The sequence below is a fragment of the Mya arenaria genome, chromosome 3 (assembly GCF_026914265.1).
Source record: "Mya arenaria isolate MELC-2E11 chromosome 3, ASM2691426v1".
Classification (NCBI taxonomy): Eukaryota; Metazoa; Mollusca; class Bivalvia; order Myida; family Myidae; genus Mya; species Mya arenaria.
This window is the reverse complement of record NC_069124.1, coordinates 16521492-16574377: the sequence shown is the minus strand read 5'-3', so window position 1 is coordinate 16574377 and position 52886 is coordinate 16521492. Positions and strand designations below refer to the sequence as shown.

General features: G+C 33.6%; 2 protein-coding genes across 6 annotated transcripts; one reads left to right on the top strand and one right to left on the bottom strand.

Moving 5' to 3' along the window:
• Positions 1–9997: 9997 nt before the first annotated feature.
• LOC128227924 (uncharacterized) lies at positions 9998–35593 on the top strand. Of its 4 annotated transcripts, XM_052938871.1 has the most exons (15): positions 9998–10135; positions 11080–11192; positions 25343–25443; positions 26225–26837; positions 27141–27369; positions 27653–27703; positions 28680–28824; positions 29372–29721; positions 30000–30117; positions 30371–30501; positions 30930–31095; positions 31692–31873; positions 32799–32947; positions 33350–33422; positions 33605–35593. In XM_052938871.1, exons 3-15 carry the CDS (start codon positions 25389–25391, stop codon positions 33707–33709), a joined length of 2367 nt encoding a protein of 788 aa, XP_052794831.1. In that variant the 5' UTR covers positions 9998–10135; positions 11080–11192; positions 25343–25388; the 3' UTR covers positions 33710–35593. The 4 variants fall into 4 exon arrangements, with proteins under 4 accessions (XP_052794831.1, XP_052794833.1, XP_052794832.1 ...); XM_052938873.1 differs by lacking the exon at positions 25343–25443 and having other exon boundaries at positions 10046–10135; XM_052938872.1 differs by lacking the exons at positions 9998–10135; positions 11080–11192; positions 25343–25443 and adding an exon at positions 25693–25904.
• A 41-nt stretch (positions 35594–35634) lies between these two features.
• On the bottom strand, positions 35635–52022 carry LOC128227925 (uncharacterized). 2 transcript variants are annotated; one of them, XM_052938875.1, is made up of 10 exons: positions 51954–52022; positions 44944–45328; positions 44352–44387; positions 42865–43191; positions 41722–42531; positions 41005–41161; positions 40086–40137; positions 37955–38080; positions 37407–37561; positions 35635–36836 (listed from the first exon to the last, which is right to left on the bottom strand). In XM_052938875.1, the coding sequence occupies exons 2-10, from the start codon at positions 45290–45292 to the stop codon at positions 36737–36739; spliced, it is 2112 nt and encodes a 703-aa protein (XP_052794835.1). In that variant the 5' UTR covers positions 45293–45328; positions 51954–52022; the 3' UTR covers positions 35635–36736. The 2 variants fall into 2 exon arrangements, with proteins under 2 accessions (XP_052794835.1, XP_052794836.1); XM_052938876.1 differs by lacking the exon at positions 44352–44387.
• Between the last annotated feature and the right edge of the window lie 864 nt (positions 52023–52886).

The following is a 52886-nucleotide window of genomic DNA, read 5'->3' as shown; positions in this document are numbered from 1 at the left end:
TACTTATGTTATGTGTACCATAATAAGGTATCGTTTTATGTTTTTATCATGTACTTTGTATAATTGGTCGGTGCATTTACGGAAATAAAACCTATTTACACATTTTATTTCTTTCATGTTTTTATTTTAATTCAACATCTATCTTAACTATTCTTCTATATAAAAGCCAAATTTACCTAAACAATATCTAAATGCACCGACGTTCATGACATAAAAAACCCCATCTCGTTTTATATAGTCCTTATAACTGTATTAAACAATGGCTAATATACTATAATAAACTATAAATTAACCCAAATTACAGCTTTCTCTAGGAAAAATTGGTTTATTAAATACAATGATATTCTTAATATAAGTTAACGAAACACATGCATTATGTTATCTTATTTTCGCTGTTGTAAATAACGCATTGGAAATTTTCGACCAAACCATTCGTTCACTTGTTCGTGCTTCTATATGCTCAATTTATTAAAATCATTTTAACAAATTATTTGGAATTTACGTATGTACGTGTTCGCTTATGATACGATAGGTTTCATATTCAGTATATCTATGCTAGAATCATTTAATGTTTAATTTAACCATTTTCTGAATCATAAACCAGAAATTTCAATCATTACATACGCAGTGCATCATTAAGATTGCGATCATTTGGTCCCCGCTTGTCGACTGTCTAACGAAGCATTGTTTTAGTGAGACGCAATTGGTGTGTTTGAAGGCACATGGAGGGCGTCAATCCGGAATGGTTTATCGGGAATTCCAGACGTCCTAGAGAGAAACAGGGGTTGGGGTATGTGTAAACAAACGTTTATAGGCCAGTGCACATATGCAATTACAGTATGATCATGATTTTTTTGTTACTGTTTTATACCTCGTAAACATTAGAGGCGATTCTGTGTAAATATATGACGTCGTCAGCGAAAATGGTGCATGTGGTTGAAGTCATTTTCTTAAATATTCATGTCATCGGATTGAAAATGTTATTTTTTTCCCAAAGGACTCATTCAAGTGACAATTTTAATATAAAAAATGTTTGTTATATTGTGCTACTTTTACGTTAATTCATTTTAGAATCATTTGGTTAATTCTGACAATATTATGTTTCACTTTGAATTAGCTTCGTTAAAGGTTGAAAGATTAACATCAAACTGTTAACAAGCATCATAACAGTTGGTACCAGGCCTGTTGTTGTCGGAATCGAATTTGTGCCTTTCCTACCCGGGTAGTGAACTGTCTGTATTGACGTAGATAACGAACAAAATCAGCAGCTGATTTTTTTCATTATAGCCATACCGTTAAATCATTTAATTCTTTTATTTATTGTATACTAATTTTACTGCAGTTATGAATGAGCTCGAATTAGTTTTATTGCACATTTCATCCAAAATCTGAATCATATTCACATCACAGCAATTCTGTTATTGTCCATGTATGTTATCTGTTTTGTTTTGGTTGGAACTTTATAGCATCACAAACCCAAAGCTAGTTCAAGGTGAAACCAAAATAAATACTACCTGGAATATTATTAAGATAACGGTTCGTTAAACACTACTTCACGGCCTGTAAACGCCAGCTCCACCACTTTACGGTGGTGCAAAGAAAAAGAGCTGTCGACACTTCCGTGGTGGAGCTGTGCCCTATGTTTACATGAACAAACGTGAGTATGATTTATATTTTATTTGATTTATATCATTTTACTGACATATTTCGAAAATCGGAGAATGTGGTACCGTGTAAGAACACTTCTACTGTAGGCTGGTTACTATTTCGTTTCAATATTGTCCAAACTGTGGTGTCAGGAGCTTTCCTCCCGAATCGGACTTGTGCATATTTTGTGATCTGATTGCATAGCAATTGTACATTTCGGTGCTTACACACCCCGTAAGAACATTCTCACGCATGCAAACATAACTGTTATGTATAGTACTTATGCCAGAACACAACAAAACTGATAAGCACTTTTTAAAAAGGAAAAATGCACATATTTATAAAAGTGGTGGCGCTGTTGCCCTAGTGGTGGCGCTATCGAGTATCAAGGACATGGCATCTCTAGAACAATTCAAGACACAAAATATAATCACAAGAAAACACCATGTTGACCATTGACCCGACTGTCAAAATTGAGTTCAAATACATAACCCTTCCGCAAGGGAGTCAATCGGCTACAAACAACTAATTTTCAGACTTCCACAAGCTATGATTTTTCCAATATTTACATTGAAAACTATCAATTTCTGCAATAGAGTGTCAAATTCAGTCAAGTTCTCTCCAAAAAGAACATTTTTTGCTTCTTTTTCATTCAATTTTAATAAAATATTGATACTTGAACACAAGCACTCTTTTTTTCTGTATTCACATCCGGATCTTGGTCAACGGGGGCAGATAACTGTGGTCTTGAGCCTATTGCCTAGCGGATGCACCATATCGCGGATAGGATTATGGACGGATTATTACATTAGCGCTATCACTTTAACACGTTGTGATTATTTCATATTCGTGTTTAAATGGTATTCTGTTACCATTGGCATTGCTTATATTGTCAACACTTTATTCAGTCTTATAATGTGTGTTTGTTTTTCTCAAAAAAACAATGAGGAAACTATGAACATCCCTAGTCCTGTTGTCACTAAAATAATGAGGTAACTGATGTTCACCCCTAGTCCTGTTGTCACTGAAATAATAAGGTAACCGATATACATCCCTAGTCCTGTTGTCACTGAAATAATGAGGTAAATGATATACATCCCTAGACCTGTTGTCACTGAAATAATGAAGTAAATGATATACATCCCTAGACCTGTTGTCACTGAAATAATGAAGTAACTGATATACATCCCTAGACCTGTTGTCACTGAAATAATGAGGTAACTGATATACATCCCTATTCCTGTTGTCACTGAAATAATGAGGTAACCTATGTACATCCCTAGTCCTGTTGTCACTGAAATAATGAGGTAAATGATATACATCCCTAGACCTGTTGTCACTGAAATAATGAAGTAAATGATATACATCCCTAGACCTGTTGTCACTGAAATAATGAAGTAACTGATATACATCCCTAGACCTGTTGTCACTGAAATAATGAGGTAACTGATATACATCCCTAGTCCTGTTGTCACTGAAATAATGAGGTAAATGATATACATCCCTAGACCTGTTGTCACTGAAATAATGAAGTAAATGATATACATCCCTAGACCTGTTGTCACAGAAATAATGAAGTAACTGATATACATCCCTAGACCTGTTGTCACTGAAATAATGAAGTAACTGATATACATCCCTAGACCTGTTGTCACTGAAATAATGAGGTAACTGATATACATCCCTAGTCCTGTTGTCACTGAAATAATGAGGTAACCTATGTACATCCCTAGTCCTGTTGTCACTGAAATAATGAGGTAAATGATATACATCCCTAGACCTGTTGTCACTGAAATAATGAAGTAAATGATATACATCCCTAGACCTGTTGTCACTGAAATAATGAAGTAACTGATATACATCCCTAGACCTGTTGTCACTGAAATAATGAGGTAACTGATATACATCCCTAGTCCTGTTGTCACTGAAATAATTAGGTAACCTATGTACATCCCTAGTCCTGTTGTCACTGAAATAATGAGGTAACCGATATACATACCTAGTCCTGTTGTCACTGAAATAATGAGGTAACCGATATATATACCTAGTCCTGTTGTCACTGAAATAATGAGGTAACCGATATACATGCCTAGTCCTGTTGTCACTGAAATAATGAGGTAGCATATGTACATCCCTAGTCCTGTTGTCACTGAAATAATGAGGTAACATCCCTAGACCTGTTGTCCCTGACTAAGAGTGATATAATGAAAACTACATGACAAGCCCGGTAGTCGAAAATCCAAATAAATAACCCTGTTAAGGGGCACAAGGCACGAGTCTGACCGACAATGAGCTTGAGACAAAACAACACATACATAAATATACACAGCAATAACAAATTACACCACATACACAAATTCAAACACGACGCACACACTCATAAAAAATGTTTTACCGTTAAATGATTGGATTACCGCCTTGGAACGGTCAGTGAAACAAGATTTCACTGAAACCTGAGTCGTATGTGAGCTTAAAATTAGTAAGAATAACCTCACACTTATCCCAACTATTATCAATAAATACTATATAAAATATATATAAGCATAATTAGAGCAAGCAACACTAACTTTCATTTATAATTTAATGATGAACAATAGTTCAATATGTTTGTGTCTTACTTGTTCCTCAATTAAAGCTGCTCTCTCACAGTTGAGAGTTTTAACTTGTCTTTTAATTCATGTCTCGGAATCAGCTGATTTGGGCATCAATTCGTTCAATTCAGTCACATAAGAGCGATCACAATACAGATCTCAATTGTTTGGAAAACTGCCGAAAAACTATTTCTTTTACCTAAAGCATTAGTAACACTTTAGTCATAAAACATCAATTTCCGAACGTAAATGTAAATAACTAAGTTCTGAGTTCTTATATCACTGGTTGCCAGACATTTACGCAAAAATGGCTCGTTCCAAAACAAAACATGAGAAGAAACGCACAGATTAGATTGCAGCTTTAATGGTCAGTTATCTTTTTGATATTGATCCTTTTAAATTCGATCACAGTATTCTTGATGTTGGGTTTGCACTGTTTTATAATGCACCGCAGCCTCTCGAAATGAATTAGCATTCTTGCACTGATCAATTATACTTGTCTGGTTTTCAGAGCACATCAAAGAATCGTTCGTATACATTTTCTGGACAAGATCTACTTATTTTCAAAACTTCTCAACTCAATGTTTGAATGTTATGATCAATTAACACAACAATGGGTCCTTTGTTTAACACTTAAAGATGCACTCTTACTCCCAAATAAGATTTACCACAATTAATAAAGTTGTTTTAATATTCCAAAAAGGATGAATAAATGTCGAAAACAATGGTTCTTGTGAAGGATATCGAGTTTAATTTGAAAGAAATGAGCATAAAACACAGTATTTCTACCATATGAGACACTAGTAGACCACAGTAAATATTTTAGCATTCACCAATCATTTAATATTTTTGTGCTTTCTGCTATTAAATTCATGGTTACAATACTGTTATCAGTTGCTAAAATTTTCCATACATTCATTATTTAGTAAGTTGTTAAAGGTTTATCAGTCGAAATTTATGTTTGTTATACATGTGTATGTATTGATTTTGAATAAGAGTGTCACTTTAAGTTGGTGCGTAAGTTGCTTAGATGTTGAAAAACTCGCCACGATAATAGGTTTGCCGTCATACGCCCAATTAGATTTAAACTTCTGAATTACCGGATGTTTTCAAGTATCAATAACAGGAATACTTGCAATATATTTATCTTATTTTCTCTGTATATAGCAATAAATCATTCACTCACTAATTCGTTCTTTCATATGATGATTCCTTTGAAATTACAGGTGTGCCCACTGGTTTCAGTAAATAGTTTAATGTTAGAAAAATGTCATGGTGAAATGTAAGTTGATTTTTAAAGACTAATTATAATCACATAGATCAGATTTTGCAAAATTAAATGCTTTGATGTTGCTGTTTTAAGAATAGAAACTGGCCGATACAGTAACATTTACCTGGATTTCAAAGAAGATGTCCAATCTATTCAATAAGTTCATATATTTTTGGGATGCTTAATCAAAGTATAATTCTGTTGGTCTGTTTGATGTTACAATAAGCATCGACCTCCTGTTTGAGCTGTTAACAATTCTAGAAAGATCTGTATTTTCTTTACGAAACCCGATAGCCGTCTTACAAGCTAGATTAAGAAAATATTTGAGGGTTGCACCTATTAAATGATAGTTCTACCACCCTTATATAGATCAGATTTTGCAAAAAAATGCTGTGACATTGCTCTTTTAAGAATAGAAACTGGCCGATGTTTTAACATTTACTTAGAATTCAAAGAACATGTCGAGTCTGTTCGATAAGTTCATGTATTGATGGGATGCCTAATCGATGTATAATTAGTCAAAGGCTGTTTGATGTTTCAATAAGCATCGACCTCCTGTTTCAGCTGTTAACAATTTTGGAAAGATTTGTATTATTGTTTACAAAACCCGATTGCCGTCTTACAAATAGATAACTATTTGAGTGTGACACCTATTAAATGATAGTTCTACCACCTTCACATAGATCAGATGTTGCAAAAACATGTTGTGACGTTGCTCCTTTAAAAAAATATCTGGCCGATACGAACAATTAACTGAACTTCAAAGAACATGTCTAATCTGTTCAATAAGTTTATATATTGTTAGGATGCCTATAGTACTACGAGAAGTCAATGTTTGACGCTGCAATGAGCATCGACCTTTACTTTGAGATGTTAACAATTCTGGAAAGATTTATATTTTTGTTTACAAAACCCGAAAGACATTGAGTGAGATCTCTAGCAAAAGCCTGCTGTGGAATGTTAAAAAACCGAAGAGCAATGTTGTATACAGTAAATATGTATATGTTATATTCTCTTATGTTTTAGCTTTTATTTAGTAAGGTTTATTTTATACATTTGTTATGTGTACCATAATAAGATGTTTTTATCATGTACTATGGATATAAAAATGTTGGTTCATGTACAGAAATATATCCTATATACAGAGTTTATTTCTTTCATGTTTTTAAAATTCAACATCTATTTTTAAGATTCTTCTATATAATAGCCATTTCTAAATAGAAGTTATGCATGAACTTATCTTATTTTCTTTACGTTAATATCGAAAGGTATATTTTCGATCAAACCATACGTCACCTTTTCATGCTTGTATATGCTCAATTTATTGAAATTATTTTACCACATTGTTTGGAATTAACGTACGTACGTGTACTCTAATGATACGACAAATTTAATGTTCAGTATGTCATCAGTATGTATGCTAGAAACATTTGGGGGGACCAGATTGTAGCTATTTTTTCTTAATATTTTCTGAATCATAAACCAGAATTTTCAATCATTACATACGCAGTGCATCATTAAGATTGCGATCTTTTGGTCCCCGCTTGTCGACTGTCTAACGAAGCATTGTTTAAGTGAGACGCAATTGTTGTGTTTGAAGGCACAGGGAGACCGTCAGTCAGAAATGTTTTTTTTTCTCCCACCTCAGATAAGTAGATCCAATAATTCAACCATGCTAAGATAAAATGCCCGTATGGAACTTCTTTTAATGGTCACCACATTGTAACTACCTCCCTTGTTGAGGACTGTCGTCTGTAGCGCATCATTGAAACCTTGTCTGGTGGCAATATTTAGAACGCGTGTTAATTATTTCTCGCTTCAAATGTCACCAGAAAACAGTTTTCACGCACCTTTCAAGAAATAATGCTTCACTCTTCTTAGAACTATTTAAAGACCGATCAGACCATTCACATACTCTGAATCACTGCGCGAATATCCATGACAACCACGAATTATCGCATATCCATACGCAATTATTTTCACTAAGCACAAAAGAGTTCCAGCAAAAAAAATACATTTTTACTTAATTTTGTTTAACTGAGGTGGGAGAAAAAGCATCTACCATAGCCGCTCGTGTAAGATAGGTTAATCCCGACCCTCGCGCAGGAAGTTTTGCGGAAACTCGGTAAACCTCGTTTCCGCAAAACACCCTACGCTCGGGTCGGAATGAACCTATCTTACACTCTCGGCCAAGGAAGATACTTTTAATCTCTTTATTGTTCATTATCATCTCCGCAAGCTATTGTCAAGATTGATCAGTGTAAATTCACAATATTTTCTGCGGAAATTCCAGACGTCCGGAAGAGAAACAGCGGTTGGGGTATGTGTAAACATACATTAATAGGCTCGTGCACATATGCAATAACAGTATGATCATGATAGTTAGTTACTGTTTGATACGTTGAAAACATAAGTTGCAGGCGATTCTGTGTAAATATATGACGTCGTCGGTAAAAATGGGGAATGTGGTTAAAGTCATTTTCGTAAATATTCATGTGATCGGATTGGAAAGATGGGTAGAATTAATGTATTATTTATATACGAGTGTTTTTAATTATTGCAAGCCCGAGTATGCAAAACAAAACAAAAGTTGTTTTTTTCTCCAAGGGACTCATTTCAGTGACAATATCAACTATAGAAAGTGTTTGTTACAATGAGCTGCTTTTTCGTATTTTCACTATTGAAACTATAACTATTACTTTTACAACCATGTACATGTACATTTTTAGCACCCTTTTAGAAATGGCCGAACGTGCTACAGGAAAGCATTAACTTGTTATCAGATTAACACATTTTAATAGAATGTTTATAAATGATTTAATTTGAAACTTTATTCATTTTGGTAAAACTTGCATGCTCAATTACTTTATTTTTGGCACTATATGTCTAGATATTGTTCCTCATTATCCTGGTAGGGTTTTCAAGAAATATTGTGCCATGGGCTATTCTTGTGTAATTATTTAAGTTTACTTTGAATTGGTTTCGTTATAGTTGTAAAGAACGAAAACAAACTAATAACATGTCTCATAACGGGTGATGATAGGCTTGGTGCTGTCGGGGTCGATTAGGTGCCTGTCGTATCCGGGTAGTGAAACCTTTGTATTTGATTATAAGACTGATACATCCTATCTTTTTATCACAATCATAACATTATATTGTTATAAAATTAACTATGTATACTACTTTTTGTTATATTTTTATATTGGCTTAAATGTATTTTATAAAGAAAAGCCGGTGTTTACGTCAGAACAATTTCAGTTATTGTTAATGTTTTTATTCATTATCTGTTTTTTTGTTTGTGTTCAGTTTCACTTGTGAGACAACACTGATTTCTGATGAATAATGCAAAGATTACGGTAAGGAACCTACTGGAAGTCATAGGAAGCTACTGCGAAAATAACTAATCTGCAAGATGATAATGGTCGGGTTATTACATAGATGCTGTCACTTTTACACCCTCGTAAACTTGTTTATATTCCAGTTAAACTGATATTAGATTTACATTGCCATTAATAAAAGATGTGAAGCATACATCCAATTATAAATCATTGTTGGCGCCCGCTAAAGCGGACGTCCTTTATGAAGCTAGTTTATATGGGTGAATATGGGAGTTCTAATACTTGATAAAATTCGTATTAAATTCGTTAAATTAATCTAACATCGTTTTTCTAAAGTTTTATAACGTTTTTTTTTGTTTTGGAAACACGACAAGAACATTGTAAAGAAAGATAATATTGTTGTCGTTCATATGCACTCCAAAAAACACACACAAACATTTTTATAACACAATTAAACAGCTTGTCCCGTGGTGGTAAAGTTATCTTAAGAGGACGAATAACACCAATTCGGAAGTGCGAAAATATTGTAACATGCCTTATTTCTTTTACTTAAAACATGACAGTAAATCAAAGCATGTTTATACCATCTCCGACCAGTGGTTACTTTCCATCTTTATTGGTTTTGAAGCTAAATAGTTCTTGGTTTCAATAACAGGCTGAAGATGATGGATCTACTTGATGTACGTTTTTTTTCAACGCGTTGTATTAACTCGTACACCGAATATGGACATTTTACAAATTTTCTTTTCTTTTGAGAAACGTAACTTATGTCAAACGTTGCAATGTTTTTAGAGAAGTGAAGCTTTTATGGTGTTGCAGATCTATTTATTGAGTGCCTTCTGACCTGGAACATGACGACATAAGAAAAACGTAGCAAACAATATTTTTCAGCTGTCTTTTATTATAAAGCGTCATACACAAAAAAAATATTAACTTCAAATGTGCAGGATATTTTCAAATATAAGTAACCATTACACTCGAATTATTTGTATCCTATTGTCTCCGTAAATATAGCACCAGATCATTTTTCGGTTGATTTTCTCCTCAGCCAATTAAAATTTTGGTACAATCTTTGAAATAAACATAAACATGCACTTCTATATAAGAGGTTTTTCATGGTGCCAAATTTTGCCTGCCTTTTCTAACTTTTTTCTAAATCATCAACCATAACTTATGCAGTTTATCTTTCAGATTGCAATCACATGTTCCCGTTTGCCGACCGTCTACCGAAATATCGTTTCAGCAATACGCAATTCCTACAGCAACATTGTTTTTGTCATATTTACAAGGTTTTTGTCTCTTTTTTACTATTTCTAATTCGATATGTTTCCATGAGTTGTTTACGACATCGTGTCATAAATTATGTTGCAATAATTTGAGAAGTTGAGTGGACGATACTTCAAAACTTGAAAAAGCACATCCGCTCTTCTAAAAACATAGACAATAATTTCATAATATCCAAGCGGAGTCTATATCATCTTTTCTACCTGATATGTCATGGGGGGAAACTAACTATGCCTCAGCGCAACTACAGTGTTAGGGCTAACATTCCTCAACAGTTATTTTAATGACTAAGTACACAAATTGAAAAAAAGCATTAACAGTATTGGGATAAGCGGATTTGTCTTAGAATTTACCGTAACAACTTCGTAATCCCATACATCATTACTATTTAACGAAACTCTAATATTTATGCGATGAGTGTATGTGGTCATGTGGCGGTGTTTGTCCCTCAACTTATGTGTGTGGCCTTGTGGCGTGTATGTCCCTCAATAAGTGTATGTGGTCATGTGGCGGTGTATGTCCCTCGATTTATGTGGGTGGCCTTGTGGCGTTGTTTGTCCCTCAATAAGTGTATGTGGTTATATAGCGTTGTATGTCCCTCGATGTGTGTCTCTCGTTGAGTGTCTGTTAGGATTTGATACCAGTGCTTAACACGAGATTCTGATTAAATGTTTAGCTGCTAGGTTTGTCCCTGGATTTTGATGTGTATTCAATTTCTATTGTCCTGTTGAATAGTTGTACTGTCAATAGTTTTATCATGTCTTACTTAACTTAGACCGTACCAAATCTATGTAAGTTTAATGCAAGTGATGAAACTACACATTTAGCGCTAAAAATGTGCCCTATCTTAAGCTGCAGACACAAGTCCTTTTGGCAAGCGAGTTTTGGCGACCACAAAGCTCATATCAACCCTTATAAAAACAATAATCTTACTAAAAGGCAATTTCAGATATACGCAGTTGCAGAAATTGGCATATGGGACCAAGAACCGGTGTCAGGCCAGAGGGAAACGGAACAATATATTTAACAAGACTGGACAGAAGCGCGTTTGCATTTAAAATAGTAAGTATGATGTAAAACTGATAAACTATTACCTGTGTCTATCTTTACAGTGTGAAATCAAATTATTTTAACATCAACATCGCTTTTGTGATTTGTGTTTTTATTGTGTGACATTAAAATAGCATATGAAGTGTTTGACTTTTGGATTTGTCCTTGAATTAAGGAGAAAGGCTACCAAATGGTGTCTACTAGATCAGTTGGATCTTAAGGGACATGGCCCGTGTTATCTTAACAGACTAACACGGCAACATAATTCAAGTACACAATACAAACAACCACATACAATAAATGGTCATAAATTGAGTGAGATTCTGTATATAAAATAAGATGAACTCATTTCAGACGATCAGTTTAACAAGGGTTTGAAACGATGCATGCATATCACTATAAAGAGTGTAGCTAATTGATAAAAACGATTGTAAGTTGTCCATATGTTATCTTTAGGCAAGTTTGCACATTTAAATGATTTCATTGGTTAATAGTTATAATTGGATAAATATTGACCAATCAATTAATATTTGGGCAATTCTTTACCAGACAAAAACTTTAATAGAGTACTTTACATAACAGAGAACTATACAAAAAGCTGACGCACAGATTACTATCAAAACGGTATGGTAAACTCAAATACAAAATACTTAATAGATAATGTAACTATAGAATAAAGCCGTGAAACTGTAGTGCCAGGTCTAGTCTCCTAAAACCAGTACATGAGACGGCATGTTTAGTGAAATACATTGCAAATAGAAAAACAAAACCGACAAACATAATACTGACTATGTATACATTAATATCAATCAATTGCTTATCAATAAAAGTTTGGATTTGGAAAAAGTGCTAAACTTTGTGTGCTTTCTATTTCGCGTTTGTATCCTGAGCCATGAAACAAATTTGGATCCTATCTACTTGGCTTGTCCTTTCAGCTTCTAATTGCATTCAGACCCAACATGATTTAGGTAAAAGCAAAACGCGACTCTGCTGTTTCTACTTTGTTTCTTTTTAATGATTATGTTTTAACTTGAAGTGGCGTAATATTAAAATCACACTGATGACAGGTGCTGTCAAGCTAGTTGTTGTCGGAACTGAATATGTGCCTTTCGTATCCGGTTAGTTTACCTTCTGTTTTGAATTCATTCGGAACTCCTCGGCCATTTTCCATAGAAAACAACATCGTATAAATGCCGGTACATTAGTATAAGTAGTTAGCAAAAAATAGTATTAATTAATTGTAGTGTTATAACGTGTATTTATTATATCTTAGTTTAAATTAATTGCCAGTAAACTGTATTGTTGCATATTAAATTAATAAAGATTTCCAATGTAAATTAATTACTACGCGATCTACTTGCAGCGTAATTGAATGTAAATACTTAAACCGTCCATATACATCCGAGGTTTTTTTGATGGAAATATGCCGAGGAGTTCAGATTGGGATTATATAATTTTAGTCACATCCATAACATTCTCTTATTAATTAAAAAAAGTATTTCAATGATTTAAGCTTTGTTTTTGTTACAGTATAATATTGAATTATTTCTGGTATGAAAATATATCTGTAATCACGTCATAACAATTTCGGTTTTGTTATATTTATAATTAGTTATCAGGGTTTTTTTTGTTTCTGTTCAGTCGTTATAGCATCATAAACACGAATATAGTTTGAGGTTGAACCACACTGAATTATAGTAAAAATGCAAAGATAAGGAACGGTTGTTAGATAAACCATAGGAAACTACTGAGAAAAGAACATTATAATTATTTTCATCATTGCCTAGTGGATACATAATATTGTTGATATTGTAATTGTCGGGTTATTACATTAGCGGTCTCACTTATACACGTTTAGAATCGTGTATTTTAAGTTAAACTTATATTATAAGAGTGTTCCAACATTTTTAGTAATCTCAATAGCTTAGTAAGTGTAGGCGGTGACAATGGTGCTGGTGGTAGTGGTGGTGGAAATTCCAACGGGTGGGGTTAGGGATGATAACGTCATTGTTAGTTTACAAGAACGTTTTAAGAAAAAAACCACTGAAAACACGGCAATACGGTATATATTCTTTGTCATAGTCGTTATCAAAAAATGAGTTGTCAAAGAAGCAAAAATAATTAATAATATGTCGATGCATCTGTGATTAGTGTATGCATATTAGTTGAATACCAAATTGTTCTATATTCCAAATGTAATTTGAATTAAATCTTTTTACATCTGTTCACATATTGTATGTGTTGAGTGTATAATAAAACAGTAAACTGTAAACTATATTAGTGTGTGCATATTGGGTTGATTGTTTTTTTTCCATCACGAACACCTTGTCAAGTACATGTCACTTCAGGTAATCAATCATTATGAATTTCAAATGTTTATAGTTTCCATGTATAAATTCCCTTGTAAATGTTTGATTTAATGTGGACAAGTGTGTTCGTTTTCATCAAGAAAAAACAACAACATTGATTAGGAAGAACATTATGGGGTAGCCGATTAGCATCCGCATTGAAATCCTTGTGGCTCAAACCCTAACAATAATTTATAGCTCATTGACCAACGACAGTTTAATATTTATCACTAAACTGTCTGTTGTCTATTTAGTCTTGATTCCTATAACAAAATTGATCACAGTTTTTTTGAAGTTGTGCTCTGTTTATTGTACAAAGTGGCTTATTAGTTTCCTTGCACTGTTCTAGGTATGCGTGTCAGGCTTTCAAAGCACTTCAAAGAGTCAGGTATATCTTAATCCAGACTAGATTGTCTTCTTACATAAACTTTTCCACTCAACGTAACGGTAAATTAAAACAACATGGGGTCCATTGCCTGACACTTATGAGTTGATGATGAGTTGAAAGCTTTGATGTTGAATAACTTACTTCGATAACAGCGTTCTCGTTTTACGCCCAAATTAATTTCGACTTTCAAGAATGTCGGATATTTAAGAAATGGATCGCAATTGGGCTGGTTCAAGTGTGTGGAGTATTCCACGCGTTTGTTGACCAGCCCAATTGCGTTCAAATCCCCGATAATGACATCAATTACGCAATTCATTACTTATATTTACACCAATATTTATTTTTTTCTTTCAAAAATGTTAAAAAATGCTTTATTTCATTAGGAAACCTACATATATTCTTTCTCACCCGTTTTGTAATTAGAACGACCCGACTGTTACCGGAAACAAATGACGTCACAATAACGCGGAAAAAAGCTCATCACTTCAAATCATTCTAAAACGTAATTTTGATACACTAATGACAACATCCGAAGATGTTGCGTACATCGGAAGATAATCGCAATTGCCGGAAGGCAGTTCATTTAAGGAATGGAAGTTGAGGTGTTAATATTATTCAAAAATATGTTACCTGGTATCCCCCATTATATTTTTCTGTGTAAATATCGTAAGGTAAACTCGACAAAATCATGCCATCACTTATTCGTCCCTGCATATGTTTAATTTATTGACATTATGGTACACGTTATTTGAAATAAGCGCAGGTACTTATTCGCATATGATTATAATGGTGTCATGTTTAGTAAATAGGTCTATGCTAGAAACGTTTGATGGTACCAAATTTAGCTTCCTTTATCGGACTTTTTTCTGGGTCTTCAAACATTTCGAATGCAGTTATTATTTCAGATTGCGATCATTTGGTCCCGCTTGTCGACTGTCCAACGAGGCTTCGTTTTAGTTTGTAAGATTAAACTCAAACTAATAGCATGGCTCATAACAGGTGAGTGATTGCCTGGTGTATCCGGGTATTGAAGCGTCTTTTTTAGGGAAGAGGGCGGAAGAGAAGTGGGCTCTAACTGATGTTGGCATAACTCGTGACCCTTTCCATTTGTATGTATGATGATAGAGTATTTGTTTATAATGCTCAATAAACCATTTTTGTTGCATTGGTTATTTGTAATAATATTCATGCAATAAATTAAACGAAGCGTCTGTATTGGATGACATAACACTAGTAAAGAATGTGATACATCCTATTTTTCGTCACAACCATTACATTTTATTATTAAAAAAAATATTTATTTGTTTGAATTTTTGTTACAGTTCTATATCGGCTTATCGGCTTAAATTAATTTCATAAAAAACGTCATTTACGTCATCACCATTTTAGTTTTTGTCAATGTTATTAGTCAATATCTGTTTTTGGTTATGTTTAGTCTTTTATAGCATCAAAAAAACGTGAAACCGCACTGCTTCATGGGGGATTAATGCAAAGATATCAGTTCGTTTGACATCCATAAAATAACATAAAATCTGCATTACTGCCAAGTGATTGCATAATAATGATGATAGTAATTGCATTGACGCTGTCACTCTTACATATTTATGTTATTTATATTCCAATAAAAGTGGTATTATATTGTCATTGCTGTTGTTATAATTATGCCAAGTGGAGGCTAATCCAGTCATTATTATAGTTTATAAAATGTAGTGCTGGTGGCGACGGTGGTGGCGGTGGTGACATACTAACGGTTGGTGTTATTTTTTTCGTTGTTGATGATTGATAAACTAAGGTGTTTAGACAAAAACAACTGGAGTCGCGGTAATACGGTACATGTTCTATGTTGCATAGTCGTTATTGAAGGATTCTGTCAAGCAAATTAGGTGAAATCAATTGTAATGCACCATCGTGCCTATGGTATGTTGGGTTTAACATAATAGTATAACCTAAAAGCTTACGCCTAATCTTTTGTAAACTAAGACTTTCTGTTAACCCATTTAAGAATCCAAACGGGTAGACATAACCGTAATCGTATTCAACGTGATGAAAGAATTTGTTTATTATTTAACAGAAGAAATATAGATGACGAATTCCATTTTTTTAAATTGTCTATGCTTTGATCTTATTAGAAAGAAATACATAAAACGTCATTATTATATTCGTCCATCTGCACTTAAATTTATTGAAATGTTAAAATCAACAAATAGACAAGAACACATAAAACTATCTTTAATTGTCAAAGAAGCGTTATGTTTAAGACGAACAATTCTAAATATTGAATTAGATATGATTGACTTTTTGTTTTTGTTCATCTTCACCTAATTTAAATATGTCAAAAAAAAAGTATTCTTATTGACTTGTCATTGTATTACTGTTGGTTTCACCTTGTGTTCATTTACCATATATGTGGTATAGAAGATGGTGTACGTTGTACAAGTCATAATAAATGATCTGTTCTGTTTTTGTTTTGCATGATCTCAAACACCTCGTCGATTACAAGATACAATCAGGTGTTCAATCATCGTTAATTTTGCAAGGCATTCCCCAACATTAATGGTATTGATTAACGATATTTCAATATTGATGTGGTCTGTGTGTGTTGTCTTGTGTGTCTTTTTTCAGCGTTCTGTCTAGTTTTTGATCACAGTATTTGTGTATGTTAAATTTGCCCTTTATATCTTAACTAAATAGCTTTTCTTTACTGATCAAGGTATGCGTGTCAGGTTTTGAAGCACTTCAAAGATTCACATATATCACGATCATGACTGGATTTTCTTTTGTTCATGTGCCTCTCAACATAACGTAACGCTTAATAAAAAAGGTCCATTTATTAATGCTTAAAGATGCAGTCTTACTCCCAAATAGAATAACCACAATTAATATATTTGTTTTAATATACCAAAAAGGGTGAATAAATGTCAAAACCAATTGTTCTTATGAGGGATACCGAGTTAAATTTGAAAGAAAGGTGCAGAAAACACGGTATTTTTATCATATGAAATGAATGTAAATCAGAGTAAATAGTTTAACATTTGCCAATTATTTAATATGTTGCATCATCAGCTATTTTATACATGGTTCAATCTTGTTATAAGTAATCAATAATTTCCAAAAGTGCATGTTGAGTAAGGTTTATCACTCAAATTCATGTTTGTTATGTATGTGTTTGTATTGTTTTTGAATAAGAGTGTAACTTTAAGTTGATGAGTTGATAGGTTGGATGTTTTATAACTAACGAAAATAAAAGCTTTCTCGCCAAACGCTAAACAATTTCAACTTCAGAATTGCAGGATATATCTATCCTTTTCTCTCTGAAAATATATCGCACAAATTTATCATTCGTTTGCATCTGTTCGGAATTTTGAAAGTATGCTTCACGAAATTTGAAATAAATGTACGTAGGTGTTCGCACACATATACTATCAATTGTTTCGTGCTCAGTAAATAGTTTTATGCCAGAAACATTTGATGGTGCCAAATTGTAGCTGCTTTTTCTAACTATTTCCAAATCATCAAGTATTACTAACGCTGTTCATCTTTTAGATTGCAATCACCAATTCCCGTTTTTTGACTGTCTACCGAAGCAACATTTTAGTAAGACGCAATTCCTGTGCATCATAGGTTTTATCTAATCTACAAGAGTATTTTCTTCGTTTTTAAATTACTTATGCTTTGTTTACAACATTATGTAAATTATTACGCAATGGTTTAAAAAGGTTGAGTGGAGAATATTTTTAAACTTAAAAAATGACATTACGCTCTGCTGAATGCATAGACAACATTAGTATCGCGCAATGCCTCATCATGCACAGTATCATCGCGTCTACCTGTTATTTTTAAAGTACCGAAATGTAAAAATCATGCTATTCAAACAAAACCATCATCTTAAAGGGCAATAATTATTCTAACATATATGTTGGAAGCAAGTTGACCTGTTGAAGACTAAATCGTGAGAACTGTTAAACCATATTTTCCCTATATACCCCTTTATATAGGCACTTTCGCTCTACTGGATTTCTCCAAAGTTGGCAATGGGGCGCAAAACTAACTATGCCACAACGCAACTATTTTAAGGGGCTACATATAACCTTTTTCAATTGTTATATTAATAACAAGCTACGAACGTTTTCAGAAATCAAACGCAATGGACAAATCAGCGGATTTGTCTCGGAACTGACCATACAAAGGTCGTAACCACATTCTTTATTGCAATTAAACGATACCAGTGTGTGTATACCACGTGATAAATTACGTCATATATGCTACGTCGGAATGCAATAATTTGCTTAAAATGAAGACTTAAATCAAAGATAACTTTTTATTACAACACTAATTGAAATGAAGCAAAGGGCATTCTATGCCGCTTAAAGAGCCCCGCATTTGTATTATTTCCGAAATTTGATGAGGTCATTAGTTTCATCAAACACTTCGAAAAACCTGTTTTCAAATAATGTTTTGACAGTGCTCCGCCAGACGGCCGTATTGTGAAAAAGTTTGTCGAAGTGTTTTAAGAAACTAAACCTCCCATCAATTTCTGGTAAAAGACCGAAGGTTGGGCTCCGTAAGCGGCGTAGATTGCGCTATGTTTCATTTAAAATGGTGAAGAAATAGTGAAGTTATTTTTGTTTAAAGTATTTTTTTCAAATCAAAATATTGCCTATAATATCGTATAAAGTGTATGTTATCTTGTGGCTTAGTGTGGCGTTGTGTGTCTCTCGTTGGGTATTGTCAGGCTTTGCACAAGCGTTCTATCATTTTTCTTACTCTTTGACGTCTATCATGTGCATAGCATTACGCCGTTTTCCATGATGGGCCTCAATTTTCCATTTGTTCCTATGAATATTTCCAAAGACCATTCCGAGTCAATGTAAGTTTAATGCAAGTGATTAAACTACCCGTTAAGTTCTCAAAATGTGTCCCCTATTTTAAACTAAAGGGACATGTCCAGTGCCAAACATATTTCCGACTCCATAGTTCACAATTGCCTTATCAATCTTAACGAGTACTGTATCGTAATAAGGGGCAATTACAGAGATAGTCTCAGAAACCACCTAGTTCTTGACATATAAAACTAGGGACCGGTATATGGCCACAGAAACACTGAACAATATAAACCGGACCGGATAGAAGCGCGTTTGCCTTTAACTTAGTAAGTATTATATATGCATAATATATAACAATATCTAATATCGTCGTCTTTCTTAACAGTGACAATTTCGATTTTTTTTAAATCAACACCAACTGTATATGTTGTGCTTTCATAGTATGCCATTAAACAATATTCTCAAAAAAAACCCTCAAAACTCACAATTGTCTAAATATTTATCAACATGGTCGTTTACCAGAACCACAGAAGACAAAGGAACGCATTGATACGCGGCCCTATCTTCCACGAATGAGTCTAAAGTAGGACGAACATTTCAACGAACGAGCTCCCAATATGAAAATGATACATTGATGGGACACTTCTCAATGTAGGTGATGTTGTGGTCGTTTGAATTTCAGTGATTTACGGAAACATTATTTTTGGCATATACAATATTGGCAAACTTTGTTTGCTGTCTAGTATGTGTCTTGTTTTTGTTTGTATGACTTTGACGTTCGATCCCTGAGCTTTAAATTGGGATAAACATTGAATGTTTGGATACTCTGCTAGTCCCTAAGCTTCTATTTGCATTCAAAGTCAACATGAATTTGGCAAAGCAACAAGCACCTCCGCTGTTTTGCCGAACGTGTTTTTGTTTAAAAAAAATGGAAAAACGTGCATGCTCAATAACTTTACTTTCACAGTTTGTGTCTAGATATCTTTCCACTTTATCCAGGAAGGAATTTTCAAGAAAGATATTTATTTGGTTTATTCTTGTATAATTATTGTTCTGCTTTGAATTGACTTCGTTATAGTTTAAAAAATCGAAATCAAACTGATAACATGCCTCATTTTCGGGTTCAAATTTGTGCCTTATATATATCTAGATATTTGATTATATAAACGAAAAAAGCATCTGATGCATCCAGTTTTTCAAAGCAGCCATTACATTTTATTATTATAAAATAAGGATTTATGTAATTTATTTTTTGCTACACTTATATAACTACTGAGAATATAAAATAAAATATGCATTGTTGCCCAGCGGGTGCATTTAATTGCTGATACGATAATGGTCGAGTTATTGCATTAGCGCTGTCACTTTAACACTATTTAGACTATTTTACATTCCTGTAGAACAATATTATATTACCGTTCCTATAAATATGACAAGTGAAGGATATAACAAACATATCTCTTGTTATTGTAATAGTTTATAAAAAATAGTTAGAAAAAACTTTGAAGAAGAGGCAAAACTGTGTATGTACTTTGTCGTAATCGTTTTTGGAAGAATTATTTGTCAAAATAACCAAACAAAATGAATCATGCACGAACGTGTCCGTGATTACCTGCATGCATATTCAGTTGTGCCTGTGACTAACTACTAGTGCATGTAAGTCGTTCCTGTAACTAGTGCAGGCATGGTGTGTTGTGCCTGTTACTAACTACTAGTGCATGTAAGTCGTTCCGGTAACTAGTGCAGGCATGGTGTGTTGTGCCTGTGACTAACTACTAGTGCATGTAAGTCGTTCCGGTAACTAGTGCAGGCATGGTGTGTTGTGCCTGTGACTATTTAGTGAAACCTGGTTATTAGAATGACGTACGTCGTTGTTCGGGCGGATGGGGGCGCGGCGTCAAACTTACCTATGAAACTAAATAACTTAAGTGTTGACTTATCTTGAACAAACTTTGCATGCGTTTGGGCCCCTAGGGTCAATGTCACGGTCACTTAAACTCAAATAGAAAATCGACTTAATAACTTTAGTTTAGTTTGACATATCTCGACTAAACTTGGCATTTAGAAAGAGTTTATGGAGACCTTTCATTGGATTGGGTTTGGGGCCTTGGGGTCAAGGTCAAGGTCACTTAAACTAAAAAAAAGACAAATTGGTTAAAAATTAATAACTACGGTTGACATATATTGACCAAACGTCATATATAGGAAGAGTGCATGGGTATCTTTCATGGGATTGTGTTGGGGGCCTCTAAGTCATAGTCACTGTTACTGTTACTAAACATAGAAAAACAGTTAGTACTCAATAACTTTAGTTAGTGTTGACATATCTTGACTTAACTTAGTATTTTAAAAAAGTTTATGGATTCCTTTCATGGTGTTGCATTTGCAGCACCTGGGGTCAACGTCAAAGTCCCTGTTACTAAAAATAGAAAAATGGTTGAAACTGAATCACTTTAGTTAGGGTAGATCAATCTTGGCCAAACTTCATCGATATATTTATAAAGGAGAAGCTTATATATATATATATATATATATATATATATATATATATATATATATATATATATATATATATATATATATATATATATATATATATATTTCATGGGATTGCGTTTGTGGTCATCTTAGGTCAAAGTCAAGGTCGCTGTAAATAAGAATAGTCTTATTGTGATATAAAGGAATGGAATTAATTTATCTGTACACTGAAGCATAAAATAACTTTAATAGGTCTGTGTTCAGTACTGTTTACACGGGGAAAATTGAAGATTTTAATTTGCTGTACTCTTTCCGACTAAAGAAAAACATGAGAATTTGACATTGAATTATGCTTGTTTGTCTAAAGACAATATAGTTATACCAACTTATCGCATTCCATTTTAAAGGTAATTGACCCTTCTTTCCATGTCACTTATTTAAAAATGGATTGTTTATTTGTTGGTTGAGAAATTTACATAAAACTGGACTATACCGTGAAATCGGGTAAGTTTGAGTTACATACCTTGTTTCTTTTTTGTATATCAAAGACACTAAATATCTTCAGATGTGTTGTTTATCTCATTGTATGTACCCAATATGGTTTTAAACAATATTTTAGTGACAAACAATGATTCAGATGCCTGCGCTTTCATGGGGTGGTATTTTAAGCCCCTGGGGTTAAGGTCAAGGTGATTGTTACTAAAATAGAAAAACGGTTAAACCCAAATAACTTCAGTCAGTGTTGACATACTTTGTCTTATCTTGGAATTTAGAAAGAGTTAATGTAGACCTTTTATTGGGTTTGTTTGGGGGCCCCTAGGGTTAAGATCAAGGTCTATGCCACTGAAAAATGAAAAACGGTTGAAACTGAATCTCACAATGAAGGCTGAAGTTCTGCTGTCAATCATTGAAAAATTGGTTTCGTCGCATTTCGGCGTTTCTTGTTAATATTTAATTTTCATGCATGAAATCCGTTGTAAACGTTTGATTTGATGTATACATGTTTCCGCAGAACATCCTGCTCGAGGGTTGGAATGAACCTATCGTAAACTTGAGGCAATGATAAATGCTTTTTCTCACATCTCAGTTAAGCAAAAATATTAAAAATATATTTGTTCGCTGGAACTCTTTTGTGCGCAGTGAAACTAATTCGCGTATACATATGTGATGATTTGTGGTTGTAATAGATATGCGGGTAGTGATTTAAATAGTTCCGAGAAGAGTGCAGCATTATTTATTGAATGCGGCGTGTAAACCTTTTTTGGTGATACATTTGAAACGAGAAATGTTTTATTTTGATTTACAGTATTGCCACAAGACGAGGTATGTCTATCATTTAATTGCTCTCATCGACATTGCAATTTCATCGCAAAAAGTAATGACATCCATTACCGTTAACTGCTGTGCAGTCCACTTAAAAAACATGATAATTGCGTGTTGAATATAAATAAGAACTTCCATACGGGTACATTTTTATCTTTGCCCGTGGGATTTCCAGAATGTCCAAATATTCGAATCTGCGTATCTGGAGTGTGAGAAAAGGATTTCCAGAATGGCCAAATATTCGAATCTGCTTATCTGGAGTGTGAGAAAAGTATTTCCAGAATGGCCAAATATTTGAATCTACTTATCCTAGAGTGGAGAAAATATTTTCTTATTTACGTAAACTTTTCAACTCAACGTAACGGTAAATTAAAACAACAAGGGGTCAATTGCTTGACAATTAAGTTGATGAGTTGAAAGCTTGGATGTTGAATAACCTACCTGGATAATAGCTTTCCCGTCATACGCCCAAGTTAATTTCAGCTTTAAATAATTGTTTTCAAATATATGTTATCTGTAATCTTACATTATATTGATCGTATTCGCTCTGTAACTATCAAAAGGTTAACTCGACAAAATAATTCCATCACTAATCCGCCCCTGTGTCTGTTCAATTTATTGAAGTTATGGTACACGTAATTTTAATTAAACGCAGGGGCGTATTCGCATAATGATCTTAATGATGTCATGTTCAGAAAATACAATGCAGCTATATATGAGCCGCATCGCGCGATTTTGGGCCTTCGGACATAAATATTACAAATGAAATAATCATTAATAAAAAATGCCAAAAATAATGAATTTTCTATGTTAATTAATTTCTTCATAACTTCTTTCTTTTTAAGGTTTGTCATTGGTGCGTCATTTTCTCGACAGTTTATGACCATTGGTTTACTTATGTTTCCATAGCAACCATGGAATTCGTCCCGACATGTTTTGCCTGCATTAATAGTCTGTGTTTAAAACTGCTAAATGTATTAAAAAAACAAAACTGATTCATTATTTTTATCTTAATTTATTGTCATTGAAGATTCTATGATAAGAAAAGAATTTAAATTATAAGCTAAATGTGATATTGATACGTTAATTTTGCACGTCATTTGAATAATGTGCTTTCGTAACGACGTCATTTGAATGACGTCAAATTTAGTATTCAAAATGTGCAATACATGGTCTTACTTGTAAGCACGTATCTTACGCAATTTAATTGATATCATCATGACATTTTCAGAATATCTTCCTGAAATATCATTTCATTAAAATACCTTAAAACATTGTAATAGCAAATATATGTCCGAAGGCCCAAAATCGCGCGACGCGGTTCATATGCAAAAATCATTTGATGGTTCCAAATGTAAGCTATTTTTCTAACTTTTTTTTCTCGGTCTTCAACCATAACTTATCATGCTCTGATTTCAGATCATTTTGTCCTACTTGTCAACTGGCTAACGGAGCATCGTTTCAGCAAGACGCAATTGCTGAGTTTGAAGGCACTTGAAGAAAATCTGAAATGAGCTGTTTTATCTTCTGGTTGTGCATTTAATATCATCAGCAGAAGCTGTTGTCAAGATTAATCCGTGAAAAATCACAATGATTTCTGGGAAAATTCCAACCCTCCCGGGGAGAAACAGCAGCAGAGGGATTGTGTAAACAGACAATAATAGATCCGTGCACAAAAGTATTATCATTTATTTTTTTTATGTTATGTTTGTCGAAGTTATTTGTGATAAAGGTGCTTCCGTGGGAATGTAGAAATTACTCGTTATTGCTGCGTTTTCTTTCAACTGTTAACGTATGAAATGTAAAAAAAACTTTTAACATTCTATTATTACAACGATGTATTGCATTTTATTAAGTATGTTTTGAAATATTTTATAATGTGTATTATGTTTTAATTTCCTTTGTATTTATTTTGTAAAAATAGAACAAACGGTAATATAAGTATCTATCATGTGTTTCCGGTACGGATGGAAAATGCAACATATGAAAAACATATATATTTGATTGCGTTTTATTAAAATGGCATAATATATTTTTCATAAACCATACACTATATGAAATAAAAAGTGGCGCGTTGTTGCGCGTGACTCATCTTACATAGTGCAATCAAATATATATGTTTGCAAGACTTTTAATTAAAATTGAAAATAAATAATCGTTAAAAAAGCTATTTTTAGTTATTCAAAATTACTGCGCTCTATGACGTCAGTAAACAACGGCGCACGCGCTTTTAATGTAATTGTACTAAAGTTCGTTTTCAACGTCTTTTTTTCCACAAACTGATAAGTTTAGATATGCAAGAAAAAATATCAATCATGTTTTTCCGGTCCGGATGGAAAAATCCGACCCTCGGGCACGCTGCGTGACCGGTAACTCGGCAAGCCTCGTTACCGGCTTACACACGTGCCCTCGGGTCGGATTTATTCATCCGTACCGGAAACACATGCTAAATACTTATATTCCAGCACTGGTCACATGACCGGAAACACACGTCTGGTATGCAAGAAAAATGTATCTTCTTCCCCAACTGTCACCATTATTATATATTAGTACATAAATTGTCAAGCTAACCATACATATTGATTTTATATGCTAGTCTTTCTATTTCTGTTCAAAATATTTGCATTACAAGTTAAAGGAAAATTTAACAAACACCTTTAATTTATTTAATATTTTTACCATGTCAGAGTAGTAAAAATAATATAAATATAACTAATAAAAAATCAATCTAAAATATGCATACATGGTGATAATGGAGACACTTATTTGAGGAAAATGACCAACGTGCGTGATTATTTTCAGTGAACCCCACTTATTGCCGCTATTGGCTAGACTAGAACAACTGTGCATGCAGGAGCCTAATGCACCTGGCACATGGTTCCCTCCCCTCGTTCGTTGCCCAGGTAAAGGTTTACACACGCGCTACTTCGCGCTCCTTGCATCTGCACATCACTTGGAATCGCTTTACTAAACAGGGGGGATTGAAAAATACTAATCGAAGAGGATTGGCGCGGCGACTGAACACGAGACCCCTTGATCAAATATCTGAAATCCGTTTACATTACCAATACTGGCGGATTTCTGGTGCAAAATTGCTGCTTGCTGACCATTTGTAATAGTTTAAGATAACCTCATACTGATCAATAGGGTTGTAGTTCAACCAGGAAGAGAAATGAAACCGGATCTCCAATGTAAACAATTATTATATTTTATGTGTTTTTTCTTCTTCTATTTTTCTTTGAGTTTTAAATGAGCATTTGAAACGCCATGTTAATATCTTTCTCTGAGGAGCGTCACCGTCGCATCTTATTTTTCTTGGTTGTGACACCCTAAACGCTTAACCTTTTATGGTTATCCCATCACAGTGAGTTTAATTTTATCCATTTTGCTTGTTTTGAGAATGGGACTGCGGTCTTTATGAGTGAAACAAAATGCATTTTTATCCTAAATTGTGAATTCCGTTTTGCCAAAGCCTTAAAAAATTAGTTTTTTAAGAATACACTAACTTGTCCATACAAAAATGATTTGGTGTCAATACAAAAACACTCACACACACATCTGTTGTTTGTTGCTTTTTGCAAGTATAAATTGGAAAAATTTTACCCACAGTTTGGGAAAAAAGTAAGTTTAGATTAAGTATTAGAAATGTTGTCTTGTAATGCAAATAATTTTTCTTGTTTACAGAACAGAGGCAGTTTTTTTGTCCATATGGCATGGGAACCGGGTCGTCAGTCTATTGGTCAAAAGACGGTCATTTAGTCTCGAGCGAGTCCTCCAGTGGTTACATCAGTGGCCAATCATCAGTCATATCTATATCAAGCAGAAATACAGCATCGCCACAACTCAGTAACCAAAGAACAATTCCCTCGCCCACACCTCTATCAAGACCAACCTCTGCATCTATCAGATCAACTGCAGCACACTTAGCTCACCACAGTAGGCCAAAGACTCCAAGCAATAGTTCCAGCAATAGTTTGAATAAAGACGCTACAAAGATGACAGCAGTAAAACACCATCAACCTCTTGGTACACGACCATCTGTGATTATTGGTAACATCGAGAAACAAAACTTGAATAAAGAACTGGAACTTGAAGACAATGTAATCAAGAAGACGCCAGCTCTGAAAAACGTTTTTGCTGGGTTTGAAGAAGCTGAGAAAGCTCTAAGAGCAGATAAGGATCCGAACAACTTTGGAAGGTTGTTCAAGTTGTTGACTGACAAGGTTCTCAATATCTTTACAAAGTATTCCAAAGATGATGAAAGAACGGTGATGGCAAATAAACTTGCACGATCAAAGTGAGATGATAAGCTTGCCTTTTTTGAGTTCTAGTTTAATTGTAAATTTTTGTATATTATTACAAAAGTCATCAACACACTTTTTTATCTTTATTTCAAATGTAATAACTATTTTTAAGTTTCTGTAATTATACCTAAAACATATTTACCCAATGCTGAAAGGGCTGAATACACAGTTTACAAAAACTTAACTTTTAATTGGGACTTAAATGCTAATTTTGACTGTAATTTAATGGTAAAAGTAGCACTTGATAGTATGCTCAAAACATTGAAGTATAAACACTATACCATTTCTTTTCACAGTTTCGTTGAAGAAGTTATAGATTACTATGGCTTTATATTGGATGAGTTGGACATTGAAGCCGTGCAGAATGCTTTCATCGAGGAGCTACATGGGTTTGAGGCCAATCCGCCAGGGGAAAATGTGAAGGAAGGGTACAACCTCATCCTCACAATTCGCGAGATTCTCTGGAATTTCTCTGATAGCAGTCATAGATTCTCCGAGACAATATCAGAGACATCACTGTTCAGTGTAAGCCATTTTATTTATTTATATAAATAATTTCAATATTTCAAGTCTGACTTTGAAATTGTTACAAAGTAAAATCATTAAATCAGTTTTGTCACTATTATAATAACATGAATACCACTTTGTTTTCTGTTTACAATATACATAGATTTTTGTTAAAACTTTTTTACAAAGTATTCTGATGGTACTGTTTCTACAGCTTTGTGTTGTTTGGTTGTTATATTTTGTAATTATCTATGTATCAAGCAACCTATAAATTATCATATTAAAACAAATATCTTTACAGAAATTGGTGCATGATTTACAAGTCATATACGAACATGAATTTGATGAAATGGTAGGTATAAATCTTAATTCACTTAAAAACATACTCTTATCTGAACAGTTTTCTTCTTTTTTTGTAAATAACAATTATAGTTTAATCTCTATATATTTACATCCACCTTGTCCTTTGTATAGATAAAGTTTGACGTTTATATTGTATAACACGCAAGGAGTTATGACGTCATTGTTTATTTCAATACTGCGCTCCTATTGGATTAGTGCAATTTCATTAAACCAATGATTTACAACTTTACAAACATCAGCTGTTCTTTTATACAAATGTATGTTGTTAGTTACTTTTCTATAAGAACAATTATATAATTACAGAAGATATTACTAATTTTTAATTGTTATGAATACTTATTTAAAATGTAAATATAAGTATTGATCACATTTTTTCTTGCTTTTGTGCTATATGAACGCAGTAAGGCAAGTGAGCAAAGGACAAAGAAGTTACTAGCACTTTTCATGGAGTTTGTTAGCGTGCCCTCCTTCAATCATACAGCATAAATGCAGGAAAAAATGTGATCAATCCTTAAATATTTACATTTGTCTAGTCCTTTGTGTAGATAAAACTTGACATTTATATTGTATAACATGCAAGGTATTATGACGTCATTGTTTATTTCAACATTTACCTCCAATTGGACAAGTGCAACATCATTTAACCAATGATATACGAAGATGATTCGTGAAATGGGGGCCTGGTACACTGTATATTCAGGGTCCTAAAACAGAAAATTAAAAATTAAATTAGCTTATGGTAATATTTCATATCCTGAGTTGCTTGAAGTAACGATTCATTTCACTGATTATAAATGTTCATAAAACCAATGTCTTTGACATTTATAATTTTCCATATACATTTAAGAACTTAATACTTTATTACAGAAGATACTACTAATTTTTAATAAATTAAATTTGAAATTATAAATTTTAATAAATTTCTCAAATTTTCTTCTCATTTCTCAAATTTTCTTCTCAAACAGCAAGAGGAGGGGAACCCATTTGCCTTCAGTTCAGCTGTGGGGATATTACATAACTGTGCCAGGAATCCTGATGTGAATGATGAGAAATTCCGTAGTGTTGGTGCAGTCGAAGCACTCTCTCCTTTCTTGGAGTGCAAACTTGTGTGTTAGTCACTTCAATTTAACTTGATCTGAATGCAAATCAATTAAAGCTACATGGATGCTTCTGGTTTATGTACTTAAGTAGCTTATTTCATTAAGTCCTTCAGACTCCAAATATTTTAACCAGCCCAACTATGTTCATATCCCGATAATGACATCAACCCAGCAATTAATTCCTAAATTAAAGTCCAAAACGTAAACATGACACAAATTATACCAAAACAAAAATTCTAAGCTTAGCTTAATCCTGTTATAAGAGACTTGAGATGTTTCACGAAATAGGAGCCTAGTATATTCAGGGTCCCAAAACAGAAACTTTAAAATAAAATAAACTTTATGATAAGTTATATTACCCTGAGAAGATTGATGTTTTGAATTTATTCCACTGGTTATATATGTTTATAAAACCAATGTCTTTGACATTTATGATTTATCCATATACATTTATGTTTCTAATGTAAATGTAAATATATCAAAAACAATTTAAAACCACTACTTCTTTTATCATTATTTATTACAACATATATTACTATTTTCCTATTTTTTAACAGATGTGAAGATGGTGACAGTTCTGGTTCTCGGCAACATCGTCACAGAGCAGGAAGTCTCAAAGCTTGCAATGGACGTTGACGTAATCGACTTTCTACTTAAGGCCATTGGCAAGGCCATTAATGCCAGGGACCGGAAGGAAGAAGGTTTTCACCTGACAGAGCTGATTGATGGATTGGCATCTATGGCTCGCAGCGATGAAAATAAAAACAAGATCATGGCGAAGGAAGACATTGCAGCAATGACCCTGAAAATTTTAAATGGCAAGGATTCCTCTGAGTCAGAAATTTTGGCCAGTGTCAAGTTGATCTGGGAGTTATCTTTCCTTGGAGCGATGAAACAGAAATTTATTGTGAGTGTTTTGTATCAGTTATAATCTTGAGCACAAAACATGAAAAATATCAATGGTTTTCTTTCTTTTTATAAGCCTGCTTTTATAATGGAGTGCATAAATGGAACATATTTATAACTTCTAAATACATTATCATTTTAAATGTATCCCTAAATACTCCCAATTAACAATGAAAAATAGTGTTGTTGTTTTTTTATAACAGACTTTTAAAATTCTTTATTATTTATTATAAAATTAATACCTATATTCAAATTTACAATGTTGGTTCCAAAATGCAGGCAAACAAGCAGCTGATGTCTTCAATTGAGAAACTACAGAAAAGCGTGAACAATGATATCAAGCTGGCAGCCGGGACCGCACACTTTGTCCTTCGTGGCAAAGACCAGAGGCTAGACTGTAAGATCTCCATTGATAAAATGAAATTGCTGAAATTACTGCTTGTTTAAAAAAGTGACCTAGTGCTTCAAATTAAATGTTTTGTTTTGTTTAAGCAACTCATTCTAAAAATGTTACAAATGAAAGGGAACTTGTTAATAATTTATTAAGTAATTTATAGTTCAAGTTTTTACTTATTTTTGCTACAATTTTATATTGCCTGTAACAGTGTTTAAGTGATGAACAGGATCATTTTGCAATCCCCTAATTACAGTGACACAGCGCGAGGAGAGCAACAGTCGGAGAGCGCCCCCTATAGGCGGAGTTCCAGGAGCGGCAAGTAAACCGGCGGGAAAACATATCATGATCAGCTACTGCTGGAGCGATAAGGAAATGGTGCTCAGGGTAATTGCATTTCTTAAAGATGTTTAGATTATACGGTACACGGTAAATACTTTAGTTTCAGTATAGCTTGTAAGGAGAATAAGAATAATAATAATAAAAACAAAAAACAAACTAGTTATTAGTTCTGTCTCATATGTACTACAGAAAATTACGATTTGTGGGATGAAACAAACATTTTCTTAGAAAAATTAGATAATGAAGCCCTAGAGTATTTTTGTGATTCATCCTTCACATTATTAAAATCAAAACATTCATTTTAATATTTCCCTGCCTAAATGAGTAAGTCTACCAGGCCATTTATGGAAGCCACGAAAGGGCAACATATTTCTCAGTTTTAACAGCTATTGAAAGTTTATTTTATAGAAATCAATTTACTCCATATTCATAACTCGTACATTGATTTAATAACATGATTATCTTATATCCAGATCTACCAGGCATTGGTAGCAGCTAACCTGAAGATCTGGATTGATGTCCAGGAGATGCACAAGTACATGAATGTGCTTGAAGGGATGGCACGCGCCGTCGAGGAGGCCAGTATCATCCTCGTCTGCTTCTCCGATAAATATAAGCAGAGCAGGAACTGTAGAACTGGTGAGATCATTGTATCGACTATGGATGGTAGAGGATGGTTCAAAAAAATATGGACATATTTTCTTAAGCGTCTGCTTTTTTGAGGAAAAAAGATGAGGTATTGTCATACCGCTTGATGTTGTCATCAACACTGTCATGATGCAAAAACTGGGTCGAACTAAAAAAATGTTAAATTGTTAAAAAAATGGTTGACTTGTTGCCAGAAACAATATGCACATCTATAAGGTACATAACTGTGGCTTAAATTATTCTTGATTAAGCCCCTTGTTTAACTGAACAAACAACAACAGATAAGCATTGGCATTTGCTCAGTGGCACTCTTGCTTTAGCCTTGAAGTCAATTTCATTGTTAATGTTGGCATTAACTTTGAAACCATTAATGATTCATATAACAATTTTCAAACTTTTTTACTCCTGTCCTAATGACAAAACTGTTATAGAGCTATGCGAAAAATTAATACTGTTATTATGAACTACCTACAGTATAACATAAATTTCTATTGCTATAACTTAAACTTAAAAATGTTACTGTTTACCACCATTATACCAGTAGTATAACTTATTTTATTACAAATCTCCATGGTTACTGTTCACAGAGGCAGAATACCTGTTTGCAAAACAGAAAGAGTTCATTCCCCTGAAGATGCAGCGTGGTTACCAGGCCGATGGCTGGCTGGGTGCTCTGATTGGTGTAAAACTGTATATAGAATTCTCAAATCACTATCCCTTTGATCAGAAGTTGAGGGAACTTTCAACCAATATTGTAAAACTCACAAAGGTGAGTGGATTTGTGCTTGTTTATTGTCTGCTCATAATCATTTATTATGAAACCCCTTTGATGAAAGTGTCTGAATTTAGTTTGTGTTTTTTGCACAGCTATTATGTTTTACTAAAAAGGTCATAGGTTATAAAGTGTCTGCGTCAAAGGTTTATGAAAATTCAGAAAATCAATTTGCTTTTTACAGAACTAAAGTTTTAAAAGGAATTGTATGAAACTTGGGCAGAAATATATTATGGCAATGTGACTATGTTTTACAAAAACCATGACTGTGTGACCTTGAAATCAAGTGTATTAGCAAAAAGATTTACTTCATTACAACTTGAGAAAAATATGATGGAAAAGATTGAAGCTTGAGGCATCAATAGATGACAGGGTTAAAGTGTGCTGAACAAGAATCTTAACTGGGACACAATTATAGTATATTGCTTTCCTTGATTGAAAGATTGGTCCATGGCCAAAGCGACTTAAACTCAAATAAATAACATAACTGTTCTTTTGTTTCCAAGTTACCTCCATTGACAAACAAGACGATATGTTATAAATATATACACAATTTTGGGAGAATCTGTAAATATTGGAGCTAAATTTGTTACCTTCACTTGAACATACTTTTGAACAAAGTTCTCCTTTTTGTTGACTTGTTTCGCTATAAGTGACAATGGTTTATAAGAAGTGTCTAATGCAACCAGTAATTCATGTCTTTAGTTATAAATATTAAAGAATACACAGGATACACAAAATGTGTGCCTTTATATAATTGTTAAAATTTTATTGAATGCAACATTAAAGACTGTTTCTATTTTTGATCGCTATATCATTTTTTTACTACTGTGTAACATTACATTCATTTTAATTATCCCAAACAGTTTCTCACTTGTTAATATTTGATTACTTATAATTATAATTAAAATTCCATGTTTAGCAACAAACGGAAGGGGATTCCCCATCACCACCACCTTTAACTCAATCCGTCCGGAAACGAGATTCAAGGCAGCCATCGAATCAAGACCCTGCCGTGAAAGACTGGAGCAAAACACAGGTTGAGAAATGGACCAAGGAAAATGGCATGGAGTGAGTTTACACTTTTGATGACATAAGGGCTGAAAAACAATAACCAACTTTGATCTAACTTAAGTTTAAGAGTAGAATCTGAGTGTTTTGATTGGACTGTAAAAATAACTGGCCAATAGACTGAATGGAATCACCGAGGCGTATCTAAGGATAAGAATTATATTGAATACTGTCCCACATCATCATGTTTGATGATTTGGTGTTGTTCATAGATCATTTATAATGACTAATTAAACAAATTCATTCCGAGAGTGCAACTGCGACTTATGGTTTATCATTGAAACATGGATAAGTAGATCATTAAGTGTGACGTTACGGCCCAATATATGAATACTCGGCTACTTACACCAATTATCAAAGTAGAGTGCACAAAAACATCTTATATTCATTTCTTGTTTACAGAGGTTCATCTTTTAAGAAAGTGAGGCAACTTTCAGGAAGAAATCTGCAATATCTTCACCATGTGTATGGAACGGTATGTTTCAGTATTAGTAGTATATTTTAAGGACAGTCAGGAAAGTGTGTGCCTGTACAACCTTATTTTTTTCTAAAAGGGAAGTCTTTGAATCAGTAAAAAGCAATTTATAGGCAATATCTTGTTTTTGTGTTAATAATTTATTTGGAATAACTTAAAAATCATGATAATGTTTGTTTCAGTCTACGGAAACATTTTATCGATGGATTGAGACAAAACTGGACCTGAAAACCCTGGATGATTTCAACACATTTGAAGATGCTGTTAGAGGGTTGAAAATACACTGAAAGGCCTGTTAAAGACACTTATGCAAAAGGCAATTATTTTCGGTCATTTTTGCCATATAAAATTTCATGACTGTAATGACACCATTCAAGGGCTATATATACATCTAGTGCTCAGAAATCTGTTCTCTTTAATAATTTTAGATGTGCCAAAGACATATATACAGTTGTATGTCAGTTAGTAATGATCAGTAGCCTCTTTATTTAACATCTAAAACATATCTGGTATGGATACCCATTTTAATAGGGTCCAAATACAGATAGTTTTATGAATGTTAACCACGATGCACGGTATTATAGTTACCAGTAAATTTCTGGCCCCAATTTCTCGAAACTTCTGAAGGTTAACAGGCTGAAGAAGCTTATTTCAATAAGCCAAGATACATATTTCAATTTGATTTTAAGAAATGGAAAATGGTTTATTATGATTATCATAAATATAATTCTTATTCGAAGCCTAAAAACTCTTACTGATGTATAAAACAAATTATTGATAAACAAAAAACAGGGAGTTTACTGGGTAGCTTAATCCTTTTTTATGAGACTTAAGAAGTTTTGAGAAATTGGGAGCAGTAGTCTTTGATCAAGAGTTGATTAAAATTGTTTTTGTCATTTATACAGGGTCATCTTTATTGTTTCAGCTACTGGGCTTGTTCCCGTAGTGTTCATTGTATTATTGACTTAAAATGCAAATTTTACATTGCATTTTTAAACTGACATATGACTAGAGTTTGACCAGTATTCGTTGATGACTATGCCATAAAGAAGACATGGCAATTGTTTTGTATTTGTTTGAAAGTTAGCATAACATTAGTCTTTCTATTTTAAAACATTCATTTGTGACATGTGTGTACATGTTATTTTCTGTATTTTGATATTTTTATACATAGCTTGTATTATTTTTACATAAAGACAATCTTGAGAGCATTCTGTTGTGCATTCCAGTGATTATTTTGTGTTGAATATTGTTATTACAACAAACTTGTATTAGAATATGGTAGTTATATCCATCATGCATTTATTACTGCAAGTATATGATTGTGATAATATTAGAATGTGATAGTGTTTTTTTTACATGTCTCAATTTGTCAATAAAATAATGGTAGATGCTTGACATGGTATGTATTTTATATTGATATTTTGATAATGCTTTTATACATGAAGAATAATGGATGAGTACATTTCCAATGTTGAGGTCACACGTGGAATGTCAAAATCCCAATCATGGGGAATCACCTGCTTGCTCAAGTCCCCTATATGCCCGCCACCCCTGTTAGGGCAAAACATTGATAATAGGTGTTGAAAGTTCATTCAATTCAAATGTGATCTACCATCAGTTTGAACTGGCCTAGTTGTGCAAGTGTCCCTGGTTGGACCCCTGCTAGTGGCTCATGGCCTCAATTATGGTAAAATAATCACCAAACACCAGTACAGGAAATACGGCCATACTCTTTTATTTCTATGTTTATTGTCTGCGTGTGCTTTTGGTTTTAGTGTTAAATACAAATTTGCAATGAAAATATGCAATTATCTTTATAATACCATAAGATGTTATTTATATATTTCCTTGCTAACATTAACAACAGACTTGTTTTTTAAAGGATTTTTTTAATAGGTAGCTACATTTAAAACAATAAACATAAAAAAGAACATGGCAGCCTTAGTACGGGTACATACCACATATATCAGCAATATTTTTGAACAGATATTATTGATACATAAATGTATTTGAAGTGATGATGTGAATTGGTAGTTTTTTTTGCCAAAAAGAATGTGCCATATCATTTTATTTTTGTTTGATGTACTGTACATTTGAAGCCATTTTAAATTTAACATGTGCTGTGCCATAACCGGAGTATATTTTCAATAAATGTTTTTTTTCCAATACTTGCTTGTTGTTTTCTATAAATACAAGACAAAAATTATGAACATGTATTTCTTTATTTAATAAATAAAATCATTTTTATTCAATGCAAAAATGAACGATTACAAGTCATACATGTGCATTATATGATAATTTAGATAAATAAAATGATAGTGATGGTTTGCATGAACTTCTGGTTGAATATTTCTACTTTTGACAGAAAAAAAGAGTACCAGTAACATGACAGGTTATCAAAAAACGATGTACATTTTGCTAAGAGTAAACTGTCTATTCACTGTGAACTTTATACAGTTTATGCATACATGAAATTGAAATTATATGAAATGTACATGAAAAATAAAAATTACCCTTCGTTCTAGGAGTATATAAAATCTGATTCCGTATTTATCCGTATCATTCTTTTACTCAGGTGTAAAGACTAGGATTGACATATTTTCAAATTTTAAACCTTAATATAATGTCAAATGTTAACTTAAACCAATTAAAGAAACAAATTCAACATGGGGAAGTGTATACAAAAGCAGAAATGTTCTGTCCGACATAAGTAACACAGGACAATTTCTTGTTGTCATTATTTTGTTTATAATTTAGGGACTTAATCAACTGCATTGTTGTCAATTAAAAATCAATACTGATTGCATATTACACAACCAAGTTACTGTTCAATGTAATTATCAATCTCACAGAGAAACATATTTGGTTGTACAATTTTTGCCCAGTTGATACACCAGACAATTTTGTCAGCCCTACTTGGCAGTTACACAGGACAAAATGAAAATATGCCATTGTTGATGTTTGATCATTGGACATTTTACACATTCACTGACAGGGTAGGAAAATTATAACCATACTCATGTTCCCTAAAGGAATCTCGCTTAAATATGGATATGTTAATAATCTTTATATTTTCCTTAACTTTCTAAGCAATTGTGACAAGGTAAAAACATGAGGGGGCTAATACAACTTGGTTTCCCATGCTGTGCATTCTTGTAGAATATAACAAGAACATTTAGAACGACAAAACAGTATCACAGTGCAAAAAATCTCAAATATCAATGCCTTCCAAGTCTTTGTTAAAAACAAAATCAACATAGTAAACACTGTTCCATTGTTCAGTGTACAACAGTTTGGATTATATCATGTCATCATTCTGTATTTGCACAAAGGGGGATAACTCCAGCATTGCTTTCAGCCTTCTCATGTGTGTTCACCAAGGTTTTCAGTCGGTCTAGATGCACCAATGCTCTGGAAATAAACAAAATGAACAAGTTAGAGAAGAACAACAGAAGATTGATAAATTGAGAGATAATATATAACAGACATATAACTCTTGTTCCTGCATGCAGTTTCAGTCCAAAAATCAGATTACTAGTGGTAATAGAACCTAATATGACCAAATGTGGTCATCATTTAACCTGTATATACCCAAAACTATTGTCAAATATAAAAAGAAGAACAAACACAGTCGGTATAAAGTTTCTTACCGGTAAAGTAGGAACACAGTTAAGTGATTCAAATAATTCGGATTAAATTGTTAATGAATCTTAAGCCCTTACTGTTCCCAGTCCCCTAAGTCGGTCAGTATTAAGCTCTTACTTTTCTAGGGACGTCTCAAAGGTTTCCACTTAAAGTGAGTCTGAAGCCCTTAATTGTCTCTTTTATAGGAATTGTCCCGAAGGTTCACCCTTAAAGTCAGTCTTAAGCTCCTACTTTTCTAGGGACTGTACCCATGTTCCCCTGGAAGTGAATCTTATACCCATTATTTTCTAGGGAGTGGCCCCAAGGTTTCCTTGAAAGTGAGTCTTAAGCCCTTACTTTTCTAGGGACTGTCCACCAGGTTCCCCCTGGAAGTCGTAATCCTCGAGTGTGGGATTATTTCCAGCTTGTTTCCTACTTTTCCTGCCCTCCGGGACTTCTCCCACGGGAACACTTATTCCGAGGTTTGCTGCCTCCGCTTTTAACTTGGATACCTGAAAAATTACATCATATCTATTTGTACTTTATTTTTGTCTCCTCTGTGTAGAATATAATATATGAGCCTCATCCTGCGATTTCATGTCTAGCTGACAAAATCTTACTCACAACAGTTTTGCATTATTTAAGGAGATAACATTGCTTCTGGCTTAAGATGGCATAATTCCCATCTAAACAGCTTTATATAGAATGAGAACTATTTGGATCTTCAAATACATTATAAAGTCAGTGTAACATATTCTCTGAGACATCTTGTTTAGCAATAATGGGTCTTAAGAAGGCAAAGATGCTCAAGACTGAACCAATGAAAGTGAAAAGGTTATAAAAGCTACTTTATTTAAGGTCACTGAGAACATTTTTGCTTGCAACAAGGTATATAAGGTCCAAACCTTAGCAGACAGCTGTGAGCGAGACCCCTCATCTTCACTGTCGGTCGTGACAGCCTCCTGCTGGAGTTTGAATATCATGTTCTTTAGAGCCTCCAGGCTGCCTGGCTGCGACCCACCTGAGTAGTTCTGCAATATAGAAACATAAGTTTGATAATTATGCCATATAATCTAGTACAGATCTTAAATAATGTTGGAAAATAGCTCATTGAGCTACTGTTTCTTGTTATCATATTCCTGACTTCAAATAAACATTCTTGTATCTTGAATCTGGTAATAATCTAAAAACTCATACTGAAGCTTGAAAATCAATAGGGCCTCCAAAGCCGCCTTAAATATAGGCCTATTTAAGACTCAACTAAATCAATACAAAAATCTAAGAACGATGAAACAAAAGAGTCTAGCAAAATTCTGGGGAAGTCAAATAAGGAAACAAGCCTTGTTGTTTGTTTTAACCCAATAAGGGGCATAACTCAACAATTATTAAAGCATGAGTTATGGGCCTTGCTGTACATGTGTGTTTTGCCTCTGGCAACCAGTTTATGATGTATCAATGTTTATTTGAATATTTTGAATGGTTTTTGAGCTTCGGCCAAGGTTAAAGTGTTTGCACAAGAATGCTAGCGATTACGACAACAACACAAAGTCTATATCAAACCTTTGACTCTTTTCTTCAAAAAATAAATGAGCTATCGGTAAATAATTTCCTTTGCTACTTCACTTTGATATGTTAAAGGGACTTGACACCAGATGATCCAAAAATCGGCAAATACAGTATTCCCACAAAATGCCCACAATTGTCAATATGAGCTAGTATGAGGCCGATAATACATCATTTTACATGATTAAAATAATATTTTGTCGCTGTCTCAGCTGATTTTTTCCGTTTAGAAATAGCACATTATGGTTCCCTAGGGATTCACTTGATAGACATACCCAGCAAATATGAAAAAATTGATAAGATATATGTGTTGTAAGCGATGTGATACATGGGTACTTAAGTAAGATTCAATGCCTTGCACACAACAATATCAAGTTTTTGACAATTTTCAAGTTTAAAAAAAACAAGAGTGACACTCACAAAATACGCCCATCAATAATTTCTTGGATTCTAAATTCATCCTTAATCGTACCCAAGAGACAATCAGTGTGTACTTGGCAAAGCATTTATACCGGCAAACATTCTTGGTAAAGATTTTATAGCTACAAACATTTTCAGCAAGTTTGGTGAAGGTCAGATGAGAATTGTTCAAGTTAGAGAGTAGACAAAGCTTAAATGGCAAGGGCAGTAATCCTGAAGTGCTTCGGGGCATTTGGCTGATTATCATACTTGACCAATTTATTTTGCCAACAAATATTTTCAGCAAGTTTGGTGAAGATCAGATGATAACTGTTCAAATTAGACAGTGGACAAAGCAAAAATGGCAAATTTTGACCAATTCAAGGGCCATAATCCTGAAGAGCCTGGCTGGTTATAGAACTTTGCCAAGAATATATACCAACAAACATTTTTAGTAGCAATTTTGGTGAAATTCGGATAAAAACTGTTCAAGTTTGAGAGTAGACAAAGCTAAAATGGCCAATTTTGATAAATTCAGGGGGCCATAACTCTGGAGTGCCTAAAGCGATTAGGCTGGTTATCGAACTTGACCTAGATATTTCACCAACAAACACTTTCATGAAGTTTGGTGGAAATTGGATGAGAAATGTTCAAGTTAGAGAGCGGACAAAGCTAAAACGGCCAATTTTGATAAATTCAGGGGGCCATAACTCTGGAGTGCCTAAAGCGATTTGGCTGGTTATTGAACTTGACCGAGATATTTCACCAACAAACACTTTCATGACGTTTGGTGGAAATTGGATGAGAAATGATCAAGTTAGAGAGCGGACAAAGCTAAAATGGCCAATTTTGACAAATTCAGGGGGCCATAACTCTGGAGTGCCTAAAGCGATTTGGCTGGTTATCGAACTTGACCTAGATATTTCACCAACAAACACTTTCATGAAGTTTGGTGGAAAATGGATGAGAAATGTTCAAGTTAGAGAGCGGACAACATTGTGGAGCCGTCGTAAGATGGGCGTATAAAAATGAGAAAAAGATTTGTTACCATGGGTTCCATATATTCTCACTGACCTGTGCATCATTGCCTGCCCTTCTGTCTGCGGACACCAACACTGGGGGCTTACTGAAAAACAAACATGACCTCAATTAGCCTGTATATTACAGTTAAATGGAATCAAGGATCGTACATTAAACACATTCTCATGATTTAGCATTGAAGAACATCATTGCTTTCTTTTCATTTTGTAATAAAAATAAAATCACATTAACACGTAAAGTTTATTTATTGTAAACAGTTGCGCAAAACGCCTTCATCAGTACATATTATGAACAATATAAGCAGAAAGTTACTTTAAAGTCATTATTACCAGTTTAAAGATGGCACGTCTTTTGGCGGCAATAAAAATGACGTGGATAAAGATAATGACATATGATACAGACGCATACATGTGGACAAAATACTATTATGGATCATTAATTTTACTGATACAATAGCCTATTAGGATATATTTAAAATTTCCATTTTGTACGCAGATTTATTTCAATCTTTCCAAATTTAGTTTAGGGTACCTTTATCATACAAGGTTAATTTTATTTCTGACTAGAATATTTGCAACTAACAATCAATATATCATGTTTATTTATTCACAGTTATTTCATGAACAATCTTATGAATGGACAGCAGTACTAGAATCTTCCAAGGAAACGGACTTGACCTGGACTTTTAACCTTCACCTATTTTTACAACAGAAGTTAGATTATAACCTGCATTTACAGCCAATGAGATTGCCTATCTGTCTCCAATAAGAACCACGCTTAATCGTTAGGAAATTCCATTTTGATAAAAGACATGAAATCATAATATAGTTCCTGCCAAAAACACGTTCATAACTAAGTCAGTTAGAACAAATTGTTAAAATTTTTAATGACTTAGATGAGTTATCTATTTCTTTTATATAAAACTTAATTAGGTTTCATGGTAGACACTCACTATGAGACAGTCTTCTCCCACGGCCTGTCTCCCTCAAGGACAATGTCTGTATCTGGTGACCTTGACCTTCCCCGCCCACATCCTGGTGACAGGGACCTGCCACGTCGGTCCTTACCCGGACTGCCTCTAGCAGTGATCGTACTGTCATTGTCCCTTGCTGCAATGATACCGGAAGATTTTAAATAATCAATAATAAGATAATACAACACTATTCCATTACCATAACTCTTTCTTTCTGAAAATGGGCACTCGGCCTGGTTTTACCTAAAAATATAAGAGTTAATTAAATAATGATTATTCAGTGTGCTATCACTAGTACATCAGAAGAACACACCAACCAAGAAAATATAAATATGTTACAGTGGGAAATCACAATCTTACTAAAAATCAAGATTCAGGTTGATGTTACTGAATACGTTTTAAAACATTGTAATAGATTAAAATTTGTTGTGACAGGTTAAATTTAAGTGTTTACCGTTCGCAATGTCCTATGAAGAAAAAGTGTCATGTTGTCTGTAGGACAAAAGAAATTCCTGATTCAAGTCCTACCATCTTGCTAGAAATTCCTTGCATTATCCATTTACCACTCAAGTTTCTTTAAGGACAGGCCCAAAACTTTTATCTTTTCAAGATATGCACTAGAGCATTGTTATAATAGCTATCAAATGTTTCACAGCCAAACTGTTATAAAGTAAACCAAATGTTAAAGATAAGTACCCGGTTTGATGGGTGATGCCCCAGAGATGTCATTCCCGAGTGGAGGAATCCCTGCAATCAGTGCAGCTGTGTCCAGGCTGGAACATCTCGGTACCCCGTCACCACTGTAAGGGTTGCTGCCTCTGGATGGCGTGTCGAGGTCTATATCCTGTTGCACCCGGTGGTGGTAACGCTTGAGAGCCTCGTTTGTCTTTGTTTTCAGGTTGGTAAGTTTTTCTGATAATGTAGGTGAGCCACTTCTCTGCTTGTTTGGAGTATTAGCCAGTTGTGAGGTATCGCCCAATAAGTCCTTGTAGGTAAGGCCCGGGGCAGGTAGAGTATCATTAGCATCACTGTTGTACGAGGAGTTTTGTTGAGTATTTATAACAGGCAGCGGTCGAAGAAGATCCTCAAATGCCAACTTTTTAGCCGGCTTTGGTGCTGATATTACACTGGTTATATCAGAATTGTCAATATCATTTACCCAGCTCGGAGGGGGTTTAGAGACGGTAAAGTCTCGTTTTTTCCAGTCAGTATCAGAAACGTCAGAGAGATTCATCGTATCAATCCAGCTAGGGGCTTTAGCTGCAGAACTGTTAAAGTCTGTGTAATAATCGGGGATAGGCTTATTGCGTAAGCCTGATTCAAACAAGTGCCGTTCTCGTTTTAAAATGGATGGTGATACTGATCGGCTACGTTCTCGCAGACTCTTGTTGGGTGATCTACCATGACGGGAAGTGTTCGGGGATTCCCCAAGGAGTATGGAAACCTCATCATCATACTTGCTGTGACTCTTCGCCACCATGTCTGTCTGGAATGTCACACTCTTCTCTGAAATGAGAATTTTCATATTTTTAGAAAGACTTTCCAAGCACAAAGAAACTCATACTAACCAGTTTAATACATGCCTTGTGTGTAAAATACTAAGTTATATGTAATAAATTTTATATCTTTCAGAACATTATTTTGGGGAAATGTAATTGACAAAAACTAATTCATAGCTCTCTTTCACATTCAAAGAAGGACATTTCATTTAAAAAAAAATAATGAAATCATGAAATCAGTGAGTAAATTGTCAGATTTACTGACATTTTCATTAATTAGGATATTCCCTTAATACAAGGTCGTCATGACATCATTACACAAAGATTAAGCAGTCCTTACCATGGGGTTGAGCAGTGAAGCTCTGGTTCGGCTGTTCTTCAATGAGGCCCATCATGTCATGAGCAATCTGCAGACTGCTCAGAGTCTTGGAGCGCCTATTGCGGGGCCTCTTATACCCAAACACGTGTTTACTCTTCCATGTGGGCTGGGCCACAACCCCTCCAGCCCCGGGGTCTTGGTTATCACTATAACCATCCAATGGGTTCATGGACACAAGTATGTCAGTAGTTAAAGACCCGACATCACTTGGACAATGGATTGTTTTGGGTATGTTGTCAGCATTAATCTGCTTAATGAGTTCCTGGGACTTGTTTAACGCCTCGTCAACTGTAAATCATGAAGTTATCGGTATGAATACTTGGGTTTTATTGCGTGTAAATAAAGTTTATCATGGAGCTGTTTGATTTTTAAGATTGTGAGGCATAAATAACTAGTTTAAAAATCACTGATAAAATTGTAAATAAAACTGAGGAATTAAATTCCATATGAAATGATGTTTGAAAGAAGTCAATAAGCTTATAGCCATAAATCTGGACTATAAATAGTTTTGTCTATGCAAACAAAATTATACATGATCTTTCAATAAGTATAGCATGGTTATGGAAAAATGCATTATAAATGTACAGTACATGTAGCTTGCTTTATTGGACAGCATATGCATTGAATCTTTTTGTTTGTTATATAACACCATTTTTATATTCTATGAAAAAGTGCTTCACAAAATCACCTATAAAAGCATGTTACTACACTGGAAATTGATTTGATTTGTTCGTGCTATATCATTGAATAGAGCATGATTTGTCGTTCAGATATGCAACAATTAATAACTCAGGCCTTGTAATTAGATTATTACACGTCTTCAAGCCCTTTCATCAATAGTTGCAGTTCTGATTTATTTTTAACTGTGAAGAACAGTTGAAAATCTCTCCTAGGTATAAAAATTGATCCTTGGATTGTTAATGAAGTTGGCTCCAGGGGGCTGCCCCATCAAGAAGACTAGCAGCATTGATAAACATAGGATGGATTTTGGAACTCCAAACCATGTTCTTATCAAGGCTGGACATTCTTCACAATTTCTAGTCTGAAATGGTGCATTTAGGGCGTATCTTATTACTCCCCCCACCCCACCCCTGGATCGCCTAGTGCTTAACACCAATAAATCCCATAAAAGTAATATTGATTTCCCAAGAACTAAACATACACTTTGCTGTACATAACAAGATGTCTCAAACCAGTGCTTTCTTTTTATTTCAAAATCCGTTACTTGCATTTTCATGTGCAAAATCTTTAATCCACTTTGATTCTATATAAAACTATGATCATGTTATACTAGATTTTACATTACCCTGGTATGTTAAGAATGGTGCATTGTTAGGTTTGTGACAGGCAAAAATGCTAATATTCAAAAGTAACACTAACCCAGAAACTGGTTAACTAGTGATAGTTAAGTAGTACAGTGAACATTAACTGTCTGTGCACATACATACCACGCTCTTTTGTTCTTCTCAAAGACTTTTTCTTGGCTATTAAAAAACAACAAATTTCCAGCTATTCCTCTTCAATTAAATATGTTAATACTTATTTCTTTTAGCTCTGTTTTTAAGCTGATGGTTTGTAGAATTGCACTTGAGTCTGTTTCCTGGGTAGAAACTAGTACAGGTTGTCCATTGTGAGAGGCCATGAGAACGTTCCCTTGGTGGGGATCGAACACACAATCTCTTGTGTGAAAGCTAGATGCCTAAAACCCAATAGAGCACTTTCCCCCTCTATTGTTCTGTTATATACAACGAATACTGAAAACACTTGTGGGTTAAAAGACTACTGAATTAATGAAGGGAGTTTATTCTTTTTAATTTAAGCTCAATTGCAAAGAAACCTATGAGAATGAAGCCTTAATCAGCCTCAGACTCACAAAGTATTCTACGTCTCAGGTCAGAGGCTGACACCTATACCACTTCATCATCTCGTACATTAGTACAATGTTGTTGTTACAGTATGCCACATAAAAAAAAAAGATTTCAAACAATTACAAGAAAGCAAAGTAATAGCAAAGCCTTCAAATTCTCAAACAATAAATACCTTCTGCTTTCAGGGCCACAGATTTCTTCATTTTATACAGTGATTCATTTACAGCCTCTTTCTGGTCAGCCAATCGTAGCTCAGTATCTGTTGCTCTGATGCCTGTGTCTAGTGACCTCTCTGCTGTCAGATGGAGACTGGACTTTGGGTTAAGTAGGTCATTCACTGTTCGTTTGTACGCCGGTTTTGTGGTCAGCCCTTGTCTCTCATATTGGCCGAGGTACGCCTCAAGGGCGTCAGTTGCAGACAGATACTCACGATCCCCGATAAGAACAGTGGCCGGCTTACATCGGATCTTGTACTGAGATGTTGCTGCCCCCAGGGTTGGGGGCAGGTTTGTGGTTGCCATGGTTACTTATTGTGTTCAAGGTCGTTTGCACTTAATCTGTAAAACAAAATATATTCATGAAGATTTATAAAACAGAGATGATAAAACAGTTTTTATTACAATATTATGTATAAAATTAATTAAATATATATAAATAAAACATTCTACTCTCTCTGAAGAATGTAACATATATCTCCTACAGAAACTAACATCAAAAATTACATAGCATATTAAGAATCTGTTACCATATTTTTCAAAATAATCTTCAAAAATAAATTGACAATGTGCAGATTGTTCAGAACCTGTTTAATTTAATAACATTGTTAACGACATCCTTGTTAATTTCCAAATCTTTACTGATCTAGAAGTTTGATGGATACGCTTGTGATCTACAGTGTTCCTAACAAGATTTGAGACAACTGTTTCAGCTTTACTTGTTTTATTTGAATATATTCGCAGATCATCAAATATTTCATGATAGAAAGTTAACAATTAAGTCATTAATCATGTCCTATATTTTATCAAAATACTGAGCGAATAATATATAAAACAAAGTTGCTGATAAAACATCAAAGTGAACAAAAATAAAAAAAATCTTAAAGCTTGTCACCCTGTAAAATATCCAAAATCACTGGCAATGTTATATCCTGAATAAATTTATCCAAACTAAATAATAATCAAAGCAATCCAAACTAATATCGAGGTGTTCTCGTTCATCAGAAATTCCTAAATAAATGAAAAATTGATACATAAGTCGGTAATCTCCTGGAGAGATAACGTTCAAGACCAGAGCTTAACTGTGAAGAATATTACCCCCCTAAGGTTAGCAACAGGCCCGCCAATAAAGGACCTTAATCGATAAACTCTAATCCTAAAATAAACTTTCATGAATTTCTAGTAAAGTCTATTTAAGATACAACTATTTGCTATTTGCTGTAACAATATATATATATATATATATATATATATATATATATATATATATATATATATATATATATATAAAACTTGCAATAGAGTCAAATTTGAATTTAAAAAAATATAAAAAAATTAACATTTTTTTTTTTCTTTGTCTTTTTTCTCACACATTTTTTTTTAACAATGAATCATTCTAAATGCAGACAGATAAATATCCCAACTCAGCCTTTATCATTTTATACATATTTGGAAGTTCTTTGAAAGTCTGAACAAAAAAAACAGTAAGAAAAGAAGGCCATTAAAAATTAATCGTGTTATCATTACTTGCTATTGAAAAATACACAATATACCTGGTATATACATGATATACTGAATGGATGCAAAGTAGACTTATGTACATACAAGTGAAATATCCATTAATTTCCTCAGTGGACCAAAAGCCCGTATATCCATCAAAGACAAATTATCGTAATTTATAACGCCCTGAATCAATCACTCTTATCAAAACTTAAACAAATATTTGGATAAAACAAATGGCAATTCAATAACAGAATACAGCTAATAGACAAGATTATTTTTTCTATAATAAAATGTGAAGAGTGTCTTCAGTTAAGTTTTACTCAAACAAACACGCAATAAAATACAAACTCTTGATGAAGTTGTGTGCCTGTTGCACTTAGGGAACAAACAAGTGAAATCATGATTAAATACCAAATCGACAAAAAATAACGTCACTCTCTGAAACAGTCTCACTCACAGATTGTTTGGTGGCAATTTTTTAAAATTTTATTTTATGGAAATGAAGTTTAGAATGATGCTACATATTTTACTTAAAGTGAAACTCGTATTAAAATCAATACATACACATGTACATGTAAAACAAACTTAAATTTTGAGTGATAAACCTTTCACTACTTATTATACAATGCATTTATTGAAATTATTGATTACAATAACCGCACAAATATTAAATGACTGGTGGGTCCTAAAAGATTTACAGTGATCAACTACCGTCTTATAAGGTAGAAATACTGTGTTTTCTGCACCTTTCCTTCAATTTAAACATGGTATCCTTCATAAGAACCATTGTTTCGATATTTATTTAAACAATTGTATTTATTATGGCTCATCTTATTTGGGAGTAAGAGTGCATCTTTCATGAACAAACACCAAACAGCAACGTTAAAATACTCATCGGAACACAATTTTTGTAAATGAAAGCCTTTAATTTGTAATAGTGTTCCTAACAAGGCTTTTTGGCAATAGACCATTTTCTGCAACATTTTTAAATAATTATTAATGATAGAGCTCAAATTTGAACTTTTGATGATGTTTATATATTGAAACAAACATTTTGTTCATACTTACTCACATTTTGATGTCTGACCCTAAAAAAAGTGAGGGAGTCCCTTTAGTATCAAAGGAGAGGTCTATCAGAGTGTTCCCCCCTGTTTTACCTTTTTGTTTAATTCAATTATTTCAAACATAATATTATAGGTTAGTGTTTAAAAAGATATTACGGCAAAAATGCAAGAAAAATCCAATACTGCTTGCATCTAGAGCCTTCATCACCTCTGTTATGTTTTTTTCTCCAAGCAAAAATATTTGACCATGTTGAAAATTCTTATCTTGCCCACAGGTAAAGATAAAAAAAGTTGGGGTTGGGATGAACATATCTTACACTCTCGACCATGGAAGATACTTTTAATCTTACGCAGCATTAGCTAAAGTCTTCAGCCCAAGATCTATGCTGAATGCATGTCAAAGATTAGTCTAAAATGGCCTCTTTTCAAAGTGATTTTAGAGGGGATGGCAGTATTTAATATTTTGAATCTGAGGGTTTGATCCCAGCTCGGAGTTGCCTTGAGTACTAGCACAGACTAATACTACTAAAAAATGATATTTGGTGTTAAATAGCACGAATTATATCAACATCATAATATGGGTTAGTCTAAAACTTTCTTTTATTCCGTTTGTTGTTTTAAAAAGCTAAACAAAGTTTCAGACTGTCATCAAAAGAAGACTTTTGGATGAACAAGCCTGAATTTTTATACTAATGTAAATACTTAAATTTTTTAACAAGCCCTGCTATATAAAATTAAGAATTTGAGCAAGCCCAGACGACATTTTACCAATGCAGGGCTTGCAGGCTTGTGCTTATTTCGACCACTGAAGTTTATGTCTATTTTTCATCATTGTGAGTCAACAAAAACTGAAAAGAAAAGCTACTTTTAACCTTTTTAATAGAAGTACAATGTATTTACCGGTAATGCATAGTAAAGCAATGCATTGTGGCAAAATTTCAGTACATGTATCAATTTTAACAGTTTAATTTTCAACTTTTTGCTGCTGTTGCATACAAGACTATATATATATAGATAAGGCCCATTGATTAAAAACGCAGCATGTTTAAAGACGCTGCAAAAAGTAAAAAGTTATTGAAAATAAATTATTTAAAAAATAAATAAGTTTTAATATCAAATGCCCAGTTAGTAACTAAAATTCGGAAAGCATAATTCAAAGTTCTAGCTGAATTGGTTGATTGATGTTAAAGCTGCACTCTCACAGATATACCATTTTTACAAATTTTTAATTTTTTGTGTTGGAAAGAGCAATTTTTTGTGTAAATATCAGCAAACCAATGATATAAGATTGCTGACAAAAAATCAGATGGTAGATTTTCATATTTCCGTTCGAAAATTAATGTTTTTAATATGGCTTAAACCGTTACTATAAACGGTTTAGGAAAAATGCATAAAACATCATTTTTTAACTTTAATATAAAAATCTGCGATCTTATTTTTTGTCAGCAGTCTTATATAACTGGTTCTCATGGATTTTTGCAAAAATTGGCTCGTTCCAAGACAAAAAATAAAAAAGTTGACAAAACCTTCAATCTGTGAGAGTGCAGCTTTAAACCAATGCAATTTGTACATGTATGGATGCTTTTGTGGGGGTATGAGCCATCGTGATACATTAAATTATATGCCAAATCTCTCTTAGAGGACTGCAGTTGGTTCCTTTAATTAGGGAGGTTGATCAACAGGCCATAGATGTTGCACTGGATTTGAATTTCACTTGTCAGTTTTGGGAAGACTTAAAGCCATGATCATTAATCTATGCATCAATCACTTGAAATGATAAATTCAATTGTGAACAGAAATACTTTATATTATGAATTTAGGAATAATCTAATACTTTTTTCTATGAATATAAGTATGCATTATAAAGTTAGTAAGAAACTAGGCAAATTATAAAGGATAGTACCTCCTTATTGGAAAATCATTGTTATGCAGCCTCCATTTTACAAATGTGTTCATATTTATTGATAACAACATAATCAGAGTTTATTTGATATGAAAAAACAACACCAAACTTTAAAATGTCACTAAAAATATATTAAAAAGAGTATTAACAAATATGATTTCAGTCACTTCAATTATTTTCATTATAGTATTGCTTGACAAGGGAGATCACTGCATAAGAAAACATCTGTATCAATGAGAAATTATCCAGACGTCGGTATTTGTTTAATCACCAAGCCCGATGAGTTCATTGTCAGTCAGGTTATCTGAAAGAATTCATCGGAGCCCAGCTAATTTTTTCGTCACCACATGCGATTGGGCTACTGTAATTTCTCTCACTGTCTTCAGCAGCGCAGCAAGCCCAGCAGTTTGTAGATGATGTTCAAGATTTGGAATAACCTTGTTGACATAAGCTGAAGCACCTTCATAAGATTGATTCATTCACCAGAGGCCAATACTAGGAGTGACAGGCTAACCAGACCTTTGCCAACACCATCTTCCCAAGGTCTGTGCATAACTAAAACCTACTGCATGCTAGCATGGTATCAGCTCCTACACTTGAAGCTTTGAGGTCTCTCCTCAATCCTGATGAAGTTTACCTGCCACATAGCAAACCACTACCAGAGACAAACAACAATATTTATAATTAGAAAAATCTTTTTTGAGACTATCCGATACATTAGTTTCCATTAAGGAAGTCTCATTGAGCTACAGTATATAGAAGAATTATACATAAAACTGTCTCACTTAATACATAAAACTGTATCACTTGATAACATACTTTTCCGAGTGGATCTTGGCCTTTTCCTAGTCCAAATAATTTTTCTATGATTATTTATATGGAAAATCCTTCACATGCAAACTGTTTTGAAGCCTTTTTCGGCCAGTTGTTCAGATCTGTTTAAATGTTTATAAAAGATCCTAGAAACTAGCTAAATTGTCCTTAAATGTTATTTTATATCAGTTCCTTGCACAAAAAGAAAATATCCAACAAACATGTATGAATTAAAGGTGTTTTTTTCATTCCTTACTGTCAAAGCATAACGGTATGTACATAAAACAGACAACAGTGAAAATATAATATAACCTGTTTTTTGAACATGTGATCAAGACAGTATGTCGCGAATAAATTGAAATAGCAGTCTGTTAGGAACATATAAAGCTGGAACATGAAGAAGTCAGTCTGTCTTGAAAATACGAAATACCAGTTCACATATGCAAAACTGATGTCTGCTTCATTTGAAGCTTTTTCAACTGAATTTAATTAAAGAGGTTAAACCAGATTTGAGTAGATTTATACTAAGTCTAAAATAATAGATGTGTTATACAGGAATCCCTAACATCTAAACGGGTTTGTGAAAAAAACGGGGGGATTTGAAAAATATTGAAATTGTATTTAGTGAAGTATTTTATGTTTGAAATGGATAATAAAGGTTTATATTCCTATTTGACCGCGTAAGTGAAAAGCTATTTTGCACAAAAAAGGATTAAAATGCATAAAAAACACATGATTTACCTTTAATAAAATGGAATTTGACTGAAACAGACAACAATTATGCCAAGCGGAACAACTCGACACTTATCGTAATAACCCCTGCCACCTCTGACAAGCTTGGAGATAGTCCTCGTAAATACAATCTTAACAACTCGGCCATGCCAAAGTGTTCTGATTGTTGTAAAATTGTGAACTGCAGCCTTGGTGCTCTTCATGTATATATCGTTATGTTTTGACAGAATGAAATGAAGAAAACCCCATCAAACTCATAACTATTCGTTGGATATTTATTTTTTTGTGTATGGAACTTATATAAAATAAAATTATCTCGTAATATTTCTTGTTTTAATTATATTTTATGGACGCAATATGCTTTAACCCGGAATCCTAACAGGAATAACCACACACTTTTCGAACAAAACAATTTCTACATGAAGGATTTGCCATATCAAAAATCGTAAAAAAATCTGTCAATGTACAATTATTTGGACTAAGTAGTTTTAATGCTTAAAAACTTTTGCAAATACCTGGCAAAATATAAATAGAACCTTTTTAATCTATTTCAAGAATGAAAAACTTATCTACAATTTTGATAGTTTTCAACCCCGGGTATGATGTTTGGGGTTTAGAAGAAATCCCTATTATTTTAGACTAGGCCTTTTCCTAATTTTCAAGATTTCTTTTTGAACTGGCCCCTTTCAGAATATTAGTCTTTCTGTCCAGTTTTCACATATAAGGAAACTGTCAATAAAATACACTGTGCAAACGCATGATAAAAGGGCAAGATCTGCAAAAGAATCCCTGGTCATGCTGATGCTGCATGCAGGAACTTGCTCAATTCAAAAAGAATGAGTAAATATATTTCTCAGAGACATTTCTAAACGATTGGTTGTTTGTACAAATAAACATTATTGATAAATTATCATGATAAAGACTGGACACATTTAAAATGGCTATCAGTTACCATAATTTACTGGTGAAAAAGTCAGTTGCCGAACCCGACGCTTTAGGGGACGTTTTGAACGAGATTTTGTTTACATGCACACCGTTTGAAAAAACTGTACCCTAACATATTATAATTTCTGTCATAACGTCTAATGTGTTGAAATGGAACCGGTCGGTATCGACAAGACTTGTGGACAACCTCAATACAAGCCATAGCTACGGCATATTTGTACTAGGTAAATGTATATATTCCCATACCAGAGTAATAAGGTCATTTGGAGTTAAACTGTAAGTTAACGAATTGTCATTATAAAATCAGCTTTTGATAGTTCCATAATGTTGGATAAAAATGTTGTAACCTCCCTTGGACACTATTAAGTTTTTCACATAAAACACTTAATAACACATCTTTTGAGTGAATGTATTATTTTCTGTTGGAATCTTATTATGTAAAATGAGAGTAAATATATCCTATCAAACGATAAAAGTTTGAGTAGTATACCCTTCTTTATATGCTAGACTATATAAAGACATTTTTTTTTGTAAGATCGTAAACAGATCTACTAATGTACATGTGATATCAATTACTTCCCAAACTATCTCGGGCTATATCTAACCTTGTAACAAGATGTTTAACTAAATATTTAGGTGCACGAAGTTCTTATACGATTGACATATCAGGAATAGTTCCTATTGTCAGTATGTATGCGAAAAGCTACAGAAACAACCTCAGTAGCAAAAAATTTAAACATAAACCCGGTTTAATGGCACTGGGTAAACGCCAAAGACATATAACATAAAATCACAAACAAGAAACATGGAAGAACAGCACAAAACTCCACAAGCAGCACAGTACATACATGCTATATATAAAAAAACTAGGTATATTTACCAAGAATTGTTAGGTACCGCCTTAGAACGGTCAGTAAAATGTAAATTTACTGGGGGTTTA

What these genes read in the sequence shown, in the direction of transcription:
- LOC128227924 (XM_052938871.1), top strand. Translation starts at nt 25,389, where the DNA reads ATGCAGGAGCCTAATGCACCTGGCACATGGTTCCCTCCCCTCGTTCGT. An exon ending in CAGAGACATCACTGTTCAGT is followed by an intron (nt 27,370 to 27,652) that starts GTAAGCCATTTT and finishes ATATCTTTACAG; the next exon opens with AAATTGGTGCATGATTTACA. An exon ending in ACCAAGGAAAATGGCATGGA is followed by an intron (nt 32,948 to 33,349) that starts GTGAGTTTACAC and finishes TCTTGTTTACAG; the next exon opens with AGGTTCATCTTTTAAGAAAG.
- LOC128227925 (XM_052938875.1), bottom strand. Translation starts at nt 45,292, where the DNA reads ATGGCAACCACAAACCTGCCCCCAACCCTGGGGGCAGCAACATCTCAG. An exon ending in CTTCACTGCTCAACCCCATG is followed by an intron (nt 42,532 to 42,864) that starts GTAAGGACTGCT and finishes TTCTCATTTCAG; the next exon opens with AGAAGAGTGTGACATTCCAG. An exon ending in GGCATCACCCATCAAACCGG is followed by an intron (nt 41,162 to 41,721) that starts GTACTTATCTTT and finishes GTATCATTGCAG; the next exon opens with CAAGGGACAATGACAGTACG.